We start from the raw sequence: 68,834 nt of genomic DNA on the forward strand, positions 1-68,834 counted from the left end.
AGTTCTCTGATTTTCAGAAGTTGCCAGTGAAGATTATTTTTGTCGTTCCGACCTCTTGAGAACGTCTTGTCAGTATTTCTCCTGCTTTTCTACGTCCGAGTACGTGAACAAGTTTAAGTCCTTTTAAAGTGTCCCATAGAGCAACGTTTTTGGGGCCTTACATTTTAACTGGCACAATGAGCAGGCTGTTCTTGAGGTGACATGGCCATTTTATACAGCAGTAACTGCTCATGACATAATAAAGGAGAAATAAATTTGCAGTCAAAGCTGCTATTTTCTGGCAGAAAAGTAATAGAATCCCACGCAGAAGCTGATCTCAACTGCTCTCCACTGGCAGACCTGCTAAAAGCTTATATATAAAGCTTGTCCAGCCCTAAAGAGAGATGGAGACTGAGAAAAGCCAGCACCATCCGCAGTTACTTGTGGAGAAAACATGAATTTTGGTAGAAGAAAAATTTAAAATCCCAGGAAAGGACCATGCCTGGTATCCATATGCATGGAGATTTGACTCAGAGAGCTGTAAGTTGCCAACAGCTAGAAAAGGAGCTGAATCAGTTGCAAATTGCCTTAGAGCCTGAAACAATAGCCAGCCTCAGGCCGCCGGAGCAGGAAGTGAATGCAGGGATGAAGCCAGCCCCCAAAACCTGAGAAGCCAGTTAAACGCGCTGGTCCAAAGCCAAAGAGCTTTAGACTTGCAACTGAACACGGCTGGGGAAGGCCTGGAACCAGCGTTTTCTAGACTCGAGGAACAGCCAGGCCTCCCTGACTGCAAGGTTACCCCCGCAGCCCTTGCGAGGGGTTTAATGCCTCCGAGTCAAACGCTGTCCTTCAGCCTAAACTCCGCCCGCCCCTAAAACATACAGAGGGGGGTGCCCCGAAGATGATGTCACCTTCCTCCGCTCTCTGGAGGCGAGGTTCGACTCAGCAAAGCCAATCTTCTTCCCTCCTTCTCATCCCAAGCCCTGCCCGCTGATAAAGAAGCAATTCGCTTATCAGGAGGCAGGGTAGGGTAGTGGTACCTCCCTCTGCAACAGAAGTGGTTGAATTACACGGGAAAATTAGCAATGATCCCAAAGAAAGAGAAATGGAGAATGCTTTGAGAATTTTGCAAATGGGTGTGGGGGGCGGGGGGGAATGAAATAAATCCTTTTGGGAAGGAAGCGCATGGTGAAAAGCCCTGGTCTTTTGCCCGGGGAACAATCTGTTGTGTGAAGAGTTTGGACCCCTTGGAGCGGGGGAGAAGCCCCAAGCAATGCATGAGAAACAGCTGATGTCCCGTTTCCCTTCTTCTGGGTTATTGTAATTTAGTTCAAAACTTAAGGATCAAGATTAAGAAAACAAAATCTCGGGACCACCTCCAAAATTGGGTTGCGAGAGGGTGGTGAATTCAGCCATCCTAAGAGGCTTTCTGGAAATAAAATGGGGACTAAATGGAGAGTCCGTTTCCTTGTATTCTTAAAGAAGCTTTGCAGACTGCTCCTGCAGCGTCTCCTTCTGGCAGCAGTGGGTATTGAGCCTTGTCTGCCACCAGAGGCTGGAGGCCGAAATGCTGCCACTAGAGACTCTGTAGGAGAATCCTTAGGAGAAAATGCTTTTCTCCTCATGCAAGTTGGTTGTTTTGGTCTCACTAATAACCCTGAATGTTCAAGTATATCCTCACCAGGCAGGAGACTGGGTGTATGTCCAGACCTGGAATACAGAGCCGCGAAAGGACTTTTGATGCCAGGGCTGTGAGATTTACAGCTCGAGACTCCCAAATTATGTGCTTAACGTTAGCTCTGGAGGCACGGAATTGTACTGGACAGTACAGTAAATGGAACTCCGCTGCAGATAAAGCTGCAATGGAACATTTCTGAAGTGAAAAGCATTCCATGGTTTATCTTTCTGCCCATTTCCAGAGCAATGTCCCTAGTATGGCAGCATGGCTGTTTGCTCCTGAATTAGTTAACCATGCTAGCAGGAGCTTGTACCTAGTGTCTATAATAGCAAGTATGGCTTTGAGTGCCAGAGGGGTAAGAGAACAAGAAAGAAAAGAGAGCCATGTCCTTTTCCCTGAGGACCACTCTAACATCACACACCTAGAACAAATACTACCTGACCCGTGGAAAAGAAATTTTGGCTTATGGACTGCAGTCTAAATTTGCAAAATAGAATGGAACAGAACGTGTAGATCCGACCAAAAGCCCATGTCACCTAAAACTGAAAAGGTCTCAAAAGGATGGTTGGCTACTCTAACTTTGGTTTGCCTACATGGTGCTAAGAATCCTCATCAGTATTGTTACGGCAGTGGATAATTTAAATAAGATAACTTTTGCCAAATAAGGCTTATTGGCGATTGTTGCTTTCTTGATGTCTTCTCAGTTTCTTTTTACAGGCTTTTTTTGTTGGTTTAATGAAAGGATCACCAAAACTTTCTGTGGCAGAGAAGACAAAAGAATACCAAGGGGATAGTTCCTCGGTCTGAAGCAGGTTCAAATGGGACTGAGTTTTCTCCTCCTAGAGGTGTTTCACGGAAAGATGAAGTGGTGACAGGACTGAAGAATTGCTCTTCTTCACCGCATTGAGTGTTTACATGTTTTTATCTTGCTACCTTTTAAGACATTTACGTGCATAGGTTTTAGATGCGTTTGTTGCAAGCAATATTTTAAAAGTTTTGTATCTTCTCTCTGGTTGCCACAGTGGGGAGAGACAATTCCTCCCTACATTTATCTTAGGCAAATTTTTAGACCTCTTCCTGTCTCCTGAGAGCAAAGCACAAAATTACTCCACCAAGGCAAGTAGGTGTAATAATGGTAGGTGGTGTGTAGAGCATGATTGTGCACAAGAAAGGCATGTGGAACTGTGGGTGGCCCCTGGAAGGAAGGAAGGGAGCTTCCTGGAAGTAGGAGGAAAAGGGGCTGACAGAGGAGCAGAGGTGGCAGCTGGAAAACTCTCTCCAGCTGTAGACCAAGAAGGCATAAGTGGTTAAGCTGACGGAAGACAAGAAGAAAGAAAGAGTTTGGGTTTGAGAACCACTGAAGCGTTAGGTAAAGTCAGGAAGGTATTTGGTCGGCAGCCTTGACTGAAATGAGATGCTGGGGAGGTTGGAGCCTCTTGAGTTTTGTTATATCTTTGACCCCCAGCCCTGAGACAATCCAGACTACTAGGACAATGAAGTCATTTCAGATGGCTTTATTGAGAAAGGTTGCTCTGCTGTCATTTTCTGAAAGGCACTGAAATGATCCCTCTCTGGGTGCCGGTTCCCTTCTCTGCCCCACACGACCCAGCTAGCAGTGGGGCGGCCAGAGAAGAATCAGCAACAACACCCCGGGCATCCGTGGGGCGCGAGGGGAAACTCTCCGGTCTCGGCAGCATAACTGTGGTGTGCTCCATGGCAGAGCAACAGAGAAGAGACGGGTACAACTGAAGTGCCAAAACTGAAGATATTTCATAAATAAAAGGGCACAAACAAGGGTGCAAAACAAAACATAAAGAGGCTGCTTCAGAAGATGCCAAAGTGAGGTCAACACAGGTAGACAGATATAGATATAGATATAGATATAGATATAGATATAGATAGATAGAGATAGAGATAGAGATAGAGATAGAGATAGAGATAGAGATATAGAGATAGAGATATAGATTACATAGATATAGATAGCTATAGCGATAGCTATAGCTATAGATTCAGCTATAAGTAGAGATAGAGATAGAGATAAAGATAGAGATAGAGATATACATACATCTATATAGTCTTTCATGGCAAGTTCCAGAAGCCTTCTGGCCAATCACCGGCTGTTGATCTGCATGGCCACTCCCAGTCAGTCCCAGAGTCCTTTACTCTTCATGATATGCTCACCATAAATTCTCTGGGTGTCATCCGTTGTGGCTTCTCTTCTCCCGAGTCTTCGTGTTGGTCGTTGATTGTCTGATGTGTGGCCACTGCATGGCCCATCCCCTCCAGCACAAGCTCCCACAACTGCCCCCTTTTGGTTTTATTTAAAATGAAAGGTCTAACAATCGTAGTAAAAATAATAACCTTGTTCTAACTAAAAACAACACAATACTTGATAGACATTAACTAAACTTGAGAATTAAAGAAACAGGCGGGTTGATATTGCGGAGCATAACTAAACAATAAGTAAATCCAATTTTCATTTCCCCTCACTTCTGAGGGCCCGAGTCCCAGGCAGCTCTCCGTCACTTCATTCCCCCTCACTTACCCACAAAACAAAAGAGAACAGAAAATCAAAAGGACTTGTGGTGGCACCCTCCCCTGGTGCCCTTGACCAACCACACAAATCAAAAGGAGAGGTTTTGTGGGGGACTAGCCTGTGGGGGACCTTATGGCGGGGCTGGGCACGGGTCTCCTGTGGGGGCAACAGAGCCCTTCCTCAGGCTGTACGGAGGGTGCCGGCTCTCCTGCCTAAATAAATAAAATAACTGGGTCGGCTGGCTTCTGGGGGTCGCCTACGTCCGTAATCTCTGAAACATGAATTACAACAAAAATCGGGGACTGCTAATACAATAGGAAAGCGGGAGCAGGGTTGGGGGCTGTCGCAAAGTGGGTTAGGGTAGAATCCGGGGAGGCATGGCCGCTACCGTCCTGGCAAGGGCACAGAAAAGGAGGGGAGATGGCAGATGGCTGGTGGCTGGCCTGTGCTCTTGAGCAGGTTCCATCTCCAGTCCTGTCCTTCTCAGGGATAGTGGGTTCAGGGAAGCGGGGGATGGAATACGAGAACTGGGAAAGGAAATCGGTTAAATATTGTGCAACTAAAATTTAAATGTAAGTGATCGTCAAATATACCCTCAATTACCACCAAACATCGCAAAGTAAATGATTTTCAATAATCCCTATATGATCACTGGATATCACTAATAAGGTATCAAACGTACATTGAGACAAAAAACAGGAGTCCATGGGAAAGGTTAAAGTCTAGGGGACGTTCTTCCAGAGCATAGACCCAAGAAGTCCCCTAGCAGGCCCACAGGCCTCCACACTGGCTCACGCAGATCCAAACTGCACCAGTTTTCACTCCCTCATGTAGGCCTTAGTTCCCGTGGCAGAACTCGCCTTCCCACTGGACACTCACCTGTGCCTGAGCCTGTGGAGAAGCCAGGCTCCCTCCCCCTCTGCCCACAGCAACACAGACACTCCCAACCTTTCCCAAGAGCTGCAGCGCAACCACAGCCACAGCAGCAACCCCAGCAGTGGCACCACTGCTCTGCTCCGTTTTGCCCCACTCTGCTCCTCTAGTCACAGCTGCAAGCCTGTCTCTCCACAACAGGTTGTGCCTGGCGGCAACAAAGCCACAAGACTTCTGCCCGCTTCCAATCCATGCCACAAACCCCATCTATGGCTCTTCCCACATTTAAGAAACACCTGACCATTCCGAAGCAAATTTAGACCTTAATGACAGGGTGAGAACAAAGGGAAGCTTCCAACACAGTGAAGGTTTTATTTATTATCCTATTTATTTCCACTATCAGTCTAAACAAACTACAAACTACGAGCTAGAAACTAGGAACTAGGAACTAGAATAAACAACTATGGCCTCTTCCAGGGCTAGTATCTCCTCTCGGCCATAAACTGCTGCGTTGCCACGATCAGAGGCGTCAGGCTGGAGGTCGGCTCGGCGGAGGTTACAAACGGATGCTGCCCAAAGAGAAAAAGAAGAAATTAATTTCTACTTACCTCACAGGCTGAAACAGGCTTTCTCTGGCAACAAGAAAGATACAGAAAGGAGGGCATTCTGTGCACCTCTGTCTCCACATCCAGGACCTTGCTACATGGGGCCAACATGGCTCCCAATCCCACAAATCCATTAATTCAGATGTCTTCAGCTGAAGGAGATTTGGTCTAGGTGACCTTGAAAGGCTCCTTCCAACCAATCCTAGGCCAGGATTCTCCTCTCTTTTCCTTTGAAAAGCCCCCCAGACTGGAGATTCTTAGGAGCGGGGCCCATCCGAGGCCTTGGACTTGAGCAGATGAGGAGCCCCTGGCAGTGGGTGGCTGGCGCATCCGGCAGCCGCTTTGCCTTTTACCTGCAGAAGTTCCTGGGCAGACCAGCGCCTGTCCTCGTCCGTCTCCAGGCAGCAGTGCAGAAAGTCTCGCAACCAAGCGGACTGTTGCCTGGGGTTCTGCAGCTTCGGGCTGCCCCTGGTGCTTATCAGCTGTTGAACCTAGAGCAGAAGGAAATGCCACGCTCTACCTGCCTCTTTCACACCCCAAACTGCTCACACAGACCCCACCGGACAAGCTCCGCTCTCCAGTGGCTCTTTACTCCCTGCCCGAGGGTGGCAGATACCTTTCCTGCCCCTACTAAAAGAACCCAAAGCCCGAGGCAGCCATAGCCAGTCCAATATGCAAAGGCTCTTGCCTTGGCCCCTGATTTCATTGGCTGAGGGAATTAGGAGCAACTCCATCAGCAAAAGCACCCTTTGCTTCTCTGAGCACTGACACCAGCTCTACAGGCGATGCGGAAGACAGACTTTTATCTAACTCTACTATTTCCAAGGATTATTCCATCAAATGCAGCTCAGCACTGCTCACTGCTCCCTTAGGCAAAGCTTCCATCAAGCAAAAGGCATCGTGAGGTTTTGGTGCAGTTCGTGATCAAATGCCAAGGGGATAATCTGGACAAGAAGCACGAGAGACTATGCAGCCTGGAACCCGTCATTTTCAGCTGCTAGCAAGCTTCCCAAGCAGAAGAATGGGAGCAGATTTTGTCCGAGTGACAGCAGTATCTGAGAGTAGTTGCAGCGTACCGTGCGGGAGGTCATCATCAGGTAAGGAGGCGCTCCTTCCACCATCTCCATCCCCACAATGCCAAAGGACCAGATGTCCACTTTGGGGCCATAGGGCTTCCTGCTGAAAATTTCTGGCGCCATCCAGTAAGTTGTCCCAACAGCCGATCTCCGTTTGCTCTGCTCAGCGGTGAGCTGAGCAGAAAGGCCAAAGTCAGCTGAGGAGAAAAAAACCACTCTGATCAAGCCAGCGTGAATTAGGGAAGCCAACAAAAGAATTCCCCACGGTACCAATGTCCAAGAAGGCAGTGTGGAATCCCAGCTGCAAAGGGGCCCTGCTGCCATTCCTCAGGCCTGCAGCCGAGGAAATACGGAATTGGCCACTTAGCAAAAGCCCCCAGTTTCAGGCAGTGGCTTTTAGTCCCCTGAAGCTATTAGACTGCAACTGCCTTGCTTGGGAAGGATCACACACAAGCCAAAGGCACCCCCTACCCCTTCTTCCCAGCAACACCTCCCTGCGCCTTGTGGCTGTGCTCTGCGCTCACAGCAGGGCAGCCTGCACTGCCACGGGCATCAGGGAACCGGCAGTCACCCAAAGGCAGCCCCACACCGCAGCCCGCCACGGCTGAGCCTGGCCAACAACACCCACCCAACTTGACAGATCCGTCCAAGCCCAGGAGAATGTTGTGGCTTTTGACGTCTCGGTGGATCACTTGCTTGGAGTGAAGGAAATCCAGGCCTTGCAGGCACTGAGAGAGGAAAAAGCAACACGAGCCTAAGTGGATTTGGTCCCACAAGCAGGGAAGTGGCACATCTGCAAGGCTGACTTCCTGGGGGATGGTGAGCCATGGCAAGACAGGCTGCTGGCAAAGGCAGCAGAGCCTGCTGCTCCAACACGAGGACAGCAGTGCTTTTCTAAGTGCGGGTGTGTTTGCTTTTGAAAGAGAAAGGGCAATTGTTCCTCTGGCCAGTGTCCTGCAAACACAGACTCAAGGAGCACTGCTGCCGTGGCTGTACTCTCTCCAGCCAGACAACAGTGGCTGCTTTTGCCAACACCACGTTGGCTGCCAGGCTCTCCTTTCAGGCTGAGCTCTGTGAGAGTCCTGCGAGTATCTCTTTGTCTTTGCCACTTGCTTGACATGGTGCCAGCAGCACCTTTGCTCTTAGGAAGGAATGCAGAAGGAATGGGAAGGAACGCAGCGCACACAGGCTCCAGGCAAGTGTTTAGAGAGGCAAAGACAAACACCCTAGAAGAAGGGCAGGGACACTGGCAGGCACTTCCGATGCTCTTGCTACTGCCAGTTATAAGAGAAAGGCAGAAAGGAAGCTCGGAAGGTGAAATCTCTCCTCTCCTTATCACCCATTTGGAAGGACCATCCCGACCAAGCCGTGGGAAGCACAAGCACCATCCCTTACCTCCCGAGAGACAGCTGCTATCTCTCCTTCTGCCATACGAATCTCCCTAATGACATCGTGTAAAGAACCTCCATCCATGTACTCCATCACCAGCCAGACTTCCTCGTCCACCAGGTAGCTGAAGGGAGGAAACAACAGCCTGGAGATGAATGCGTGCACTTCCTGATGGATTCTCCTTCCTGTGTCTCTCTCAGAAGAAGACAGGAGGAAGTCAATAATCATTGGCTATGCTCTCCAGGGCTTGAACTCAATCTACAGTGTTTTGTCAGCACATAAGACCCGTGGGAAAAAAAATCAAATGCCAAACCAAACAAAACAATGTGGAGAGAGGACAGGAACTTTGAGGCTGTTGGCTCAAGAAAGACAGGGCCAAGTCCGCTCTTTGAAAGCACACGTCAAACTAGGTATGCCAGCAAAGATTAATGCAGCCCCAATGCAATCTCCTCCCAAGACACTGTCGATCAGTCCAGAAACAGGAATTAACAGCTCCATCCTCTGTCAGCTCCATCCTCTGCCAGCGGTTGAACCGCTGCCTTGCAGGATGTGGATGACCTTTCATGGCAGAACAGCAGAACCACTCACCTGTCTAGAAAGGTCACAAGATTGGCGTTCTTATTGCCACGCATGACCTGGATTTCATTCAGGCACAGTTCACTGCTGCTCTCTTCCAGGAGACTAATTTTCTTTATGGCCACCTACAACGACATGGAAAACCGTGAACCAAAGTCTGTGGCGCAGGACCACAAGGGGAAGACGGAGACAGTGATTATGGGATGATGGAGCTGGGCTGGGCCAAACCGCCTTGTGGCTGGACATCAGACCGCTTGCTTGGGCACCTCCCAGGACAAAGAGCCAGATACTCTTTGCCTTGTAAACCTGGGAGAAACATGGTCTAAGCTCTCCACCGCAAAGCTCTAACAACACAGGCTGTGCCCACAGTCTTCCCCCAGGGCCTTACTTTATCATCCCCATTTTCATTCACACACCCCTTGCAAGCAGGAAGCCATTTTGTGCCGGTAAGAATGGAGCAAAACTGCTGGGAAACCTTTGGCACTTCTGGGGGGCTTGATCATTACTCCAGCAACCACTGGCATTCTCCATTGCACAAGAACAAAGCAAACCCTTGCAGACATGACAGATAAAATGCCGTCCTAAAACAGCACTGCAGAAGCTGTGGCGCTGCTTGACGCTTACCTCTTCTCCTGTGGCAGTCTCCACTGCCATGCACACCGTGCCAAAACCCCTAGAAACAAAAGAGCAGCAGAGAAAGAAGAAGTCCTTTAGTCCCTGCAAGTGCAGGACACCGCGGTCCAACCGCGGAAAAAAAGTCCCGGGGCAAAGAGTAAATGGAACACGACAGATTCTCGTCTGGGTCTTTTCTCCCTTTTCTCTTTCTGTATCTGTGCATGTGTGGGATTTTTCCAGGCACATGCCGGTTCGGCCTTCTCACACCTCTCCTTGGAGTCTATCTGCCAAATTCAAGCACCACCACTGAGGCCTTCTGAGAAGTCTGAAGCCATGTAAGAGCCATTGGAGGAAAGCCTCCAGACACAGATCCTTTCTCCAGCTTCCAAGGAAAATAGTGTCCAGCCACAGCCTGCAGCCACAGCCGGAGCAGGCAAAGGCTTCCACTGTTGCGCACACAAATGGAGAAGTACTCAAAATAGAGGATCCTTAGACGGCTGTGTTCTGGGTCCAGAGCCATTGGCAGCTGCTTCTCTTTGGTGCACCAGACACAGGAAGGGCTCTACTTTTCTGGCCACTTCAGCTATAAATGCTGACCAGTACTTAGAGATCATCAGGCATCATCTTAACGCAGTGTCTGAACAGCTTTGGAGCTTGCCTGCTGTCACTCTGGGGAGGTGTGACACCAGCAAAATGCACCGCCCCCCGCTGTGAAGAAGGAGCTGTGGCTGCACTCACCCTTTGCCAATCGTTTCCAGTTCTGTGTACTTAGCCTCAGGATCTCCCTCGCTCACCAGCATCTCTGTAAAAATCCCAAGGAAAGATGTTCACTTCAGAAGAGGTCCCACCCTGCAGCAGATCAGAAAGACAGCCCCACTGTCTGGGACACTCTGCCCTTTCAACTCAGTCAGCTGGGAAACACCACCACCACCACAACCAAAACCACCACCACCACCACCACCACCTCAAAAACAACAGCAGCAAGACAAGCAGCCCTGCAGCACAGATGGCCTGCCCAAAACTAGAAGTCTACACTAAAATCTAAGCACATCGAGAAACAGTCAGAGGAGACAGGGATCAGAAAACTGCAACCAGGAGAAGTGATTGTTGTCTACAAACATTAAGGGCAGCAGGAAAAACAAAACCTTTCTGTTCTTGGCCATGAACACTCTGTGACATTCAACAAAAGCTTTCATCCTTGCAAACATCCAAGGCATCTTGGGTTCTGGAATCAATTCTTATCAACAGCTGCCCTTTCCAGAACAGGAAGAATATTGCAAAGTGCTTCCAGCAGAGCCGAGATCTCCAGCTTTAAGCAGGACTTTGCCTAAACAATGCCCCTCTGCCTTTCAAGAGCAGCAGCTTATGTTATACCCTACTGTGATGGGCCTCAGGAATGAGGTCCCTCAGCCTTTAGGCCAGGCTAAGTTCTGAAGATGACCTTGGCTGTGCCCCACAGGAGCTGGGCCCCACAGGAGCTCCTTGAGGCCTACTCATTCGCTAGGTCACAGCCTCCTGCTCAGCCAGAAACAACCTCTGTTTTCTTTTTGGCATAGAGGGAAGCTCAGGCAAAGCCAAACCAGGCCCAGCTGCCCTCAGAGGCAGGAGCAACACCCCAGGGACCCCTCACCACCTCAAAGCACAACAGCAGGTCCTGTGTGGAGGCCACAGGACCTGGCACTCAGCTGAGGAGGAGCAGGAGGTGGGACAGCTCTTGCTGACACGCGCACACACAAGGCACTGCTCCGGCGGACAAGGATCACAAAGCACATACTCAGCATGGCCAGGCACTTGTCCTCTGTCCTCTCTCCCAGCTGCTCTCTGCTGCCAGAGGAACCAGTCGTGCTCCAGCTGCTGCCAGAGGAACTAGTCGTGCTCCAGGTGCACGAGCTGCTCAGGCTTGAGTTTCCAGCTTGGGGACTGGAGGCTTCTTCAGGGCCTTCAGCTGCAGCTCGTGCAGGTACCAGGACACAGGAGGTGGAGCTCTGGGACAAGAAATTCATTTGGGTCACAAACATGCCTGCACGTCGGAGGTGCCCCTCCGATCCCATTTCAAATGCAAGCTCCTAGGAAGACGCTGCTGGCCACACCCAGGGCTCTTCACCTCTCAGCTTTCGCAGCCCACTTCTCCAGCTCAAGGCGCAAAATCCAAAGGCTGCTTTTACATGATGGACAAAATGACACCAAAGACACTGCTAGCCAAAACAGGCACTTACTGACGTGGGCTGCTCAGGCCGCAGGCTGACAGCAGGGGCAGGTTCATTGGCAGCGGATTCCTCCTCTTCAGCCTCTTCCTCGGGTGCAGAGGCAGCCAGAGCAGGTGCTGACGCTGCCCCTGTGCTCTGTGGGCAGACAGCAGCATGAGGGTCAGGAAAGAACCTGTCATTCAGAACCTTCGGTATATTCAGCTACAGGCCCCGCTGCAACTCAGCTGTTCCTTTAGCTACTGACTGACTTTAGCTGTTCTGTGGGGAGGGCCTGGTCCCTCCTGGGGACAGTGTCTCCTCATATCCTGCAAGGCTGTGAACTGCATCTTTGCACTGCTCTCTTCACTGGGGACAAGGAGCCTGCACAGCCACTGGGCACAAAGGGCTTCACTTGTACCCCAGGAGCATCCCAAGACATCCTAATGCTACCTCTTGTCTCTGGCTAAGACAAATTCACAGCCCCTGTCAGAACAGTAGGAAAGCGATGCCTAAGCGTCCAAGTTCCACACCCCTTTTCCAGGCCTCACAGGCTGGGGGAAGTGCTCTGGAAGAGCTGGAAGGATTCCAGCCCTCAGCATCTTCAGCCAGGCACGGGAGGTGCTGTCTGACCAGAAACTTGCAGCTATGCTTTGTTCCAGCCACAGGACTACCCAGAGGTGCCACTTACTGACGCTGGATGCTCAGGCCCTGCAGTGGCAGCAGGTGCACTTTGGTGGGAATCTTCCTCCCCTTCGGCCTCTTCTTCAGGAAGACGTGAAGCCAGAGGAGGCTCAGAGGTTGGTTTTGGGCTCTGCAGACAGACAGCAGTGTGAGGGACTGGTAACCTTCTTTATATTCAGCTCTAGAGCCAGATGCACTAAGGAGAAATCATCTGCACAGAAATGGCATTCTAAGTTGTTCAAACTCAAGTAGAATGGGCCAATTCGATGGGACTGCACTCTCTTCTACAGGAGAAATTCCATCATGGCTTAAAGCACCAAGCAACCCCACTTTCAGCTGCTTAAAAGCTCTGAAAAGGAACTGGAGGAAACAGCCCGGGATCCAACTCCTCCTGCAGCTGCTACTGCTGCTGCTGCTGCGGCTGCTTCTGCGAAGAGCCTGCACTGTACTTCCATTCATCCAAGCAGGCTGGCGCTGGACTGCAACAGGCCCAGCTCACAGCTTGCTCCACAATTGTCAAATGCTACCAACGCCAAAGGCTCCTTTCCCACTCACCCAAGGACCGGATTCTCTCCAGGCACGGGTGACGTGACCTGCAACACACAAGGGAAAAAGAACCAGATGCTGTAAGAAAACTGCCTGTGCTGGGCAAGCCTACCAGAAAGTCACCAACCCAAAGACAGATCATTCTGTTTTCACTACGTCACTCCAGCAGCAAGCCTTGTGTCACACAGCAAGCAAGACAACAGCACAAACCACTGCCTCGTGTCTACCTTCTGTCCTCTTTGGCCACTCAACCCATAGAAACTTGAGACTGAGAAAGTCCGAGTGGTTCTGTACTAGGCATTACAGCTTCTGCCCCACCCCATCCAGCAGGAGCTACAGCTCCTCTCTTTCCTGTACTTCAGTTTTCTGAAGAGATTGCATGCAGCAATTGCCATGGGCTTACTGAAAGCCTTTCCCCAAAATAGCTTTGCCCAAGTCCCCCTTAACCATGGTGGCAGTTCTGTGGTGACACAGCACAGGAACAGCTCCTGGCTTCAGCAGCACACAAGAACTCCTCTGAAATGTCTATCTCAGAGGCCTTTTCCAAGCTGAGTCTGTGGTTTCATCACAGAACAAATGGCTCTTCTAGCACGCAGGAAGTGTCAAGTTCCACAGGCACGTCCTGGGATGAGGGAATGCAGACAAGAAGACTTGAACTGAGGGACTTTCCCTCAGTCCTGGAGAGCAGCGCACAGCTTTCACAAGGACTCCTGTCAAGCTCTCCCAGTCTTCCTATCTTGGAAGTTGTCTTGCTTGAGCCAGCAAACTGGGGAGATTCCAGACTCCATTGCCACAGGCTATGCCACGGGAGGAGCGGAACCCCTGCAGGCTACATTACAAATGCTGCCCCACGCCCCACTGGCTAGAGACACCCCCTTCTTAGCTGCAGCTGTTGACAGCAGCTTTACCCAACTAAAGGCCTCTTGGTGGCATTTTGGTTTCCATATGCCGCACTGAACAAAACAGTCCACTTACGTGCCAGGTGGGTGAAAAAGTACCCAGAATAAGCCAAGGAGAAAGCCGTGCAAACTGCAGCACACACCCTCTCCATGGCTCGAGCAGTGCTGCTCAAGTCTGCACCAGACAACGCCTGTGGGGAAAAAACAAAAATACTCAAGAGTCCTGCTGGCAGAGACCTCGGCGATCAGCAGGTTCCGCCTGCAGCGAGCGTGCCACAGAGCTGCTCTGCGCACTGAGCCCTTCCGGGCCTCGGCACAGCAACTTTGCCTTGACAACGCTGGGATGCGGCCGCTGACATCACAATAGCAGCCACCCTAGGCTGGTTTGTGAATTCATGCATAGAACCAGGCCTTCTCTACAGCTCAGGCCAAAAAAAGCCTGCAAAGCTCTCCTCTGCTACAAAGCAACACAAAAAGCCCTCCTAGTCCAGAACCTGCTGCTCAAGGCATCTAAGAGTAACTCCAAGAACACACTAAGCCCCTGTAGCCCACACCGAGAAGCTGAGCACTGAGAAGGGACCAGGAGGTGAGGAACCACGCTAGTGGTCTTTGGCCACCAATGCTTCTGGCCAATAATGTTCCACCTGGACCTTCCTCAGCTCTTGAAAGCAGCAAACAAGGAGAAGCACTGCTTTAATTGCATTTAGAGCTTTCTCCTAGCTACAGAGACGAGGTCATGGATCTTTCAGCACTATTTCTTCCAAACATTGTACATCATAGCCATAGTAGGATTTCAGCAGGGAAATGCCATGACCGGAAATGCAAGGGGGATCCTTCTGTCTGGCTCCCTCTAGCACAGAGGCCTTGGCACCAAAGCACCACCACCGTTTCCCCCCCCAGCCCCAGCCCCCCCAGTTTTGTCCTTCCACAGTATTTCTTAGGACACGGGGCTGAGATGGGTGGCACAGAAGTGACAGCTCTGACACATGGCTGAAACCATCAGGGCCAGGGTGGCATCTGGGACTGTATTTCCGCTCCAGCAGAACAAGGCAACCCAGAGTGGTGACACTGATACCAAGTGAGTTCAGCCAAGCCAAAAGGGAGCCCAGCCAAGCCAAACGGAGCCCAGCAGGGTGGGAGGAAGAGGCAGTGAAGCGGCAGAGCTGATTCCCATGCACACGCCCAGCATGGCGGACTGATGGTAGCGGCAGTACCAAACAGAGCTCTGCAGGGAGAGACACCCGTCACCATCGCCGCTGCCACCATCACTGCTGCAGAGAGGGAGCAGGAAACTGCCACTGCAGGTCCACAGCTGCTCCAGGCAGCACCAGCAGCCCCCATCTACCATCAGAATCATTCTGTAAGCCCTCGCCATCTTGTCTTTGTTCCAGGCGCCCCATGTGACACTTCACCTTTGTCGCTTAAGCCATTACCTCTTTTGCACAATTTTCTTCTTCTTGTTGTATACTGCTTTTTTTTTTTTTTTTTTCCTTACTACATTGTAACTCTAACATTTTTTGCCTCTCATAGATTGGTTTTTCCGTTGTTCCCCTCCATTGTCGTGGAGAAGGGGAGAGAGGAGAGGCGTTACAAGGACTATCTCAGGATGAGGACACAGAAAGGAGGGAAGGTCTTAGAAAGAACAAACAAGCCTCATGCTGCCTCTTTTGGATAAAGATAATAAAAGTGCAGGTTTCTTAATATCCAGCCACAAATCTTTGGAGTCTTGACAGCCAAGAAGCACAGGAACCCGGAAACCTTGTGGTGAGAGGCTAGAGATTGCTGGCTCAAAACATTTCAGGTGCTTGTATGCGGGGAAAGGGGCAGACCAAGCCTTGCTCTGGTGAGGTGATGCCCTACTCTGCCCACCCCACACTGCCAGGCCTGTATCCCAGCCCAGCAGTGGCCGCTGATCCCTGGCACAGCAGAGGCAACGCTCCACACCTGTGTCTGGAACCCCTAACTCAGCTCCTAAAAGGCCGGGTGAGTGGGAGCCCCATGTTGGGGAAGGCCCCAGGAAAGCCAAAGGGTATTTAACTCCCGAGACATGGCAACCACATGTCTTGGCCCTACCTCCTCTTGGAATTCTATCAGCTGAACACCACTGGAACCAGGATTGGTAGCTATGTTGGTTCTTTTCTAGGTATTTTCTCTCCTTCTCTCTTCCCCTTTATTCTTCCAATTCCATCCTCTCAGATTTTTGAGTAACTTAAAATCTAACAGGCTTGGAGTTTGTGAAGTTGAATGGGCTAAGTTAATGCTTGATGGAATGTTTCATGTGGATTGAATCCCGCTCTAAATTTTTTGCCAAAGTTCTCTGATTTTCAGAAGTTGCCAGTGAAGATTATTTTTGTCGTTCCGACCTCTTGAGAACGTCTTGTCAGTATTTCTCCTGCTTTTCTACGTCCGAGTACGTGAACAAGTTTAAGTCCTTTTAAAGTGTCCCATAGAGCAACGTTTTTGGGGCCTTACATTTTAACTGGCACAATGAGCAGGCTGTTCTTGAGGTGACATGGCCATTTTATACAGCAGTAACTGCTCATGACATAATAAAGGAGAAATAAATTTGCAGTCAAAGCTGCTATTTTCTGGCAGAAAAGTAATAGAATCCCACGCAGAAGCTGATCTCAACTGCTCTCCACTGGCAGACCTGCTAAAAGCTTATATATAAAGCTTGTCCAGCCCTAAAGAGAGATGGAGACTGAGAAAAGCCAGCACCATCCGCAGTTACTTGTGGAGAAAACATGAATTTTGGTAGAAGAAAAATTTAAAATCCCAGGAAAGGACCATGCCTGGTATCCATATGCATGGAGATTTGACTCAGAGAGCTGTAAGTTGCCAACAGCTAGAAAAGGAGCTGAATCAGTTGCAAATTGCCTTAGAGCCTGAAACAATAGCCAGCCTCAGGCCGCCGGAGCAGGAAGTGAATGCAGGGATGAAGCCAGCCCCCAAAACCTGAGAAGCCAGTTAAACGCGCTGGTCCAAAGCCAAAGAGCTTTAGACTTGCAACTGAACACGGCTGGGGAAGGCCTGGAACCAGCGTTTTCTAGACTCGAGGAACAGCCAGGCCTCCCTGACTGCAAGGTTACCCCCGCAGCCCTTGCGAGGGGTTTAATGCCTCCGAGTCAAACGCTGTCCTTCAGCCTAAACTCCGCCCGCCCCTAAAACATACAGAGGGGGGTGCCCCGAAGATGATGTCACCTTCCTCCGCTCTCTGGAGGCGAGGTTCGACTCAGCAAAGCCAATCTTCTTCCCTCCTTCTCATCCCAAGCCCTGCCCGCTGATAAAGAAGCAATTCGCTTATCAGGAGGCAGGGTAGGGTAGTGGTACCTCCCTCTGCAACAGAAGTGGTTGAATTACACGGGAAAATTAGCAATGATCCCAAAGAAAGAGAAATGGAGAATGCTTTGAGAATTTTGCAAATGGGTGTGGGGGGCGGGGGGGAATGAAATAAATCCTTTTGGGAAGGAAGCGCATGGTGAAAAGCCCTGGTCTTTTGCCCGGGGAACAATCTGTTGTGTGAAGAGTTTGGACCCCTTGGAGCGGGGGAGAAGCCCCAAGCAATGCATGAGAAACAGCTGATGTCCCGTTTCCCTTCTTCTGGGTTATTGTAATTTAGTTCAAAATTTAAGGATCAAGATTAAGAAAACAAAATCTCGGGACCACCTCCAAAATTGGGTTGCGAGAGGGTGGTGAATTCAGCCATCCTAAGAGGCTTTCTGGAAATAAAATGGGGACTAAATGGAGAGTCCGTTTCCTTGTATTCTTAAAGAAGCTTTGCAGACTGCTCCTGCAGCGTCTCCTTCTGGCAGCAGTGGGTATTGAGCCTTGTCTGCCACCAGAGGCTGGAGGCCGAAATGCTGCCACTAGAGACTCTGTAGGAGAATCCTTAGGAGAAAATGCTTTTCTCCTCATGCAAGTTGGTTGTTTTGGTCTCACTAATAACCCTGAATGTTCAAGTATATCCTCACCAGGCAGGAGACTGGGTGTATGTCCAGACCTGGAATACAGAGCCGCGAAAGGACTTTTGATGCCAGGGCTGTGAGATTTACAGCTCGAGACTCCCAAATTATGTGCTTAACGTTAGCTCTGGAGGCACGGAATTGTACTGGACAGTACAGTAAATGGAACTCCGCTGCAGATAAAGCTGCAATGGAACATTTCTGAAGTGAAAAGCATTCCATGGTTTATCTTTCTGCCCATTTCCAGAGCAATGTCCCTAGTATGGCAGCATGGCTGTTTGCTCCTGAATTAGTTAACCATGCTAGCAGGAGCTTGTACCTAGTGTCTATAATAGCAAGTATGGCTTTGAGTGCCAGAGGGGTAAGAGAACAAGAAAGAAAAGAGAGCCATGTCCTTTTCCCTGAGGACCACTCTAACATCACACACCTAGAACAAATACTACCTGACCCGTGGAAAAGAAATTTTGGCTTATGGACTGCAGTCTAAATTTGCAAAATAGAATGGAACAGAACGTGTAGATCCGACCAAAAGCCCATGTCACCTAAAACTGAAAAGGTCTCAAAAGGATGGTTGGCTACTCTAACTTTGGTTTGCCTACATGGTGCTAAGAATCCTCATCAGTATTGTTACGGCAGTGGATAATTTAAATAAGATAACTTTTGCCAAATAAGGCTTATTGGCGATTGTTGCTTTCTTGATGTCTTCTCAGTTTCTTTTTACAGGCTTTTTTTGTTGGTTTAATGAAAGGATCACCAAAACTTTCTGTGGCAGAGAAGACAAAAGAATACCAAGGGGATAGTTCCTCGGTCTGAAGCAGGTTCAAATGGGACTGAGTTTTCTCCTCCTAGAGGTGTTTCACGGAAAGATGAAGTGGTGACAGGACTGAAGAATTGCTCTTCTTCACCGCATTGAGTGTTTACATGTTTTTATCTTGCTACCTTTTAAGACATTTACGTGCATAGGTTTTAGATGCGTTTGTTGCAAGCAATATTTTAAAAGTTTTGTATCTTCTCTCTGGTTGCCACAGTGGGGAGAGACAATTCCTCCCTACATTTATCTTAGGCAAATTTTTAGACCTCTTCCTGTCTCCTGAGAGCAAAGCACAAAATTACTCCACCAAGGCAAGTAGGTGTAATAATGGTAGGTGGTGTGTAGAGCATGATTGTGCACAAGAAAGGCATGTGGAACTGTGGGTGGCCCCTGGAAGGAAGGAAGGGAGCTTCCTGGAAGTAGGAGGAAAAGGGGCTGACAGAGGAGCAGAGGTGGCAGCTGGAAAACTCTCTCCAGCTGTAGACCAAGAAGGCATAAGTGGTTAAGCTGACGGAAGACAAGAAGAAAGAAAGAGTTTGGGTTTGAGAACCACTGAAGCGTTAGGTAAAGTCAGGAAGGTATTTGGTCGGCAGCCTTGACTGAAATGAGATGCTGGGGAGGTTGGAGCCTCTTGAGTTTTGTTATATCTTTGACCCCCAGCCCTGAGACAATCCAGACTACTAGGACAATGAAGTCATTTCAGATGGCTTTATTGAGAAAGGTTGCTCTGCTGTCATTTTCTGAAAGGCACTGAAATGATCCCTCTCTGGGTGCCGGTTCCCTTCTCTGCCCCACACGACCCAGCTAGCAGTGGGGCGGCCAGAGAAGAATCAGCAACAACACCCCGGGCATCCGTGGGGCGCGAGGGGAAACTCTCCGGTCTCGGCAGCATAACTGTGGTGTGCTCCATGGCAGAGCAACAGAGAAGAGACGGGTACAACTGAAGTGCCAAAACTGAAGATATTTCATAAATAAAAGGGCACAAACAAGGGTGCAAAACAAAACATAAAGAGGCTGCTTCAGAAGATGCCAAAGTGAGGTCAACACAGGTAGACAGATATAGATATAGATATAGATATAGATATAGATATAGATAGATAGAGATAGAGATAGAGATAGAGATAGAGATAGAGATAGAGATATAGAGATAGAGATATAGATTACATAGATATAGATAGCTATAGCGATAGCTATAGCTATAGATTCAGCTATAAGTAGAGATAGAGATAGAGATAAAGATAGAGATAGAGATATACATACATCTATATAGTCTTTCATGGCAAGTTCCAGAAGCCTTCTGGCCAATCACCGGCTGTTGATCTGCATGGCCACTCCCAGTCAGTCCCAGAGTCCTTTACTCTTCATGATATGCTCACCATAAATTCTCTGGGTGTCATCCGTTGTGGCTTCTCTTCTCCCGAGTCTTCGTGTTGGTCGTTGATTGTCTGATGTGTGGCCACTGCATGGCCCATCCCCTCCAGCACAAGCTCCCACAACTGCCCCCTTTTGGTTTTATTTAAAATGAAAGGTCTAACAATCGTAGTAAAAATAATAACCTTGTTCTAACTAAAAACAACACAATACTTGATAGACATTAACTAAACTTGAGAATTAAAGAAACAGGCGGGTTGATATTGCGGAGCATAACTAAACAATAAGTAAATCCAATTTTCATTTCCCCTCACTTCTGAGGGCCCGAGTCCCAGGCAGCTCTCCGTCACTTCATTCCCCCTCACTTACCCACAAAACAAAAGAGAACAGAAAATCAAAAGGACTTGTGGTGGCACCCTCCCCTGGTGCCCTTGACCAACCACACAAATCAAAAGGAGAGGTTTTGTGGGGGACTAGCCTGTGGGGGACCTTATGGCGGGGCTGGGCACGGGTCTCCTGTGGGGGCAACAGAGCCCTTCCTCAGGCTGTACGGAGGGTGCCGGCTCTCCTGCCTAAATAAATAAAATAACTGGGTCGGCTGGCTTCTGGGGGTCGCCTACGTCCGTAATCTCTGAAACATGAATTACAACAAAAATCGGGGACTGCTAATACAATAGGAAAGCGGGAGCAGGGTTGGGGGCTGTCGCAAAGTGGGTTAGGGTAGAATCCGGGGAGGCATGGCCGCTACCGTCCTGGCAAGGGCACAGAAAAGGAGGGGAGATGGCAGATGGCTGGTGGCTGGCCTGTGCTCTTGAGCAGGTTCCATCTCCAGTCCTGTCCTTCTCAGGGATAGTGGGTTCAGGGAAGCGGGGGATGGAATACGAGAACTGGGAAAGGAAATCGGTTAAATATTGTGCAACTAAAATTTAAATGTAAGTGATCGTCAAATATACCCTCAATTACCACCAAACATCGCAAAGTAAATGATTTTCAATAATCCCTATATGATCACTGGATATCACTAATAAGGTATCAAACGTACATTGAGACAAAAAACAGGAGTCCATGGGAAAGGTTAAAGTCTAGGGGACGTTCTTCCAGAGCATAGACCCAAGAAGTCCCCTAGCAGGCCCACAGGCCTCCACACTGGCTCACGCAGATCCAAACTGCACCAGTTTTCACTCCCTCATGTAGGCCTTAGTTCCCGTGGCAGAACTCGCCTTCCCACTGGACACTCACCTGTGCCTGAGCCTGTGGAGAAGCCAGGCTCCCTCCCCCTCTGCCCACAGCAACACAGACACTCCCAACCTTTCCCAAGAGCTGCAGCGCAACCACAGCCACAGCAGCAACCCCAGCAGTGGCACCACTGCTCTGCTCCGTTTTGCCCCACTCTGCTCCTCTAGTCACAGCTGCAAGCCTGTCTCTCCACAACAGGTTGTGCCTGGCGGCAACAAAGCCACAAGACTTCTGCCCGCTTCCAATCCATGCCACAAACCCCATCTATGGCTCTTCCCACATTTAAGAAACACCTGACCATTCCGAAGCAAATTTAGACCTTAATGACAGGGTGAGAACAAAGGGAAGCTTCCAACACAGTGAAGGTTTTATTTATTATCCTATTTATTTCCACTATCAGTCTAAACAAACTACAAACTACGAGCTAGAAACTAGGAACTAGGAACTAGAATAAACAACTATGGCCTCTTCCAGGGCTAGTATCTCCTCTCGGCCATAAACTGCTGCGTTGCCACGATCAGAGGCGTCAGGCTGGAGGTCGGCTCGGCGGAGGTTACAAACGGATGCTGCCCAAAGAGAAAAAGAAGAAATTAATTTCTACTTACCTCACAGGCTGAAACAGGCTTTCTCTGGCAACAAGAAAGATACAGAAAGGAGGGCATTCTGTGCACCTCTGTCTCCACATCCAGGACCTTGCTACATGGGGCCAACATGGCTCCCAATCCCACAAATCCATTAATTCAGATGTCTTCAGCTGAAGGAGATTTGGTCTAGGTGACCTTGAAAGGCTCCTTCCAACCAATCCTAGGCCAGGATTCTCCTCTCTTTTCCTTTGAAAAGCCCCCCAGACTGGAGATTCTTAGGAGCGGGGCCCATCCGAGGCCTTGGACTTGAGCAGATGAGGAGCCCCTGGCAGTGGGTGGCTGGCGCATCCGGCAGCCGCTTTGCCTTTTACCTGCAGAAGTTCCTGGGCAGACCAGCGCCTGTCCTCGTCCGTCTCCAGGCAGCAGTGCAGAAAGTCTCGCAACCAAGCGGACTGTTGCCTGGGGTTCTGCAGCTTCGGGCTGCCCCTGGTGCTTATCAGCTGTTGAACCTAGAGCAGAAGGAAATGCCACGCTCTACCTGCCTCTTTCACACCCCAAACTGCTCACACAGACCCCACCGGACAAGCTCCGCTCTCCAGTGGCTCTTTACTCCCTGCCCGAGGGTGGCAGATACCTTTCCTGCCCCTACTAAAAGAACCCAAAGCCCGAGGCAGCCATAGCCAGTCCAATATGCAAAGGCTCTTGCCTTGGCCCCTGATTTCATTGGCTGAGGGAATTAGGAGCAACTCCATCAGCAAAAGCACCCTTTGCTTCTCTGAGCACTGACACCAGCTCTACAGGCGATGCGGAAGACAGACTTTTATCTAACTCTACTATTTCCAAGGATTATTCCATCAAATGCAGCTCAGCACTGCTCACTGCTCCCTTAGGCAAAGCTTCCATCAAGCAAAAGGCATCGTGAGGTTTTGGTGCAGTTCGTGATCAAATGCCAAGGGGATAATCTGGACAAGAAGCACGAGAGACTATGCAGCCTGGAACCCGTCATTTTCAGCTGCTAGCAAGCTTCCCAAGCAGAAGAATGGGAGCAGATTTTGTCCGAGTGACAGCAGTATCTGAGAGTAGTTGCAGCGTACCGTGCGGGAGGTCATCATCAGGTAAGGAGGCGCTCCTTCCACCATCTCCATCCCCACAATGCCAAAGGACCAGATGTCCACTTTGGGGCCATAGGGCTTCCTGCTGAAAATTTCTGGCGCCATCCAGTAAGTTGTCCCAACAGCCGATCTCCGTTTGCTCTGCTCAGCGGTGAGCTGAGCAGAAAGGCCAAAGTCAGCTGAGGAGAAAAAAACCACTCTGATCAAGCCAGCGTGAATTAGGGAAGCCAACAAAAGAATTCCCCACGGTACCAATGTCCAAGAAGGCAGTGTGGAATCCCAGCTGCAAAGGGGCCCTGCTGCCATTCCTCAGGCCTGCAGCCGAGGAAATACGGAATTGGCCACTTAGCAAAAGCCCCCAGTTTCAGGCAGTGGCTTTTAGTCCCCTGAAGCTATTAGACTGCAACTGCCTTGCTTGGGAAGGATCACACACAAGCCAAAGGCACCCCCTACCCCTTCTTCCCAGCAACACCTCCCTGCGCCTTGTGGCTGTGCTCTGCGCTCACAGCAGGGCAGCCTGCACTGCCACGGGCATCAGGGAACCGGCAGTCACCCAAAGGCAGCCCCACACCGCAGCCCGCCACGGCTGAGCCTGGCCAACAACACCCACCCAACTTGACAGATCCGTCCAAGCCCAGGAGAATGTTGTGGCTTTTGACGTCTCGGTGGATCACTTGCTTGGAGTGAAGGAAATCCAGGCCTTGCAGGCACTGAGAGAGGAAAAAGCAACACGAGCCTAAGTGGATTTGGTCCCACAAGCAGGGAAGTGGCACATCTGCAAGGCTGACTTCCTGGGGGATGGTGAGCCATGGCAAGACAGGCTGCTGGCAAAGGCAGCAGAGCCTGCTGCTCCAACACGAGGACAGCAGTGCTTTTCTAAGTGCGGGTGTGTTTGCTTTTGAAAGAGAAAGGGCAATTGTTCCTCTGGCCAGTGTCCTGCAAACACAGACTCAAGGAGCACTGCTGCCGTGGCTGTACTCTCTCCAGCCAGACAACAGTGGCTGCTTTTGCCAACACCACGTTGGCTGCCAGGCTCTCCTTTCAGGCTGAGCTCTGTGAGAGTCCTGCGAGTATCTCTTTGTCTTTGCCACTTGCTTGACATGGTGCCAGCAGCACCTTTGCTCTTAGGAAGGAATGCAGAAGGAATGGGAAGGAACGCAGCGCACACAGGCTCCAGGCAAGTGTTTAGAGAGGCAAAGACAAACACCCTAGAAGAAGGGCAGGGACACTGGCAGGCACTTCCGATGCTCTTGCTACTGCCAGTTATAAGAGAAAGGCAGAAAGGAAGCTCGGAAGGTGAAATCTCTCCTCTCCTTATCACCCATTTGGAAGGACCATCCCGACCAAGCCGTGGGAAGCACAAGCACCATCCCTTACCTCCCGAGAGACAGCTGCTATCTCTCCTTCTGCCATACGAATCTCCCTAATGACATCGTGTAAAGAACCTCCATCCATGTACTCCATCACCAGCCAGACTTCCTCGTCCACCAGGTAGCTGAAGGGAGGAAACAACAGCCTGGAGATGAATGCGTGCACTTCCTGATGGATTCTCCTTCCTGTGTCTCTCTCAGAAGAAGACAGGAGGAAGTCAATAATCATTGGCTATGCTCTCCAGGGCTTGAACTCAATCTACAGTGTTTTGTCAGCACATAAGACCCGTGGGAAAAAAAATCAAATGCCAAACCAAACAAAACAATGTGGAGAGAGGACAGGAACTTTGAGGCTGTTGGCTCAAGAAAGACAGGGCCAAGTCCGCTCTTTGAAAGCACACGTCAAACTAGGTATGCCAGCAAAGATTAATGCAGCCCCAATGCAATCTCCTCCCAAGACACTGTCGATCAGTCCAGAAACAGGAATTAACAGCTCCATCCTCTGTCAGCTCCATCCTCTGCCAGCGGTTGAACCGCTGCCTTGCAGGATGTGGATGACCTTTCATGGCAGAACAGCAGAACCACTCACCTGTCTAGAAAGGTCACAAGATTGGCGTTCTTATTGCCACGCATGACCTGGATTTCATTCAGGCACAGTTCACTGCTGCTCTCTTCCAGGAGACTAATTTTCTTTATGGCCACCTACAACGACATGGAAAACCGTGAACCAAAGTCTGTGGCGCAGGACCACAAGGGGAAGACGGAGACAGTGATTATGGGATGATGGAGCTGGGCTGGGCCAAACCGCCTTGTGGCTGGACATCAGACCGCTTGCTTGGGCACCTCCCAGGACAAAGAGCCAGATACTCTTTGCCTTGTAAACCTGGGAGAAACATGGTCTAAGCTCTCCACCGCAAAGCTCTAACAACACAGGCTGTGCCCACAGTCTTCCCCCAGGGCCTTACTTTATCATCCCCATTTTCATTCACACACCCCTTGCAAGCAGGAAGCCATTTTGTGCCGGTAAGAATGGAGCAAAACTGCTGGGAAACCTTTGGCACTTCTGGGGGGCTTGATCATTACTCCAGCAACCACTGGCATTCTCCATTGCACAAGAACAAAGCAAACCCTTGCAGACATGACAGATAAAATGCCGTCCTAAAACAGCACTGCAGAAGCTGTGGCGCTGCTTGACGCTTACCTCTTCTCCTGTGGCAGTCTCCACTGCCATGCACACCGTGCCAAAACCCCTAGAAACAAAAGAGCAGCAGAGAAAGAAGAAGTCCTTTAGTCCCTGCAAGTGCAGGACACCGCGGTCCAACCGCGGAAAAAAAGTCCCGGGGCAAAGAGTAAATGGAACACGACAGATTCTCGTCTGGGTCTTTTCTCCCTTTTCTCTTTCTGTATCTGTGCATGTGTGGGATTTTTCCAGGCACATGCCGGTTCGGCCTTCTCACACCTCTCCTTGGAGTCTATCTGCCAAATTCAAGCACCACCACTGAGGCCTTCTGAGAAGTCTGAAGCCATGTAAGAGCCATTGGAGGAAAGCCTCCAGACACAGATCCTTTCTCCAGCTTCCAAGGAAAATAGTGTCCAGCCACAGCCTGCAGCCACAGCCGGAGCAGGCAAAGGCTTCCACTGTTGCGCACACAAATGGAGAAGTACTCAAAATAGAGGATCCTTAGACGGCTGTGTTCTGGGTCCAGAGCCATTGGCAGCTGCTTCTCTTTGGTGCACCAGACACAGGAAGGGCTCTACTTTTCTGGCCACTTCAGCTATAAATGCTGACCAGTACTTAGAGATCATCAGGCATCATCTTAACGCAGTGTCTGAACAGCTTTGGAGCTTGCCTGCTGTCACTCTGGGGAGGTGTGACACCAGCAAAATGCACCGCCCCCCGCTGTGAAGAAGGAGCTGTGGCTGCACTCACCCTTTGCCAATCGTTTCCAGTTCTGTGTACTTAGCCTCAGGATCTCCCTCGCTCACCAGCATCTCTGTAAAAATCCCAAGGAAAGATGTTCACTTCAGAAGAGGTCCCACCCTGCAGCAGATCAGAAAGACAGCCCCACTGTCTGGGACACTCTGCCCTTTCAACTCAGTCAGCTGGGAAACACCACCACCACCACAACCAAAACCACCACCACCACCACCACCACCTCAAAAACAACAGCAGCAAGACAAGCAGCCCTGCAGCACAGATGGCCTGCCCAAAACTAGAAGTCTACACTAAAATCTAAGCACATCGAGAAACAGTCAGAGGAGACAGGGATCAGAAAACTGCAACCAGGAGAAGTGATTGTTGTCTACAAACATTAAGGGCAGCAGGAAAAACAAAACCTTTCTGTTCTTGGCCATGAACACTCTGTGACATTCAACAAAAGCTTTCATCCTTGCAAACATCCAAGGCATCTTGGGTTCTGGAATCAATTCTTATCAACAGCTGCCCTTTCCAGAACAGGAAGAATATTGCAAAGTGCTTCCAGCAGAGCCGAGATCTCCAGCTTTAAGCAGGACTTTGCCTAAACAATGCCCCTCTGCCTTTCAAGAGCAGCAGCTTATGTTATACCCTACTGTGATGGGCCTCAGGAATGAGGTCCCTCAGCCTTTAGGCCAGGCTAAGTTCTGAAGATGACCTTGGCTGTGCCCCACAGGAGCTGGGCCCCACAGGAGCTCCTTGAGGCCTACTCATTCGCTAGGTCACAGCCTCCTGCTCAGCCAGAAACAACCTCTGTTTTCTTTTTGGCATAGAGGGAAGCTCAGGCAAAGCCAAACCAGGCCCAGCTGCCCTCAGAGGCAGGAGCAACACCCCAGGGACCCCTCACCACCTCAAAGCACAACAGCAGGTCCTGTGTGGAGGCCACAGGACCTGGCACTCAGCTGAGGAGGAGCAGGAGGTGGGACAGCTCTTGCTGACACGCGCACACACAAGGCACTGCTCCGGCGGACAAGGATCACAAAGCACATACTCAGCATGGCCAGGCACTTGTCCTCTGTCCTCTCTCCCAGCTGCTCTCTGCTGCCAGAGGAACCAGTCGTGCTCCAGCTGCTGCCAGAGGAACTAGTCGTGCTCCAGGTGCACGAGCTGCTCAGGCTTGAGTTTCCAGCTTGGGGACTGGAGGCTTCTTCAGGGCCTTCAGCTGCAGCTCGTGCAGGTACCAGGACACAGGAGGTGGAGCTCTGGGACAAGAAATTCATTTGGGTCACAAACATGCCTGCACGTCGGAGGTGCCCCTCCGATCCCATTTCAAATGCAAGCTCCTAGGAAGACGCTGCTGGCCACACCCAGGGCTCTTCACCTCTCAGCTTTCGCAGCCCACTTCTCCAGCTCAAGGCGCAAAATCCAAAGGCTGCTTTTACATGATGGACAAAATGACACCAAAGACACTGCTAGCCAAAACAGGCACTTACTGACGTGGGCTGCTCAGGCCGCAGGCTGACAGCAGGGGCAGGTTCATTGGCAGCGGATTCCTCCTCTTCAGCCTCTTCCTCGGGTGCAGAGGCAGCCAGAGCAGGTGCTGACGCTGCCCCTGTGCTCTGTGGGCAGACAGCAGCATGAGGGTCAGGAAAGAACCTGTCATTCAGAACCTTCGGTATATTCAGCTACAGGCCCCGCTGCAACTCAGCTGTTCCTTTAGCTACTGACTGACTTTAGCTGTTCTGTGGGGAGGGCCTGGTCCCTCCTGGGGACAGTGTCTCCTCATATCCTGCAAGGCTGTGAACTGCATCTTTGCACTGCTCTCTTCACTGGGGACAAGGAGCCTGCACAGCCACTGGGCACAAAGGGCTTCACTTGTACCCCAGGAGCATCCCAAGACATCCTAATGCTACCTCTTGTCTCTGGCTAAGACAAATTCACAGCCCCTGTCAGAACAGTAGGAAAGCGATGCCTAAGCGTCCAAGTTCCACACCCCTTTTCCAGGCCTCACAGGCTGGGGGAAGTGCTCTGGAAGAGCTGGAAGGATTCCAGCCCTCAGCATCTTCAGCCAGGCACGGGAGGTGCTGTCTGACCAGAAACTTGCAGCTATGCTTTGTTCCAGCCACAGGACTACCCAGAGGTGCCACTTACTGACGCTGGATGCTCAGGCCCTGCAGTGGCAGCAGGTGCACTTTGGTGGGAATCTTCCTCCCCTTCGGCCTCTTCTTCAGGAAGACGTGCAGCCAGAGGAGGCTCAGAGGTTGGTTTTGGGCTCTGCAGACAGACAGCAGTGTGAGGGACTGGTAACCTTCTTTATATTCAGCTCTAGAGCCAGATGCACTAAGGAGAAATCATCTGCACAGAAATGGCATTCTAAGTTGTTCAAACTCAAGTAGAATGGGCCAATTCGATGGGACTGCACTCTCTTCTACAGGAGAAATTCCATCATGGCTTAAAGCACCAAGCAACCCCACTTTCAGCTGCTTAAAAGCTCTGAAAAGGAACTGGAGGAAACAGCCCGGGATCCAACTCCTCCTGCAGCTGCTACTGCTGCTGCTGCTGCGGCTGCTTCTGCGAAGAGCCTGCACTGTACTTCCATTCATCCAAGCAGGCTGGCGCTGGACTGCAACAGGCCCAGCTCACAGCTTGCTCCACAATTGTCAAATGCTACCAACGCCAAAGGCTCCTTTCCCACTCACCCAAGGACCGGATTCTCTCCAGGCACGGGTGACGTGACCTGCAACACACAAGGGAAAAAGAACCAGATGCTGTAAGAAAACTGCCTGTGCTGGGCAAGCCTACCAGAAAGTCACCAACCCAAAGACAGATCATTCTGTTTTCACTACGTCACTCCAGCAGCAAGCCTTGTGTCACACAGCAAGCAAGACAACAGCACAAACCACTGCCTCGTCTCTACCTTCTGTCCTCTTTGGCCACTCAACCCATAGAAACTTGAGACTGAGAAAGTCCGAGTGGTTCTGTACTAGGCATTACAGCTTCTGCCCCACCCCATCCAGCAGGAGCTACAGCTCCTCTCTTTCCTGTACTTCAGTTTTCTGAAGAGATTGCATGCAGCAATTGCCATGGGCTTACTGAAAGCCTTTCCCCAAAATAGCTTTGCCCAAGTCCCCCTTAACCATGGTGGCAGTTCTGTGGTGACACAGCACAGGAACAGCTCCTGGCTTCAGCAGCACACAAGAACTCCTCTGAAATGTCTATCTCAGAGGCCTTTTCCAAGCTGAGTCTGTGGTTTCATCACAGAACAAATGGCTCTTCTAGCACGCAGGAAGTGTCAAGTTCCACAGGCACGTCCTGGGATGAGGGAATGCAGACAAGAAGACTTGAACTGAGGGACTTTCCCTCAGTCCTGGAGAGCAGCGCACAGCTTTCACAAGGACTCCTCTCAAGCTCTCCCAGTCTTCCTATCTTGGAAGTTGTCTTGCTTGAGCCAGCAAACTGGGGAGATTCCAGACTCCATTGCCACAGGCTATGCCACGGGAGGAGCGGAACCCCTGCAGGCTACATTACAAATGCTGCCCCACGCCCCACTGGCTAGAGACACCCCCTTCTTAGCTGCAGCTGTTGACAGCAGCTTTACCCAACTAAAGGCCTCTTGGTGGCATTTTGGTTTCCATATGCCGCACTGAACAAAACAGTCCACTTACGTGCCAGGTGGGTGAAAAAGTACCCAGAATAAGCCAAGGAGAAAGCCGTGCAAACTGCAGCACACACCCTCTCCATGGCTCGAGCAGTGCTGCTCAAGTCTGCACCAGACAACGCCTGTGGGGAAGAAACAAAAATACTCAAGAGTCCTGCTGGCAGAGACCTCGGCGATCAGCAGGTTCCGCCTGCAGCGAGCGTGCCACAGAGCTGCTCTGCGCACTGAGCCCTTCCGGGCCTCGGCACAGCAACTTTGCCTTGACAACGCTGGGATGCGGCCGCTGACATCACAATAGCAGCCACCCTAGGCTGGTTTGTGAATTCATGCATAGAACCAGGCCTTCTCTACAGCTCAGGCCAAAAAAAGCCTGCAAAGCTCTCCTCTGCTACAAAGCAACACAAAAAGCCCTCCTAGTCCAGAACCTGCTGCTCAAGGCATCTAAGAGTAACTCCAAGAACACACTAAGCCCCTGTAGCCCACACCGAGAAGCTGAGCACTGAGAAGGGACCAGGAGGTGAGGAACCACGCTAGTGGTCTTTGGCCACCAATGCTTCTGGCCAATAATGTTCCACCTGGACCTTCCTCAGCTCTTGAAAGCAGCAAACAAGGAGAAGCACTGCTTTAATTGCATTTAGAGCTTTCTCCTAGCTACAGAGACGAGGTCATGGATCTTTCAGCACTATTTCTTCCAAACATTGTACATCATAGCCATAGTAGGATTTCAGCAGGGAAATGCCATGACCGGAAATGCAAGGGGGATCCTTCTGTCTGGCTCCCTCTAGCACAGAGGCCTTGGCACCAAAGCACCACCACCGTTTCCCCCCCCAGCCCCAGCCCCCCCAGTTTTGTCCTTCCACAGTATTTCTTAGGACACGGGGCTGAGATGGGTGGCACAGAAGTGACAGCTCTGACACATGGCTGAAACCATCAGGGCCAGGGTGGCATCTGGGACTGTATTTCCGCTCCAGCAGAACAAGGCAACCCAGAGTGGTGACACTGATACCAAGTGAGTTCAGCCAAGCCAAAAGGGAGCCCAGCCAAGCCAAACGGAGCCCAGCAGGGTGGGAGGAAGAGGCAGTGAAGCGGCAGAGCTGATTCCCATGCACACGCCCAGCATGGCGGACTGATGGTAGCGGCAGTACCAAACAGAGCTCTGCAGGGAGAGACACCCGTCACCATCGCCGCTGCCACCATCACTGCTGCAGAGAGGGAGCAGGAAACTGCCACTGCAGGTCCACAGCTGCTCCAGGCAGCACCAGCAGCCCCCATCTACCATCAGAATCATTCTGTAAGCCCTCGCCATCTTGTCTTTGTTCCAGGCGCCCCATGTGACACTTCACCTTTGTCGCTTAAGCCATTACCTCTTTTGCACAATTTTCTTCTTCTTGTTGTATACTGCTTTTTTTTTTTTTTTTTCCTTACTACATTGTAACTCTAACATTTTTTGCCTCTCATAGATTGGTTTTTCCGTTGTTCCCCTCCATTGTCGTGGAGAAGGGGAGAGAGGAGAGGCGTTACAAGGACTATCTCAGGATGAGGACACAGAAAGGAGGGAAGGTCTTAGAAAGAACAAACAAGCCTCATGCTGCCTCTTTTGGATAAAGATAATAAAAGTGCAGGTTTCTTAATATCCAGCCACAAATCTTTGGAGTCTTGACAGCCAAGAAGCACAGGAACCCGGAAACCTTGTGGTGAGAGGCTAGAGATTGCTGGCTCAAAACATTTCAGGTGCTTGTATGCGGGGAAAGGGGCAGACCAAGCCTTGCTCTGGTGAGGTGATGCCCTACTCTGCCCACCCCACACTGCCAGGCCTGTATCCCAGCCCAGCAGTGGCCGCTGATCCCTGGCACAGCAGAGGCAACGCTCCACACCTGTGTCTGGAACCCCTAACTCAGCTCCTAAAAGGCCGGGTGAGTGGGAGCCCCATGTTGGGGAAGGCCCCAGGAAAGCCAAAGGGTATTTAACTCCCGAGACATGGCAACCACATGTCTTGGCCCTACCTCCTCTTGGAATTCTATCAGCTGAACACCACTGGAACCAGGATTGGTAGCTATGTTGGTTCTTTTCTAGGTATTTTCTCTCCTTCTCTCTTCCCCTTTATTCTTCCAATTCCATCCTCTCAGATTTTTGAGTAACTTAAAATCTAACAGGCTTGGAGTTTGTGAAGTTGAATGGGCTAAGTTAATGCTTGATGGAATGTTTCATGTGGATTGAATCCCGCTCTAAATTTTTTGCCAAAGTTCTCTGATTTTCAGAAGTTGCCAGTGAAGATTATTTTTGTCATTCCGACCTCTTGAGAACGTCTTGTCAGTATTTCTCCTGCTTTTCTACGTCCGAGTACGTGAACAAGTTTAAGTCCTTTTAAAGTGTCCCATAGAGCAACGTTTTTGGGGCCTTACATTTTAACTGGCACAATGAGCAGGCTGTTCTTGAGGTGACATGGCCATTTTATACAGCAGTAACTGCTCATGACATAATAAAGGAGAAATAAATTTGCAGTCAAAGCTGCTATTTTCTGGCAGAAAAGTAATAGAATCCCACGCAGAAGCTGATCTCAACTGCTCTCCACTGGCAGACCTGCTAAAAGCTTATATATAAAGCTTGTCCAGCCCTAAAGAGAGATGGAGACTGAGAAAAGCCAGCACCATCCGCAGTTACTTGTGGAGAAAACATGAATTTTGGTAGAAGAAAAATTTAAAATCCCAGGAAAGGACCATGCCTGGTATCCATATGCATGGAGATTTGACTCAGAGAGCTGTAAGTTGCCAACAGCTAGAAAAGGAGCTGAATCAGTTGCAAATTGCCTTAGAGCCTGAAACAATAGCCAGCCTCAGGCCGCCGGAGCAGGAAGTGAATGCAGGGATGAAGCCAGCCCCCAAAACCTGAGAAGCCAGTTAAACGCGCTGGTCCAAAGCCAAAGAGCTTTAGACTTGCAACTGAACACGGCTGGGGAAGGCCTGGAACCAGCGTTTTCTAGACTCGAGGAACAGCCAGGCCTCCCTGACTGCAAGGTTACCCCCGCAGCCCTTGCGAGGGGTTTAATGCCTCCGAGTCAAACGCTGTCCTTCAGCCTAAACTCCGCCCGCCCCTAAAACATACAGAGGGGGGTGCCCCGAAGATGATGTCACCTTCCTCCGCTCTCTGGAGGCGAGGTTCGACTCAGCAAAGCCAATCTTCTTCCCTCCTTCTCATCCCAAGCCCTGCCCGCTGATAAAGAAGCAATTCGCTTATCAGGAGGCAGGGTAGGGTAGTGGTACCTCCCTCTGCAACAGAAGTGGTTGAATTACACGGGAAAATTAGCAATGATCCCAAAGAAAGAGAAATGGAGAATGCTTTGAGAATTTTGCAAATGGGTGTGGGGGGCGGGGGGGAATGAAATAAATCCTTTTGGGAAGGAAGCGCATGGTGAAAAGCCCTGGTCTTTTGCCCGGGGAACAATCTGTTGTGTGAAGAGTTTGGACCCCTTGGAGCGGGGGAGAAGCCCCAAGCAATGCATGAGAAACAGCTGATGTCCCGTTTCCCTTCTTCTGGGTTATTGTAATTTAGTTCAAAACTTAAGGATCAAGATTAAGAAAACAAAATCTCGGGACCACCTCCAAAATTGGGTTGCGAGAGGGTGGTGAATTCAGCCATCCTAAGAGGCTTTCTGGAAATAAAATGGGGACTAAATGGAGAGTCCGTTTCCTTGTATTCTTAAAGAAGCTTTGCAGACTGCTCCTGCAGCGTCTCCTTCTGGCAGCAGTGGGTATTGAGCCTTGTCTGCCACCAGAGGCTGGAGGCCGAAATGCTGCCACTAGAGACTCTGTAGGAGAATCCTTAGGAGAAAATGCTTTTCTCCTCATGCAAGTTGGTTGTTTTGGTCTCACTAATAACCCTGAATGTTCAAGTATATCCTCACCAGGCAGGAGACTGGGTGTATGTCCAGACCTGGAATACAGAGCCGCGAAAGGACTTTTGATGCCAGGGCTGTGAGATTTACAGCTCGAGACTCCCAAATTATGTGCTTAACGTTAGCTCTGGAGGCACGGAATTGTACTGGACAGTACAGTAAATGGAACTCCGCTGCAGATAAAGCTGCAATGGAACATTTCTGAAGTGAAAAGCATTCCATGGTTTATCTTTCTGCCCATTTCCAGAGCAATGTCCCTAGTATGGCAGCATGGCTGTTTGCTCCTGAATTAGTTAACCATGCTAGCAGGAGCTTGTACCTAGTGTCTATAATAGCAAGTATGGCTTTGAGTGCCAGAGGGGTAAGAGAACAAGAAAGAAAAGAGAGCCATGTCCTTTTCCCTGAGGACCACTCTAACATCACACACCTAGAACAAATACTACCTGACCCGTGGAAAAGAAATTTTGGCTTATGGACTGCAGTCTAAATTTGCAAAATAGAATGGAACAGAACGTGTAGATCCGACCAAAAGCCCATGTTACCTAAAACTGAAAAGGTCTCAAAAGGATGGTTGGCTACTCTAACTTTGGTTTGCCTACATGGTGCTAAGAATCCTCATCAGTATTGTTACGGCAGTGGATAATTTAAATAAGATAACTTTTGCCAAATAAGGCTTATTGGCGATTGTTGCTTTCTTGATGTCTTCTCAGTTTCTTTTTACAGGCTTTTTTTGTTGGTTTAATGAAAGGATCACCAAAACTTTCTGTGGCAGAGAAGACAAAAGAATACCAAGGGGATAGTTCCTCGGTCTGAAGCAGGTTCAAATGGGACTGAGTTTTCTCCTCCTAGAGGTGTTTCACGGAAAGATGAAGTGGTGACAGGACTGAAGAATTGCTCTTCTTCACCGCATTGAGTGTTTACATGTTTTTATCTTGCTACCTTTTAAGACATTTACGTGCATAGGTTTTAGATGCGTTTGTTGCAAGCAATATTTTAAAAGTTTTGTATCTTCTCTCTGGTTGCCACAGTGGGGAGAGACAATTCCTCCCTACATTTATCTTAGGCAAATTTTTAGACCTCTTCCTGTCTCCTGAGAGCAAAGCACAAAATTACTCCACCAAGGCAAGTAGGTGTAATAATGGTAGGTGGTGTGTAGAGCATGATTGTGCACAAGAAAGGCATGTGGAACTGTGGGTGGCCCCTGGAAGGAAGGAAGGGGGCTTCCTGGAAGTAGGAGGAAAAGGGGCTGACAGAGGAGCAGAGGTGGCAGCTGGAAAACTCTCTCCAGCTGTAGACCAAGAAGGCATAAGTGGTTAAGCTGACGGAAGACAAGAAGAAAGAAAGAGTTTGGGTTTGAGAACCACTGAAGCGTTAGGTAAAGTCAGGAAGGTATTTGGTCGGCAGCCTTGACTGAAATGAGATGCTGGGGAGGTTGGAGCCTCTTGAGTTTTGTTATATCTTTGATCCCCAGCCCTGAGACAATCCAGACTACTAGGACAATGAAGTCATTTCAGATGGCTTTATTGAGAAAGGTTGCTCTGCTGTCATTTTCTGAAAGGCACTGAAATGATCCCTCTCTGGGTGCCGGTTCCCTTCTCTGCCCCACACGACCCAGCTAGCAGTGGGGCAGCCAGAGAAGAATCAGCAACAACACCCCGGGCATCCGTGGGGCGCGAGGGGAAACTCTCCGGTCTCGGCAGCATAACTGTGGTGTGCTCCATGGCAGAGCAACAGAGAAGAGACGGGTACAACTGAAGTGCCAAAACTGAAGATATTTCATAAAAAAAAGGGCACAAACAAGGGTGCAAAACAAAACATAAAGAGGCTGCTTCAGAAGATGCCAAAGTGAGGTCAACACAGGTAGACAGATATAGATATAGATATAGATATAGATATAGATATAGATAGATAGAGATAGAGATAGAGATAGAGATAGAGATAGAGATATACATACATCTATATAGTCTTTCATGGCAAGTTCCAGAAGCCTTCTGGCCAATCACCGGCTGTTGATCTGCATGGCCACTCCCAGTCAGTCCCAGAGTCCTTTACTCTTCATGATATGCTCACCATAAATTCTCTGGGTGTCATCCGTTGTGGCTTCTCTTCTCCCGAGTCTTCGTGTTGGTCGTTGATTGTCTGATGTGTGGCCACTGCATGGCCCATCCCCTCCAGCACAAGCTCCCACAACTGCCCCCTTTTGGTTTTATTTAAAATGAAAGGTCTAACAATCGTAGTAAAAATAATAACCTTGTTCTAACTAAAAACAACACAATACTTGATAGACATTAACTAAACTTGAGAATTAAAGAAACAGGCGGGTTGATATTGCGGAGCATAACTAAACAATAAGTAAATCCAATTTTCATTTCCCCTCACTTCTGAGGGCCCGAGTCCCAGGCAGCTCTCCGTCACTTCATTCCCCCTCACTTACCCACAAAACAAAAGAGAACAGAAAATCAAAAGGACTTGTGGTGGCACCCTCCCCTGGTGCCCTTGACCAACCACACAAATCAAAAGGAGAGGTTTTGTGGGGGACTAGCCTGTGGGGGACCTTATGGCGGGGCTGGGCACGGGTCTCCTGTGGGGGCAACAGAGCCCTTCCTCAGGCTGTACGGAGGGTGCCGGCTCTCCTGCCTAAATAAATAAAATAACTGGGTCGGCTGGCTTCTGGGGGTCGCCTACGTCCGTAATCTCTGAAACATGAATTACAACAAAAATCGGGGACTGCTAATACAATAGGAAAGCGGGAGCAGGGTTGGGGGCTGTCGCAAAGTGGGTTAGGGTAGAATCCGGGGAGGCATGGCCGCTACCGTCCTGGCAAGGGCACAGAAAAGGAGGGGAGATGGCAGATGGCTGGTGGCTGGCCTGTGCTCTTGAGCAGGTTCCATCTCCAGTCCTGTCCTTCTCAGGGATAGTGGGTTCAGGGAAGCGGGGGATGGAATACGAGAACTGGGAAAGGAAATCGGTTAAATATTGTGCAACTAAAATTTAAATGTAAGTGATCGTCAAATATACCCTCAATTACCACCAAACATCGCAAAGTAAATGATTTTCAATAATCCCTATATGATCACTGGATATCACTAATAAGGTATCAAACGTACATTGAGACAAAAAACAGGAGTCCATGGGAAAGGTTAAAGTCTAGGGGACGTTCTTCCAGAGCATAGACCCAAGAAGTCCCCTAGCAGGCCCACAGGCCTCCACACTGGCTCACGCAGATCCAAACTGCACCAGTTTTCACTCCCTCATGTAGGCCTTAGTTCCCGTGGCAGAACTCGCCTTCCCACTGGACACTCACCTGTGCCTGAGCCTGTGGAGAAGCCAGGCTCCCTCCCCCTCTGCCCACAGCAACACAGACACTCCCAACCTTTCCCAAGAGCTGCAGCGCAACCACAGCCACAGCAGCAACCCCAGCAGTGACACCACTGCTCTGCTCCGTTTTGCCCCACTCTGCTCCTCTAGTCACAGCTGCAAGCCTGTCTCTCCACAACAGGTTGTGCCTGGCGGCAACAAAGCCACAAGACTTCTGCCCGCTTCCAATCCATGCCACAAACCCCATCTATGGCTCTTCCCACATTTAAGAAACACCTGACCATTCCGAAGCAAATTTAGACCTTAATGACAGGGTGAGAACAAAGGGAAGCTTCCAACACAGTGAAGGTTTTATTTATTATCCTATTTATTTCCACTATCAGTCTAAACAAACTACAAACTACGAGCTAGAAACTAGGAACTAGGAAGTAGAATAAACAACTATGGCCTCTTCCAGGGCTAGTATCTCCTCTCGGCCATAAACTGCTGCGTTGCCACGATCAGAGGCGTCAGGCTGGAGGTCGGCTCGGCGGAGGTTACAAACGGATGCTGCCCAAAGAGAAAAAGAAGAAATTAATTTCTACTTACCTCACAGGCTGAAACAGGCTTTCTCTGGCAACAAGAAAGATACAGAAAGGAGGGCATTCTGTGCACCTCTGTCTCCACATCCAGGACCTTGCTACATGGGGCCAACATGGCTCCCAATCCCACAAATCCATTAATTCAGATGTCTTCAGCTGAAGGAGATTTGGTCTAGGTGACCTTGAAAGGCTCCTTCCAACCCATCCTAGGCCAGGATTCTCCTCTCTTTTCCTTTGAAAAGCCCCCCAGACTGGAGATTCTTAGGAGCGGGGCCCATCCGAGGCCTTGGACTTGAGCAGATGAGGAGCCCCTGGCAGTGGGTGGCTGGCGCATCCGGCAGCCGCTTTGCCTTTTACCTGCAGAAGTTCCTGGGCAGACCAGCGCCTGTCCTCGTCCGTCTCCAGGCAGCAGTGCAGAAAGTCTCGCAACCAAGCGGACTGTTGCCTGGGGTTCTGCAGCTTCGGGCTGCCCCTGGTGCTTATCAGCTGTTGAACCTAGAGCAGAAGGAAATGCCACGCTCTACCTGCCTCTTTCACACCCCAAACTGCTCAAACAGACCCCACCGGACAAGCTCCGCTCTCCAGTGGCTCTTTACTCCCTGCCCGAGGGTGGCAGATACCTTTCCTGCCCCTACTAAAAGAACCCAAAGCCCGAGGCAGCCATAGCCAGTCCAATATGCAAAGGCTCTTGCCTTGGCCCCTGATTTCATTGGCTGAGGGAATTAGGAGCAACTCCATCAGCAAAAGCACCCTTTGCTTCTCTGAGCACTGACACCAGCTCTACAGGCGATGCGGAAGACAGACTTTTATCTAACTCTACTATTTCCAAGGATTATTCCATCAAATGCAGCTCAGCACTGCTCACTGCTCCCTTAGGCAAAGCTTCCATCAAGCAAAAGGCATCGTGAGGTTTTGGTGCAGTTCGTGATCAAATGCCAAGGGGATAATCTGGACAAGAAGCACGAGAGACTATGCAGCCTGGAACCCGTCATTTTCAGCTGCTAGCAAGCTTCCCAAGCAGAAGAATGGGAGCAGATTTTGTCCGAGTGACAGCAGTATCTGAGAGTAGTTGCAGCGTACCGTGCGGGAGGTCATCATCAGGTAAGGAGGCGCTCCTTCCACCATCTCCATCCCCACAATGCCAAAGGACCAGATGTCCACTTTGGGGCCATAGGGCTTCCTGCTGAAAATTTCTGGCGCCATCCAGTAAGTTGTCCCAACAGCCGATCTCCGTTTGCTCTGCTCAGCGGTGAGCTGAGCAGAAAGGCCAAAGTCAGCTGAGGAGAAAAAAACCACTCTGATCAAGCCAGCGTGAATTAGGGAAGCCAACAAAAGAATTCCCCACGGTACCAATGTCCAAGAAGGCAGTGTGGAATCCCAGCTGCAAAGGGGCCCTGCTGCCATTCCTCAGGCCTGCAGCCGAGGAAATACGGAATTGGCCACTTAGCAAAAGCCCCCAGTTTCAGGCAGTGGCTTTTAGTCCCCTGAAGCTATTAGACTGCAACTGCCTTGCTTGGGAAGGATCACACACAAGCCAAAGGCACCCCCTACCCCTTCTTCCCAGCAACACCTCCCTGCGCCTTGTGGCTGTGCTCTGCGCTCACAGCAGGGCAGCCTGCACTGCCACGGGCATCAGGGAACCGGCAGTCACCCAAAGGCAGCCCCACACCGCAGCCCGCCACGGCTGAGCCTGGCCAACAACACCCACCCAACTTGACAGATCCGTCCAAGCCCAGGAGAATGTTGTGGCTTTTGACGTCTCGGTGGATCACTTGCTTGGAGTGAAGGAAATCCAGGCCTTGCAGGCACTGAGAGAGGAAAAAGCAACACGAGCCTAAGTGGATTTCGTCCCACAAGCAGGGAAGTGGCACATCTGCAAGGCTGACTTCCTGGGGGATGGTGAGCCATGGCAAGACAGGCTGCTGGCAAAGGCAGCAGAGCCTGCTGCTCCAACACGAGGACAGCAGTGCTTTTCTAAGTGCGGGTGTGTTTGCTTTTGAAAGAGAAAGGGCAATTGTTCCTCTGGCCAGTGTCCTGCAAACACAGACTCAAGAAGCACTGCTGCCGTGGCTGTACTCTCTCCAGCCAGACAACAGTGGCTGCTTTTGCCAACACCACGTTGGCTGCCAGGCTCTCCTTTCAGGCTGAGCTCTGTGAGAGTCCTGCGAGTATCTCTTTGTCTTTGCCACTTGCTTGACATGGTGCCAGCAGCACCTTTGCTCTTAGGAAGGAATGCAGAAGGAATGGGAAGGAACGCAGCGCACACAGGCTCCAGGCAAGTGTTTAGAGAGGCAAAGACAAACACCCTAGAAGAAGGGCAGGGACACTGGCAGGCACTTCCGATGCTCTTGCTACTGCCAGTTATAAGAGAAAGGCAGAAAGGAAGCTCGGAAGGTGAAATCTCTCCTCTCCTTATCACCCATTTGGAAGGACCATCCCGACCAAGCCGTGGGAAGCACAAGCACCATCCCTTACCTCCCGAGAGACAGCTGCTATCTCTCCTTCTGCCATACGAATCTCCCTAATGACATCGTGTAAAGAACCTCCATCCATGTACTCCATCACCAGCCAGACTTCCTCGTCCACCAGGTAGCTGAAGGGAGGAAACAACAGCCTGGAGATGAATGCGTGCACTTCCTGATGGATTCTCCTTCCTGTGTCTCTCTCAGAAGAAGACAGGAGGAAGTCAATAATCATTGGCTATGCTCTCCAGGGCTTGAACTCAATCTACAGTGTTTTGTCAGCACATAAGACCCGTGGGAAAAAAAATCAAATGCCAAACCAAACAAAACAATGTGGAGAGAGGACAGGAACTTTGAGGCTGTTGGCTCAAGAAAGACAGGGCCAAGTCCGCTCTTTGAAAGCACACGTCAAACTAGGTATGCCAGCAAAGATTAATGCAGCCCCAATGCAATCTCCTCCCAAGACACTGTCGATCAGTCCAGAAACAGGAATTAACAGCTCCATCCTCTGTCAGCTCCATCCTCTGCCAGCGGTTGAACCGCTGCCTTGCAGGATGTGGATGACCTTTCATGGCAGAACAGCAGAACCACTCACCTGTCTAGAAAGGTCACAAGATTGGCGTTCTTATTGCCACGCATGACCTGGATTTCATTCAGGCACAGTTCACTGCTGCTCTCTTCCAGGAGACTAATTTTCTTTATGGCCACCTACAACGACATGGAAAACCGTGAACCAAAGTCTGTGGCGCAGGACCACAAGGGGAAGACGGAGACAGTGATTATGGGATGATGGAGCTGGGCTGGGCCAAACCGCCTTGTGGCTGGACATCAGACCGCTTGCTTGGGCACCTCCCAGGACAAAGAGCCAGATACTCTTTGCCTTGTAAACCTGGGAGAAACATGGTCTAAGCTCTCCACCGCAAAGCTCTAACAACACAGGCTGTGCCCACAGTCTTCCCCCAGGGCCTTACTTTATCATCCCCATTTTCATTCACACACCCCTTGCAAGCAGGAAGCCATTTTGTGCCGGTAAGAATGGAGCAAAACTGCTGGGAAACCTTTGGCACTTCTGGGGGGCTTGATCATTACTCCAGCAACCACTGGCATTCTCCATTGCACAAGAACAAAGCAAACCCTTGCAGACATGACAGATAAAATGCCGTCCTAAAACAGCACTGCAGAAGCTGTGGCGCTGCTTGACGCTTACCTCTTCTCCTGTGGCAGTCTCCACTGCCATGCACACCGTGCCAAAACCCCTAGAAACAAAAGAGCAGCAGAGAAAGAAGAAGTCCTTTAGTCCCTGCAAGTGCAGGACACCGCGGTCCAACCGCGGAAAAAAAGTCCCGGGGCAAAGAGTAAATGGAACACGACAGATTCTCGTCTGGGTCTTTTCTCCCTTTTCTCTTTCTGTATCTGTGCATGTGTGGGATTTTTCCAGGCACATGCCGGTTCGGCCTTCTCCCACCTCTCCTTGGAGTCTATCTGCCAAATTCAAGCACCACCACTGAGGCCTTCTGAGAAGTCTGAAGCCATGTAAGAGCCATTGGAGGAAAGCCTCCAGACACAGATCCTTTCTCCAGCTTCCAAGGAAAATAGTGTCCAGCCACAGCCTGCAGCCACAGCCGGAGCAGGCAAAGGCTTCCACTGTTGCGCACACAAATGGAGAAGTACTCAAAATAGAGGATCCTTAGACGGCTGTGTTCTGGGTCCAGAGCCATTGGCAGCTGCTTCTCTTTGGTGCACCAGACACAGGAAGGGCTCTACTTTTCTGGCCACTTCAGCTATAAATGCTGACCAGTACTTAGAGATCATCAGGCATCATCTTAACGCAGTGTCTGAACAGCTTTGGAGCTTGCCTGCTGTCACTCTGGGGAGGTGTGACACCAGCAAAATGCACCGCCCCCCGCTGTGAAGAAGGAGCTGTGGCTGCACTCACCCTTTGCCAATCGTTTCCAGTTCTGTGTACTTAGCCTCAGGATCTCCCTCGCTCACCAGCATCTCTGTAAAAATCCCAAGGAAAGATGTTCACTTCAGAAGAGGTCCCACCCTGCAGCAGATCAGAAAGACAGCCCCACTGTCTGGGACACTCTGCCCTTTCAACTCAGTCAGCTGGGAAACACCACCACCACCACAACCAAAACCACCACCACCACCACCACCACCTCAAAAACAACAGCAGCAAGACAAGCAGCCCTGCAGCACAGATGGCCTGCCCAAAACTAGAAGTCTACACTAAAATCTAAGCACATCGAGAAACAGTCAGAGGAGACAGGGATCAGAAAACTGCAACCAGGAGAAGTGATTGTTGTCTACAAACATTAAGGGCAGCAGGAAAAACAAAACCTTTCTGTTCTTGGCCATGAACACTCTGTGACATTCAACAAAAGCTTTCATCCTTGCAAACATCCAAGGCATCTTGGGTTCTGGAATCAATTCTTATCAACAGCTGCCCTTTCCAGAACAGGAAGAATATTGCAAAGTGCTTCCAGCAGAGCCGAGATCTCCAGCTTTAAGCAGGACTTTGCCTAAACAATGCCCCTCTGCCTTTCAAGAGCAGCAGCTTATGTTATACCCTACTGTGATGGGCCTCAGGAATGAGGTCCCTCAGCCTTTAGGCCAGGCTAAGTTCTGAAGATGACCTTGGCTGTGCCCCACAGGAGCTGGGCCCCACAGGAGCTCCTTGAGGCCTACTCATTCGCTAGGTCACAGCCTCCTGCTCAGCCAGAAACAACCTCTGTTTTCTTTTTGGCATAGAGGGAAGCTCAGGCAAAGCCAAACCAGGCCCAGCTGCCCTCAGAGGCAGGAGCAACACCCCAGGGACCCCTCACCACCTCAAAGCACAACAGCAGGTCCTGTGTGGAGGCCACAGGACCTGGCACTCAGCTGAGGAGGAGCAGGAGGTGGGACAGCTCTTGCTGACACGCGCACACACAAGGCACTGCTCCGGCGGACAAGGATCACAAAGCACATACTCAGCATGGCCAGGCACTTGTCCTCTGTCCTCTCTCCCAGCTGCTCTCTGCTGCCAGAGGAACCAGTCGTGCTCCAGCTGCTGCCAGAGGAACTAGTCGTGCTCCAGGTGCACGAGCTGCTCAGGCTTGAGTTTCCAGCTTGGGGACTGGAGGCTTCTTCAGGGCCTTCAGCTGCAGCTCGTGCAGGTACCAGGACACAGGAGGTGGAGCTCTGGGACAAGAAATTCATTTGGGTCACAAACATGCCTGCACGTCGGAGGTGCCCCTCCGATCCCATTTCAAATGCAAGCTCCTAGGAAGACGCTGCTGGCCACACCCAGGGCTCTTCCCCTCTCAGCTTTCGCAGCCCACTTCTCCAGCTCAAGGCGCAAAATCCAAAGGCTGCTTTTACATGATGGACAAAATGACACCAAAGACACTGCTAGCCAAAACAGGCACTTACTGACGTGGGCTGCTCAGGCCGCAGGCTGACAGCAGGGGCAGGTTCATTGGCAGCGGATTCCTCCTCTTCAGCCTCTTCCTCGGGTGCAGAGGCAGCCAGAGCAGGTGCTGACGCTGCCCCTGTGCTCTGTGGGCAGACAGCAGCATGAGGGTCAGGAAAGAACCTGTCATTCAGAACCTTCGGTATATTCAGCTACAGGCCCCGCTGCAACTCAGCTGTTCCTTTAGCTACTGACTGACTTTAGCTGTTCTGTGGGGAGGGCCTGGTCCCTCCTGGGGACAGTGTCTCCCCATATCCTGCAAGGCTGTGAACTGCATCTTTGCACTGCTCTCTTCACTGGGGACAAGGAGCCTGCACAGCCACTGGGCACAAAGGGCTTCACTTGTACCCCAGGAGCATCCCAAGACATCCTAATGCTACCTCTTGTCTCTGGCTAAGACAAATTCACAGCCCCTGTCAGAACAGTAGGAAAGCGATGCCTAAGCGTCCAAGTTCCACACCCCTTTTCCAGGCCTCACAGGCTGGGGGAAGTGCTCTGGAAGAGCTGGAAGGATTCCAGCCCTCAGCATCTTCAGCCAGGCACGGGAGGTGCTGTCTGACCAGAAACTTGCAGCTATGCTTTGTTCCAGCCACAGGACTACCCAGAGGTGCCACTTACTGACGCTGGATGCTCAGGCCCTGCAGTGGCAGCAGGTGCACTTTGGTGGGAATCTTCCTCCCCTTCGGCCTCTTCTTCAGGAAGACGTGCAGCCAGAGGAGGCTCAGAGGTTGGTTTTGGGCTCTGCAGACAGACAGCAGTGTGAGGGACTGGTAACCTTCTTTATATTCAGCTCTAGAGCCAGATGCACTAAGGAGAAATCATCTGCACAGAAATGGCATTCTAAGTTGTTCAAACTCAAGTAGAATGGGCCAATTCGATGGGACTGCACTCTCTTCTACAGGAGAAATTCCATCATGGCTTAAAGCACCAAGCAACCCCACTTTCAGCTGCTTAAAAGCTCTGAAAAGGAACTGGAGGAAACAGCCCGGGATCCAACTCCTCCTGCAGCTGCTACTGCTGCTGCTGCTGCTGCTGCTTCTGCGAAGAGCCTGCACTGTACTTCCATTCATCCAAGCAGGCTGGCGCTGGACTGCAACAGGCCCAGCTCACAGCTTGCTCCACAATTGTCAAATGCTACCAACGCCAAAGGCTCCTTTCCCACTCACCCAAGGACCGGATTCTCTCCAGGCACGGGTGACGTGACCTGCAACACACAAGGGAAAAAGAACCAGATGCTGTAAGAAAACTGCCTGTGCTGGGCAAGCCCACCAGAAAGTCACCAACCCAAAGACAGATCATTCTGTTTTCACTACGTCACTCCAGCAGCAAGCCTTGTGTCACACAGCAAGCAAGACAACAGCACAAACCACTGCCTCGTCTCTACCTTCTGTCCTCTTTGGCCACTCAACCCATAGAAACTTGAGACTGAGAAAGTCCGAGTGGTTCTGTACTAGGCATTACAGCTTCTGCCCCACCCCATCCAGCAGGAGCTACAGCTCCTCTCTTTCCTGTACTTCAGTTTTCTGAAGAGATTGCATGCAGCAATTGCCATGGGCTTACTGAAAGCCTTTCCCCAAAATAGCTTCGCCCAAGTCCCCCTTAGCCATGGTGGCAGTTCTGTGGTGACACAGCACAGGAACAGCTCCTGGGTTCAGCAGCACACAAGAACTCCTCTGAAATGTCTATCTCAGAGGCCTTTTCCAAGCTGAGTCTGTGGTTTCATCACAGAACAAATGGCTCTTCTAGCACGCAGGAAGTGTCAAGTTCCACAGGCACGTCCTGGGATGAGGGAATGCAGACAAGAAGACTTGAACTGAGGGACTTTCCCTCAGTCCTGGAAGAGCAGCGCACAGCTTTCACAAGGACTCCTGTCAAGCTCTCCCAGTCTTCCTATCTTGGAAGTTGTCTTGCTTGAGCCAGCAAACTGGGGAGATTGCAGACTCCATTGCCACAGGCTATGCCACGGGAGGAGCGGAACCCCTGCAGGCTACATTACAAATGCTGCCCCACGCCCCACTGGCTAGAGACACCCCCTGCTTAGCTGCAGCTGTTGACAGCAGCTTTACCCAACTAAAGGCCTCTTGGTGGCATTTTGGTTTCCATATGCCGCACTGAACAAAACAGTCCACTTACGTGCCAGGTGGGTGAAAAAGTACCCAGAATAAGCCAAGGAGAAAGCCGTGCAAACTGCAGCACACACCCTCTCCATGGCTCGAGCAGTGCTGCTCAAGTCTGCACCAGACAACGCCTGTGGGGAAGAAACAAAAATACTCAAGAGTCCTGCTGGCAGAGACCTCGGCGATCAGCAGGTTCCGCCTGCAGCGAGCGTGCCACAGAGCTGCTCTGCGCACTGAGCCCTTCCAGGCCTCGGCACAGCAACTTTGCCTTGACAACGCTGGGATGCGGCCGCTGACATCACAATAGCAGCCACCCTAGGCTGGTTTGTGAATTCATGCATAGAACCAGGCCTTCTCTACAGCTCAGGCCAAAAAAAGCCTGCAAAGCTCTCCTCTGCTACAAAGCAACACAAAAAGCCCTCCTAGTCCAGAACCTGCTGCTCAAGGCATCTAAGAGTAACTCCAAGAACACACTAAGCCCCTGTAGCCCACACCGAGAAGCTGAGCACTGAGAAGGGACCAGGAGGTGAGGAACCACGCTAGTGGTCTTTGGCCACCAATGCTTCTGGCCAATAATGTTCCACCTGGACCTTCCTCAGCTCTTGAAAGCAGCAAACAAGGAGAAGCACTGCTTTAATTGCATTTAGAGCTTTCTCCTAGCTACAGAGACGAGGTCATGGATCTTTCAGCACTATTTCTTCCAAACATTGTACATCATAGCCATAGTAGGATTTCAGCAGGGAAATGCCATGACCGGAAATGCAAGGGGGATCCTTCTGTCTGGCTCCCTCTAGCACAGAGGCCTTGGCACCAAAGCACCACCACCGTTTCCCCCCCCAGCCCCAGCCCCCCCAGTTTTGTCCTTCCACAGTATTTCTTAGGACACGGGGCTGAGATGGGTGGCACAGAAGTGACAGCTCTGACACATGGCTGAAACCATCAGGGCCAGGGTGGCATCTGGGACTGTATTTCCGCTCCAGCAGAACAAGGCAACCCAGAGTGGTGACACTGATACCAAGTGAGTTCAGCCAAGCCAAAAGGGAGCCCAGCCAAGCCAAACGGAGCCCAGCAGGGTGGGAGGAAGAGGCAGTGAAGCGGCAGAGCTGATTCCCATGCACACGCCCAGCATGGCGGACTGATGGTAGCGGCAGTACCAAACAGAGCTCTGCAGGGAGAGACACCCGTCACCATCGCCGCTGCCACCATCACTGCTGCAGAGAGGGAGCAGGAAACTGCCACTGCAGGTCCACAGCTGCTCCAGGCAGCACCAGCAGCCCCCATCTACCACCAGAATCATTCTGTAAGCCCTCGCCATCTTGTCTTTGTTCCAGGCGCCCCATGTGACACTTCACCTTTGTCGCTTAAGCCATTACCTCTTTTGCACTATTTTCTTCTTCTTGTTGTATACTGCTTATTTTTTTTTTTTTCCTTACTACATTGTAACTCTAACATTTTTTGCCTCTCATAGATTGGTTTTTCCGTTGTTCCCCTCCATTGTCGTGGAGAAGGGGAGAGAGGAGAGGCGTTACAAGGACTATCTCAGGATGAGGACACAGAAAGGAGGGAAGGTCTTAGAAAGAACAAACAAGCCTCATGCTGCCTCTTTTGGATAAAGATAATAAAAGTGCAGGTTTCTTAATATCCAGCCACAAATCTTTGGAGTCTTGACAGCCAAGAAGCACAGGAACCCGGAAACCTTGTGGTGAGAGGCTAGAGATTGCTGGCTCAAAACATTTCAGGTGCTTGTATGCGGGGAAAGGGGCAGACCAAGCCTTGCTCTGGTGAGGTGATGCCCTACTCTGCCCACCCCACACTGCCAGGCCTGTATCCCAGCCCAGCAGTGGCCGCTGATCCCTGGCACAGCAGAGGCAACGCTCCACACCTGTGTCTGGAACCCCTAACTCAGCTCCTAAAAGGCCGGGTGAGTGGGAGCCCCATGTTGGGGAAGGCCCCAGGAAAGCCAAAGGGTATTTAACTCCCGAGACATGGCAACCACATGTCTTGGCCCTACCTCCTCTTGGAATTCTATCAGCTGAACACCACTGGAACCAGGATTGGTAGCTATGTTGGTTCTTTTCTAGGTATTTTCTCTCCTTCTCTCTTCCCCTTTATTCTTCCAATTCCATCCTCTCAGATTTTTGAGTAACTTAAAATCTAACAGGCTTGGAGTTTGTGAAGTTGAATGGGCTAAGTTAATGCTTGATGGAATGTTTCATGTGGATTGAATCCCGCTCTAAATTTTTTGCCAAAGTTCTCTGATTTTCAGAAGTTGCCAGTGAAGATTATTTTTGTCATTCCGACCTCTTGAGAACGTCTTGTCAGTATTTCTCCTGCTTTTCTACGTCCGAGTACGTGAACAAGTTTAAGTCCTTTTAAAGTGTCCCATAGAGCAACGTTTTTGGGGCCTTACATTTTAACTGGCACAATGAGCAGGCTGTTCTTGAGGTGACATGGCCATTTTATACAGCAGTAACTGCTCATGACATAATAAAGGAGAAATAAATTTGCAGTCAAAGCTGCTATTTTCTGGCAGAAAAGTAATAGAATCCCACGCAGAAGCTGATCTCAACTGCTCTCCACTGGCAGACCTGCTAAAAGCTTATATATAAAGCTTGTCCAGCCCTAAAGAGAGATGGAGACTGAGAAAAGCCAGCACCATCCGCAGTTACTTGTGGAGAAAACATGAATTTTGGTAGAAGAAAAATTTAAAATCCCAGGAAAGGACCATGCCTGGTATCCATATGCATGGAGATTTGACTCAGAGAGCTGTAAGTTGCCAACAGCTAGAAAAGGAGCTGAATCAGTTGCAAATTGCCTTAGAGCCTGAAACAATAGCCAGCCTCAGGCCGCCGGAGCAGGAAGTGAATGCAGGGATGAAGCCAGCCCCCAAAACCTGAGAAGCCAGTTAAACGCGCTGGTCCAAAGCCAAAGAGCTTTAGACTTGCAACTGAACTCGGCTGGGGAAGGCCTGGAACCAGCGTTTTCTAGACTCGAGGAACAGCCAGGCCTCCCTGACTGCAAGGTTACCCCTGCAGCCCTTGCGAGGGGTTTAATGCCTCCGAGTCAAACGCTGCCCTTCAGCCTAAACTCCGCCCGCCCCTAAAACATACAGAGGGGGGTGCCCCGAAGATGATGTCACCTTCCTCCGCTCTCTGGAGGCGAGGTTCGACTCAGCAAAGCCAATCTTCTTCCCTCCTTCTCATCCCAAGCCCTGCCGGCTGATAAAGAAGCAATTTGCTTATCAGGAGGCAGTGTAGGGTAGTGGTACCTCCCTCTGCAACAGAAGTGGTTGAATTACACGGGAAAATTAGCAATGATCCCAAAGAAAGAGAAATGGAGAATGTTTTGAGAATTTTGCTAATGGGGGCGGGGGGCGGGGGGGAATGAAATAAATCCTTTTGGGAAAGAAGCGCATGGTGAAAAGCCCTGGTCTTTTGCCCGGGGAACAATCTGTTGCGTGAAGAGTTTGGACCCCTTGGAGCGGGGGAGAAGCCCCAAGCAATGCATGAGAAACAGCTGATGTCCCGTTTCCCTTCTTCTGGGTTATTGTAATTTAGTTCAAAATTTAAGGATCAAGATTAAGAAAACAAAATCTCGGGACCACCTCCAAAATTGGGTTGCGAGAGGGTGGTGAATTCAGCCATCCTAAGAGGCTTTCTGGAAATAAAATGGGGACTAAATGGAGAGTCCGTTTCCTTGTATTCTTAAAGAAGCTTTGCAGACTGCTCCTGCAGCGTCTCCTTCTGGCAGCAGTGGGTATTGAGCCTTGTCTGCCACCAGAGGCTGGAGGCCGAAATGCTGCCACTAGAGACTCTGTAGGAGAATCCTTAGGAGAAAATGCTTTTCTCCTCATGCAAGTTGGTTGTTTTGGTCTCACTAATAACCCTGAATGTTCAAGTATATCCTCACCAGGCAGGAGACTGGGTGTATGTCCAGACCTGGAATACAGAGCCGCGAAAGGACTTTTGATGCCAGGGCTGTGAGATTTACAGCTCAAGACTCCCAAATTATGTGCTTAACGTTAGCTCTGGAGGCACGGAATTGTACTGGACAGTACAGTAAATGGAACTCCGCTGCAGATAAAGCTGCAATGGAACATTTCTGAAGTGAAAAGCATTCCATGGTTTATCTTTCTGCCCATTTCCAGAGCAATGTCCCTAGTATGGCAGCATGGCTGTTTGCTCCTGAATTAGTTAACCATGCTAGCAGGAGCTTGTACCTAGTGTCTATAATAGCAAGTATGGCTTTGAGTGCCAGAGGGGTAAGAGAACAAGAAAGAAAAGAGAGCCATGTCCTTTTCCCTGAGGACCACTCTAACATCACACACCTAGAACAAATACTACCTGACCCGTGGAAAAGAAATTTTGGCTTATGGACTGCAGTCTAAATTTGCAAAATAGAATGGAACAGAACGTGTAGATCCGACCAAAAGCCCATGTCACCTAAAACTGAAAAGGTCTCAAAAGGATGGTTGGCTACTCTAACTTTGGTTTGCCTACATGGTGCTAAGAATCCTCATCAGTATTGTTACGGCAGTGGATAATTTAAATAAGATAACTTTTGCCAAATAAGGCTTATTGGCGATTGTTGCTTTCTTGATGTCTTCTCAGTTTCTTTTTACAGGCTTTTTTTGTTGGTTTAATGAAAGGATCACCAAAACTTTCTGTGGCAGAGAAGACAAAAGAATACCAAGGGGATAGTTCCTCGGTCTGAAGCAGGTTCAAATGGGACTGAGTTTTCTCCTCCTAGAGGTGTTTCACGGAAAGATGAAGTGGTGACAGGACTGAAGAATTGCTCTTCTTCACCGCATTGAGTGTTTACATGTTTTTATCTTGCTACCTTTTAAGACATTTACGTGCATAGGTTTTAGATACATTTGTTGCAAGCAATATTTTAAAAGTTTTGTATCTTCTCTTTGGTTGCCACAGTGGGGAGAGACAGTTCCTCCCTACATTTATCTTAGGCAAATTTTTAGACCTCTTCCTGTCTCCTGAGAGCAAAGCACAAAATTACTCCACCAAGGCAAGTAGGTGTAATAATGGTAGGTGGTGTGTAGAGCATGATTGTGCACAAGAAAGGCATGTGGAACTGTGGGTGGCCCCTGGAAGGAAGGAAGGGGGCTTCCTGGAAGGAGGAGGAAAAGGGGCTGACAGAGGAGCAGAGGTGGCAGCTGGAAAACTCTCTCCAGCTGTAGACCAAGAAGGCATAAGTGGTTAAGCTGACGGAAGACAAGAAGAAAGAAAGAGTTTGGGTTTGAGAACCACTGAAGCGTTAGGTAAAGTCAGGAAGGTATTTGGTTGGCAGCCTTGACTGAAATGAGATGCTGGGGAGGTTGGAGCCTCTTGAGTTTTGTTATATCTTTGATCCCCAGCCCTGAGACAATCCAGACTACTAGGACAATGAAGTCATTTCAGATGGCTTTATTGAGAAAGGTTGCTCTGCTGTCATTTTCTGAAAGGCACTGAAATGATCCCTCTCTGGGTGCCGGTTCCCTTCTCTGCCCCACACGACCCAGCTAGCAGTGGGGCGGCCAGAGAAGAATCAGCAACAACACCCCGGGCATCCGTGGGGCGCGAGGGGAAACTCTCCGGTCTCGGCAGCATAACTGTGGTGTGCTCCATGGCAGAGCAACAGAGAAGAGACGGGTACAACTGAAGTGCCAAAACTGAAGATATTTCATAAATAAAAGGGCACAAACAAGGGTGCAAAACAAAACATAAAGAGGCTGCTTCAGAAGATGCCAAAGTGAGGTCAACACAGGTAGACAGATATAGATATAGATATAGATATAGATATAGATAGATAGAGATAGAGATAGAGATAGAGATAGAGATAGAGATAGAGATAGAGATAGAGATATAGAGATATAGATTACATAGATATAGATAGCTATAGCGATAGCTATAGCTATAGATTCAGCTATAAGTAGAGATAGAGATAGAGATAGAGATAGAGATAGAGATAGAGATATACATACATCTATATAGTCTTTCATGGCAAGTTCCAGAAGCCTTCTGGCCAATCACCAGCTGTTGATCTGCATGGCCACTCCCAGTCAGTCCCAGAGTCCTTTACTCTTCATGATATGCTCACCATAAGTTCTCTGGGTGTCATCCGTTGTGGCTTCTCTTCTCCCGAGTCTTCGTGTTGGTCGTTGATTGTCTGATGTGTGGCCACTGCATGGCCCATCCCCTCCAGCACAAGCTCCCACAACTGCCCCCTTTTGGTTTTATTTAAAATGAAAGGTCTAACAATCGTAGTAAAAATAATAACCTTGTTCTAACTAAAAACAACACAATACTTGATAGACATTAACTAAACTTGAGAATTAAAGAAACAGGCGGGTTGATATTGAGGAGCATAACTAAACAATAAGTAAATCCAATTTTCATTTCCCCTCACTTCTGAGGGCCCGAGTCCCAGGCAGCTCTCCGTCACTTCATTCCCCCTCACTTACCCACAAAACAAAAGAGAACAGAAAATCAAAAGGACTTGTGGTGGCACCCTCCCCTGGTGCCCTTGACCAACCACACAAATCAAAAGGAGAGGTTTTGTGGGGGACTAGCCTGTGGGGGACCTTACGGCGGGGCTGGGCACGGGTCTCCTGTGGGGGCAACAGAGCCCTTCCTCAGGCTGTACGGAGGGTGCCGGCTCTCCTGCCTAAATAAATAAAATAACTGGGTCGGCTGGCTTCTGGGGGTCGCCTACGTCCGTAATCTCTGAAACATGAATTACAACAAAAATCGGGGACTGCTAATACAATAGGAAAGCGGGAGCAGGGTTGGGGGCTGTCGCAAAGTGGGTTAGGGTAGAATCCGGGGAGGCATGGCCGCTACCGTCCTGGCAAGGGCACAGAAAAGGAGGGGAGATGGCAGATGGCTGGTGGCTGGCCTGTGCTCTTGAGCAGGTTCCATCTCCAGTCCTGTCCTTCTCAGGGATAGTGGGTTCAGGGAAGCGGGGGATGGAATACGAGAACTGGGAAAGGAAATCGGTTAAATATTGTGCAACTAAAATTTAAATGTAAGTGATCGTCAAATATACCCTCAATTACCACCAAACATCGCAAAGTAAATGATTTTCAATAACCCCTATATGATCACTGGATATCACTAATAAGGTATCAAACGTACATTGAGACAAAAAACAGGAGTCCGTGAGAAAGGTTAAAGTCTAGGGGACGTTCTTCCAGAGCATAGACCCAAGAAGTCCCCTAGCAGGCCCACAGGCCTCCACACTGGCTCACGCAGATCCAAACTGCACCAGTTTTCACTCCCTCATGTAGGCCTTAGTTCCCGTGGCAGAACTCGCCTTCCCACTGGACACTCACCTGTGCCTGAGCCTGTGGAGAAGCCAGGCTCCCTCCCCCTCTGCCCACAGCAACACAGACACTCCCAACCTTTCCCAAGAGCTGCAGCGCAACCACAGCCACAGCAGCAACCCCAGCAGTGACACCACTGCTCTGCTCCGTTTTGCCCCACTCTGCTCCTCTAGTCACAGCTGCAAGCCTGTCTCTCCACAACAGGTTGTGCCTGGCGGCAACAAAGCCACAAGACTTCTGCCCGCTTCCAATCCATGCCACAAACCCCATCTATGGCTCTTCCCACATTTAAGAAACACCTGACCATTCCGAAGCAAATTTAGACCTTAATGACAGGGTGAGAACAAAGGGAAGCTTCCAACACAGTGAAGGTTTTATTTATTATCCTATTTATTTCCACTATCAGTCTAAACAAACTACAAACTACGAGCTAGAAACTAGGAACTAGGAAGTAGAATAAACAACTATGGCCTCTTCCAGGGCTAGAATCTCCTCTCGGCCATAAACTGCTGCGTTGCCACGATCAGAGGCGTCAGGCTGGAGGTCGGCTCGGCGGAGGTTACAAACGGATGCTGCCCAAAGAGAAAAAGAAGAAATTAATTTCTACTTACCTCCCAGGCTGAAACAGGCTTTCTCTGGCAACAAGAAAGATACAGAAAGGAGGGCATTCTGTGCACCTCTGTCTCCACATCCAGGACCTTGCTACATGGGGCCAACATGGCTCCCAATCCCACAAATCCATTAATTCAGATGTCTTCAGCTGAAGGAGATTTGGTCTAGGTGACCTTGAAAGGCTCCTTCCAACCCATCCTAGGCCAGGATTCTCCTCTCTTTTCCTTTGAAAAGCCCCCCAGACTGGAGATTCTTAGGAGCGGGGCCCATCCGAGGCCTTGGACTTGAGCAGATGAGGAGCCCCTGGCAGTGGGTGGCTGGCGCATCCGGCAGCCGCTTTGCCTTTTACCTGCAGAAGTTCCTGGGCAGACCAGCGCCTGTCCTCGTCCGTCTCCAGGCAGCAGTGCAGAAAGTCTCGCAACCAAGCGGACTGTTGCCTGGGGTTCTGCAGCTTCGGGCTGCCCCTGGTGCTTATCAGCTGTTGAACCTAGAGCAGAAGGAAATGCCACGCTCTACCTGCCTCTTTCACACCCCAAACTGCTCACACAGACCCCACCGGACAAGCTCCGCTCTCCAGTGGCTCTTTACTCCCTGCCCGAGGGTGGCAGATACCTTTCCTGCCCCTACTAAAAGAACCCAAAGCCCGAGGCAGCCATAGCCAGTCCAATATGCAAAGGCTCTTGCCTTGGCCCCTGATTTCATTGGCTGATGGAATTAGGAGCAACTCCATCAGCAAAAGCACCCTTTGCTTCTCTGAGCACTGACACCAGCTCTACAGGCGATGCGGAAGACAGACTTTTATCTAACTCTACTATTTCCAAGGATTATTCCATCAAATGCAGCTCAGCACTGCTCACTGCTCCCTTAGGCAAAGCTTCCATCAAGCAAAAGGCATCGTGAGGTTTTGGTGCAGTTCGTGATCAAATGCCAAGGGGATAATCTGGACAAGAAGCACGAGAGACTATGCAGCCTGGAACCCGTCATTTTCAGCTGCTAGCAAGCTTCCCAAGCAGAAGAATGGGAGCAGATTTTGTCCGAGTGACAGCAGTATCTGAGAGTAGTTGCAGCGTACCGTGCGGGAGGTCATCATCAGGTAAGGAGGCGCTCCTTCCACCATCTCCATCCCCACAATGCCAAAGGACCAGATGTCCACTTTGGGGCCATAGGGCTTCCTGCTGAAAATTTCTGGCGCCATCCAGTAAGTTGTCCCAACAGCCGATCTCCGTTTGCTCTGCTCAGCGGTGAGCTGAGCAGAAAGGCCAAAGTCAGCTGAGGAGAAAAAAACCATTCTGATCAAGCCAGCGTGAATTAGGGAAGCCAACAAAAGAATTCCCCACGGTACCAATGTCCAAGAAGGCAGTGTGGAATCCCAGCTGCAAAGGGGCCCTGCTGCCATTCCTCAGGCCTGCAGCCGAGGAAATACGGAATTGGCCACTTAGCAAAAGCCCCCAGTTTCAGGCAGTGGCTTTTAGTCCCCTGAAGCTATTAGACTGCAACTGCCTTGCTTGGGAAGGATCACACACAAGCCAAAGGCACCCCCTACCCCTTCTTCCCAGCAACACCTCCCTGCGCCTTGTGGCTGTGCTCTGCGCTCACAGCAGGGCAGCCTGCACTGCCACGGGCATCAGGGAACCGGCAGTCACCCAAAGGCAGCCCCACACCGCAGCCCGCCACGGCTGAGCCTGGCCAACAACACCCACCCAACTTGACAGATCCGTCCAAGCCCAGGAGAATGTTGTGGCTTTTGACGTCTCGGTGGATCACTTGCTTGGAGTGAAGGAAATCCAGGCCTTGCAGGCACTGAGAGAGGAAAAAGCAACACGAGCCTAAGTGGATTTCGTCCCACAAGCAGGGAAGTGGCACATCTGCAAGGCTGACTTCCTGGGGGATGGTGAGCCATGGCAAGACAGGCTGCTGGCAAAGGCAGCAGAGCCTGCTGCTCCAACACGAGGACAGCAGTGCTTTTCTAAGTGCGGGTGTGTTTGCTTTTGAAAGAGAAAGGGCAATTGTTCCTCTGGCCAGTGTCCTGCAAACACAGACTCAAGAAGCACTGCTGCCGTGGCTGTACTCTCTCCAGCCAGACAACAGTGGCTGCTTTTGCCAACACCACGTTGGCTGCCAGGCTCTCCTTTCAGGCTGAGCTCTGTGAGAGTCCTGCGAGTATCTCTTTGTCTTTGCCACTTGCTTGACATGGTGCCAGCAGCACCTTTGCTCTTAGGAAGGAATGCGGAAGGAATGGGAAGGAACGCAGCGCACACAGGCTCCAGGCCAGTGTTTAGAGAGGCAAAGACAAACACCCTAGAAGAAGGGCAGGGACACTGGCAGGCACTTCCGATGCTCTTGCTACTGCCAGTTATAAGAGAAAGGCAGAAAGGAAGCTCGGAAGGTGAAATCTCTCCTCTCCTTATCACCCATTTGGAAGGACCATCCCGACCAAGCCGTGGGAAGCACAAGCGCCATCCCTTACCTCCCGAGAGACAGCTGCTATCTCTCCTTCTGCCATACGAATCTCCCTAATGACATCGTGTAAAGAACCTCCGTCCATGTACTCCATCACCAGCCAGACTTCCTCGTCCACCAGGTAGCTGAAGGGAGGAAACAACAGCCTGGAGATGAATGCGTGCACTTCCTGATGGATTCTCCTTCCTGTGTCTCTCTCAGAAGAAGACAGGAGGAAGTCAATAATCATTGGCTATGCTCTCCAGGGCTTGAACTCAATCTACAGTGTTTTGTCAGCACATAAGACCCGTGGGAAAAAAAATCAAATGCCAAACCAAACAAAACAATGTGGAGAGAGGACAGGAACTCTGAGGCTGTTGGCTCAAGAAAGACAGGGCCAAGTCCGCTCTTTGAAAGCACACGTCAAACTAGGTATGCCAGCAAAGATTAATGCAGCCCCAATGCAATCTCCTCCCAAGACGCTGTCGATCAGTCCAGAAACAGGAATTAACAGCTCCATCCTCTGTCAGCTCCATCCTCTGCCAGCGGTTGAACCGCTGCCTTGCAGGATATGGATGACCTTTCATGGCAGAACAGCAGAACCACTCACCTGTCTAGAAAGGTCACAAGATTGGCGTTCTTATTGCCACGCATGACCTGGATTTCATTCAGGCACAGTTCACTGCTGCTCTCTTCCAGGAGACTAATTTTCTTTATGGCCACCTACAACGACATGGAAAACCGTGAACCAAAGTCTGTGGCGCAGGACCACAAGGGGAAGACGGAGACAGTGATTATGGGATGATGGAGCTGGGCTGGGCCAAACCGCCTTGTGGCTGGACATCAGACCGCTTGCTTGGGCACCTCCCAGGACAAAGAGCCAGATACCCTTTGCCTTGTAAACCTGGGAGAAACATGGTCTAAGCTCTCCACCGCAAAGCTCTAACAACACAGGCTGTGCCCACAGTCTTCCCCCAGGGCCTTACTTTATCATCCCCATTTTCATTCACACACCCCTTGCAAGCAGGAAGCCATTTTGTGCCGGTAAGAATGGAGCAAAACTGCTGGGAAACCTTTGGCACTTCTAGGGGGCTTGATCATTACTCCAGCAACCACTGGCATTCTCCATTGCACAAGAACAAAGCAAACCCTTGCAGACATGACAGATAAAATGCCGTCCTAAAACAGCACTGCAGAAGCTGTGGCGCTGCTTGACGCTTACCTCTTCTCCTGTGGCAGTCTCCACTGCCATGCACACCGTGCCAAAACCCCTAGAAACAAAAGAGCAGCAGAGAAAGAAGAAGTCCTTTAGTCCCTGCAAGTGCAGGACACCGCGGTCCAACCGCGGAAAAAAAGTCCCGGGGCAAACAGTAAATGGAACACGACAGATTCTCGTCTGGGTCTTTTCTCCCTTTTCTCTTTCTGTATCTGTGCATGTGTGGGATTTTTCCAGGCACATGCCGGTTCGGCCTTCTCACATCTCTCCTTGGAGTCTATCTGCCAAATTCAAGCACCACCACTGAGGCCTTCTGAGAAGTCTGAAGCCATGTAAGAGCCATTGGAGGAAAGCCTCCAGACACAGATCCTTTCTCCAGCTTCCAAGGAAAATAGTGTCCAGCCACAGCCTGCAGCCACAGCCGGAGCAGGCAAAGGCTTCCACTGTTGCGCACACAAATGGAGAAGTACTCAAAATAGAGGATCCTTAGACGGCTGTGTTCTGGGTCCAGAGCCATTGGCAGCTGCTTCTCTTTGGTGCACCAGACACAGGAAGGGCTCTACTTTTCTGGCCACTTCAGCTATAAATGCTGACCAGTACTTAGAGATCATCAGGCATCATCTTAACGCAGTGTCTGAACAGCTTTGGAGCTTGCCTGCTGTCACTCTGGGGAGGTGTGACACCAGCAAAATGCACCGCCCCCCGCTGTGAAGAAGGAGCTGTGGCTGCACTCACCCTTTGCCAATCGTTTCCAGTTCTGTGTACTTAGCCTCAGGATCTCCCTCGCTCACCAGCATCTCTGTAAAAATCCCAAGGAAAGATGTTCACTTCAGAAGAGGTCCCACCCTGCAGCAGATCAGAAAGACAGCCCCACTGTCTGGGACACTCTGCCCTTTCAACTCAGTCAGCTGGGAAACACCACCACCACCACAACCAAAACCACCACCACCACCACCACCACCTCAAAAACAACAGCAGCAAGACAAGCAGCCCTGCAGCACAGATGGCCTGCCCAAAACTAGAAGTCTACACTAAAATCTAAGCACATCGAGAAACAGTCAGAGGAGACAGGGATCAGAAAACTGCAACCAGGAGAAGTGATTGTTGTCTACAAACATTAAGGGCAGCAGGAAAAACAAAACCTTTCTGTTCTTGGCCATGAACACTCTGTGACATTCAACAAAAGCTTTCATCCTTGCAAACATCCAAGGCATCTTGGGTTCTGGAATCAATTCTTATCAACAGCTGCCCTTTCCAGAACAGGAAGAATATTGCAAAGTGCTTCCAGCAGAGCCGAGATCTCCAGCTTTAAGCAGGACTTTGCCTAAACAATGCCCCTCTGCCTTTCAAGAGCAGCAGCTTATGTTATACCCTACTGTGATGGGCCTCAGGAATGAGGTCCCTCAGCCTTTAGGCCAGGCTAAGTTCTGAAGATGACCTTGGCTGTGCCCCACAGGAGCTGGGCCCCACAGGAGCTCCTTGAGGCCTACTCATTCGCTAGGTCACAGCCTCCTGCTCAGCCAGAAACAACCTCTGTTTTCTTTTTGGCATAGAGGGAAGCTCAGGCAAAGCCAAACCAGGCCCAGCTGCCCTCAGAGGCAGGAGCAACACCCCAGGGACCCCTCACCACCTCAAAGCACAACAGCAGGTCCTGTGTGGAGGCCACAGGACCTGGCACTCAGCTGAGGAGGAACAGGAGGTGGGACAGCTCTTGCTGACACGCGCACACACAAGGCACTGCTCCGGCGGACAAGGATCACAAAGCACATACTCAGCATGGCCAGGCACTTGTCCTCTGTCCTCTCTCCCAGCTGCTCTCTGCTGCCAGAGGAACCAGTCGTGCTCCAGCTGCTGCCAGAGGAACTAGTCGTGCTCCAGGTGCACGAGCTGCTCAGGCTTGTGTTTCCAGCTTGGGGACTGGAGGCTTCTTCAGGGCCTTCAGCTGCAGCTCGTGCAGGTACCAGGACACAGGAGGTGGAGCTCTGGGACAAGAAATTCATTTGGGTCACAAACATGCCTGCACGTCGGAGGTGCCCCTCCGATCCCATTTCAAATGCAAGCTCCTAGGAAGACGCTGCTGGCCACACCCAGGGCTCTTCCCCTCTCAGCTTTCGCAGCCCACTTCTCCAGCTCAAGGCGCAAAATCCAAAGGCTGCTTTTACATGACGGACAAAATGACACCAAAGACACTGCTAGCCAAAACAGGCACTTACTGACGTGGGCTGCTCAGGCCGCAGGCTGACAGCAGGGGCAGGTTCATTGGCAGCGGATTCCTCCTCTTCAGCCTCTTCCTCGGGTGCAGAGGCAGCCAGAGCAGGTGCTGACGCTGCCCCTGTGCTCTGTGGGCAGACAGCAGCATGAGGGTCAGGAAAGAACCTGTCATTCAGAACCTTCGGTATATTCAGCTACAGGCCCCGCTGCAACTCAGCTGTTCCTTTAGCTACTGACTGACTTTAGCTGTTCTGTGGGGAGGGCCTGGTCCCTCCTGGGGACAGTGTCTCCTCATATCCTGCAAGGCTGTGAACTGCATCTTTGCACTGCTCTCTTCACTGGGGACAAGGAGCCTGCACAGCCACTGGGCACAAAGGGCTTCACTTGTACCCCAGGAGCATCCCAAGACATCCTAATGCTACCTCTTGTCTCTGGCTAAGACAAATTCACAGCCCCTGTCAGAACAGTAGGAAAGCGATGCCTAAGCGTCCAAGTTCCACACCCCTTTTCCAGGCCTCACAGGCTGGGGGAAGTGCTCTGGAAGAGCTGGAAGGATTCCAGCCCTCAGCATCTTCAGCCAGGCACGGGAGGTGCTGTCTGACCAGAAACTTGCAGCTATGCTTTGTTCCAGCCACAGGACTACCCAGAGGTGCCACTTACTGATGCTGGATGCTCAGGCCCTGCAGTGGCAGCAGGTGCACTTTGGTGGGAATCTTCCTCCCCTTCGGCCTCTTCTTCAGGAAGACGTGCAGCCAGAGGAGGCTCACAGGTTGGTTTTGGGCTCTGCAGACAGACAGCAGTGTGAGGGACTGGTAACCTTCTTTATATTCAGCTCTAGAGCCAGATGCACTAAGGAGAAATCATCTGCACAGAAATGGCATTCTAAGTTGTTCAAACTCAAGTAGAATGGGCCAGTTCGATGGGACTGCACTCTCTTCTACAGGAGAAATTCCATCATGGCTTAAAGCACCAAGCAACCCCACTTTCAGCTGCTTAAAAGCTCTGAAAAGGAACTGGAGGAAACAGCCTGGGATCCAACTCCTCCTGCAGCTGCTACTGCTGCTGCTGCTGCGGCTGCTTCTGCGAAGAGCCTGCACTGTACTTCCATTCATCCAAGCAGGCTGGCGCTGGACTGCAACAGGCCCAGCTCACAGCTTGCTCCACAATTGTCAAATGCTACCAACGCCAAAGGCTCCTTTCCCACTCACCCAAGGACCGGATTCTCTCCAGGCACGGGTGACGTGACCTGCAACACACAAGGGAAAAAGAACCAGATGCTGTAAGAAAACTGCCTGTGCTGGGCAAGCCTACCAGAAAGTCTCCAACCCAAAGACAGATCATTCTGTTTTCACTACGTCACTCCAGCAGCAAGCCTTGTGTCACACAGCAAGCAAGACAACAGCACAAACCACTGCCTCGTGTCTACCTTCTGTCCTCTTTGGCCACTCAACCCATAGAAACTTGAGACTGAGAAAGTCCGAGTGGTTCTGTACTAGGCATTAGAGCTTCTGCCCCACCCCATCCAGCAGGAGCTACAGCTCCTCTCTTTCCTGTACTTCAGTTTTCTGAAGAGATTGCATGCAGCAATTGCCATGGGCTTACTGAAAGCCTTTCCCCAAAATAGCTTTGCCCAAGTCCCCCTTAACCATGGTGGCAGTTCTGTGGTGACACAGCACAGGAACAGCTCCTGGGTTCAGCAGCACACAAGAACTCCTCTGAAATGTCTATCTCAGAGGCCTTTTCCAAGCTGAGTCTGTGGTTTCATCACAGAACAAATGGCTCTTCTAGCACGCAGGAAGTGTCAAGTTCCACAGGCACGTCCTGGGATGAGGGAATGCAGACAAGAAGACTTGAACTGAGGGACTTTCCCTCAGTCCTGGAGAGCAGCGCACAGCTTTCACAAGGACTCCTGTCAAGCTCTCCCAGTCTTCCTATCTTGGAAGTTGTCTTGCTTGAGCCAGCAAACTGGGGAGATTCCAGACTCCATTGCCACAGGCTATGCCACGGGAGGAGCGGAACCCCTGCAGGCTACATTACAAATGCTGCCCCGCGCCCCACTGGCTAGAGACACCCCCTTCTTAGCTGCAGCTGTTGACAGCAGCTTTACCCAACTAAAGGCCTCTTGGTGGCATTTTGGTTTCCATATGCCGCACTGAACAAAACAGTCCACTTACGTGCCAGGTGGGTGAAAAAGTACCCAGAATAAGCCAAGGAGAAAGCCGTGCAAACTGCAGCACACACCCTCTCCATGGCTCGAGCAGTGCTGCTCAAGTCTGCACCAGACAACGCCTGTGGGGAAGAAACAAAAATACTCAAGAGTCCTGCTGGCAGAGACCTCGGCGATCAGCAGGTTCCGCCTGCAGCGAGCGTGCCACAGAGCTGCTCTGCGCACTGAGCCCTTCCGGGCCTCGGCACAGCAACTTTGCCTTGACAACGCTGGGATGCGGCCGCTGACATCACAATAGCAGCCACCCTAGGCTGGTTTGTGAATTCATGCATAGAACCAGGCCTTCTCTACAGCTCAGGCCAAAAAAAGCCTGCAAAGCTCTCCTCTGCTACAAAGCAACACAAAAAGCCCTCCTAGTCCAGAACCTGCTGCTCAAGGCATCTAAGAGTAACTCCAAGAACACACTAAGCCCCTGTAGCCCACACCGAGAAGCTGAGCACTGAGAAGGGACCAGGAGGTGAGGAACCACGCTAGTGGTCTTTGGCCACCAATGCTTCTGGCCAATAATGTTCCACCTGGACCTTCCTCAGCTCTTGAAAGCAGCAAACAAGGAGAAGCACTGCTTTAATTGCATTTAGAGCTTTCTCCTAGCTACAGAGACGAGGTCATGGATCTTTCAGCACTATTTCTTCCAAACATTGTACATCATAGCCATAGTAGGATTTCAGCAGGGAAATGCCATGACCGGAAATGCAAGGGGGATCCTTCTGTCTGGCTCCCTCTAGCACAGAGGCCTTGGCACCAAAGCACCACCACCGTTTCCCCCCCCAGCCCCAGCCCCCCCAGTTTTGTCCTTCCACAGCATTTCTTAGGACACGGGGCCGAGATGGGTGGCACAGAAGTGACAGCTCTGACACATGGCTGAAACCATCAGGGCCAGGGTGGCATCTGGGACTGTATTTCCACTCCAGCAGAACAAGGCAACCCAGAGTGGTGACACTGATACCAAGTGAGTTCAGCCAAGCCAAAAGGGAGCCCAGCCAAGCCAAACGGAGCCCAGCAGGGTGGGAGGAAGAGGCAGTGAAGCGGCAGAGCTGATTCCCATGCACACGCCCAGCATGGCGGACTGATGGTAGTGGCAGTACCAAACAGAGCTCTGCAGGGAGAGACACCCGTCACCATCGCCGCTGCCACCATCACTGCTGCAGAGAGGGAGCAGGAAACTGCCACTGCAGGTCCACAGCTGCTCCAGGCAGCACCAGCAGCCCCCATCTACCATCAGAATCATTCTGTAAGCCCTCGCCATCTTGTCTTTGTTCCAGGCGCCCCATGTGACACTTCACCTTTGTCGCTTAAGCCATTACCTCTTTTGCACAATTTTCTTCTTCTTGTTGTATACTGCTTTTTTTTTTTTTTTCCTTACTACATTGTAACTCTAACATTTTTTGCCTCTCATAGATCGGTTTTTCCGTTGTTCCCCTCCATCGTCGTGGAGAAGGGGAGAGAGGAGAGGCGTTACAAGGACTATCTCAGGATGAGGACACAGAAAGGAGGGAAGGTCTTAGAAAGAACAAACAAGCCTCATGCTGCCTCTTTTGGATAAAGATAATAAAAGTGCAGGTTTCTTAATATCCAGCCACAAATCTTTGGAGTCTTGACAGCCAAGAAGCACAGGAACCCGGAAACCTTGTGGTGAGAGGCTAGAGATTGCTGGCTCAAAACATTTCAGGTGCTTGTATGCGGGGAAAGGGGCAGACCAAGCCTTGCTCTGGTGAGGTGATGCCCTACTCTGCCCACCCCACACTGCCAGGCCTGTATCCCAGCCCAGCAGTGGCCGCTGATCCCTGGCACAGCAGAGGCAACGCTCCACACCTGTGTCTGGAACCCCTAACTCAGCTCCTAAAAGGCCGGGTGAGTGGGAGCCCCATGTTGGGGAAGGCCCCAGGAAAGCCAAAGGGTATTTAACTCCCGAGACATGGCAACCACATGTCTTGGCCCTACCTCCTCTTGGAATTCTATCAGCTGAACACCACTGGAACCAGGATTGGTAGCTATGTTGGTTCTTTTCTAGGTATTTTCTCTCCTTCTCTCTTCCCCTTTATTCTTCCAATTCCATCCTCTCAGATTTTTGAGTAACTTAAAATCTAACAGGCTTGGAGTTTGTGAAGTTGAATGGGCTAAGTTAATGCTTGATGGAATGTTTCATGTGGATTGAATCCCGCTCTAAATTTTTTGCCAAAGTTCTCTGATTTTCAGAAGTTGCCAGTGAAGATTATTTTTGTCATTCCGACCTCTTGAGAACGTCTTGTCAGTATTTCTCCTGCTTTTCTACGTCCGAGTACGTGAACAAGTTTAAGTCCTTTTAAAGTGTCCCATAGAGCAATGTTTTTGGGGCCTTACATTTTAACTGGCACAATGAGCAGGCTGTTCTTGAGGTGACATGGCCATTTTATACAGCAGTAACTGCTCATGACATAATAAAGGAGAAATAAATTTGCAGTCAAAGCTGCTATTTTCTGGCAGAAAAGTAATAGAATCCCACGCAGAAGCTGATCTCAACTGCTCTCCACTGGCAGACCTGCTAAAAGCTTATATATAAAGCTTGTCCAGCCCTAAAGAGAGATGGAGACTGAGAAAAGCCAGCACCATCCGCAGTTACTTGTGGAGAAAACATGAATTTTGGTAGAAGAAAAATTTAAAATCCCAGGAAAGGACCATGCCTGGTATCCATATGCATGGAGATTTGACTCAGAGAGCTGTAAGTTGCCAACAGCTAGAAAAGGAGCTGAATCAGTTGCAAATTGCCTTAGAGCCTGAAACAATAGCCAGCCTCAGGCCGCCGGAGCAGGAAGTGAATGCAGGGATGAAGCCAGCCCCCAAAACCTGAGAAGCCAGTTAAACGCGCTGGTCCAAAGCCAAAGAGCTTTAGACTTGCAACTGAACACGGCTGGGGAAGGCCTGGAACCAGCGTTTTCTAGACTCGAGGAACAGCCAGGCCTCCCTGACTGCAAGGTTACCCCCGCAGCCCTTGCGAGGGGTTTAATGCCTCCGAGTCAAACGCTGCCCTTCAGCCTAAACTCCGCCCGCCCCTAAAACATACAGAGGGGGGTGCCCCGAAGATGATGTCACCTTCCTCCGCTCTCTGGAGGCGAGGTTCGACTCAGCAAAGCCAATCTTCTTCCCTCCTTCTCATCCCAAGCCCTGCCGGCTGATAAAGAAGCAATTTGCTTATCAGGAGGCAGTGTAGGGTAGTGGTACCTCCCTCTGCAACAGAAGTGGTTGAATTACACGGGAAAATTAGCAATGATCCCAAAGAAAGAGAAATGGAGAATGTTTTGAGAATTTTGCTAATGGGGGCGGGGGGCGGGGGGGAATGAAATAAATCCTTTTGGGAAAGAAGCGCATGGTGAAAAGCCCTGGTCTTTTGCCCGGGGAACAATCTGTTGCGTGAAGAGTTTGGACCCCTTGGAGCGGGGGAGAAGCCCCAAGCAATGCATGAGAAACAGCTGATGTCCCGTTTCCCTTCTTCTGGGTTATTGTAATTTAGTTCAAAACTTAAGGATCAAGATTAAGAAAACAAAATCTCGGGACCACCTCCAAAATTGGGTTGCGAGAGGGTGGTGAATTCAGCCATCCTAAGAGGCTTTCTGGAAATAAAATGGGGACTAAATGGAGAGTCCGTTTCCTTGTATTCTTAAAGAAGCTTTGCAGACTGCTCCTGCAGCGTCTCCTTCTGGCAGCAGTGGGTATTGAGCCTTGTCTGCCACCAGAGGCTGGAGGCCGAAATGCTGCCACTAGAGACTCTGTAGGAGAATCCTTAGGAGAAAATGCTTTTCTCCTCATGCAAGTTGGTTGTTTTGGTCTCACTAATAACCCTGAATGTTCAAGTATATCCTCACCAGGCAGGAGACTGGGTGTATGTCCAGACCTGGAATACAGAGCCGCTTCACCAGAAGCGAAAGGACTTTTGATGCCAGGGCTGTGAGATTTACAGCTCAAGACTCCCAAATTATGTGCTTAACGTTAGCTCTGGAGGCACGGAATTGTACTGGACAGTACAGTAAATGGAACTCCGCTGCAGATAAAGCTGCAATGGAACATTTCTGAAGTGAAAAGCATTCCATGGTTTATCTTTCTGCCCATTTCCAGAGCAATGTCCCTAGTATGGCAGCATGGCTGTTTGCTCCTGAATTAGTTAACCATGCTAGCAGGAGCTTGTACCTAGTGTCTATAATAGCAAGTATGGCTTTGAGTGCCAGAGGGGTAAGAGAACAAGAAAGAAAAGAGAGCCATGTCCTTTTCCCTGAGGACCACTCTAACATCACACACCTAGAACAAATACTACCTGACCCGTGGAAAAGAAATTTTGGCTTATGGACTGCAGTCTAAATTTGCAAAATAGAATGGAACAGAACGTGTAGATCCGACCAAAAGCCCATGTCACCTAAAACTGAAAAGGTCTCAAAAGGATGGTTGGCTACTCTAACTTTGGTTTGCCTACATGGTGCTAAGAATCCTCATCAGTATTGTTACGGCAGTGGATAATTTAAATAAGATAACTTTTGCCAAATAAGGCTTATTGGCGATTGTTGCTTTCTTGATGTCTTCTCAGTTTCTTTTTACAGGCTTTTTTTGTTGGTTTAATGAAAGGATCACCAAAACTTTCTGTGGCAGAGAAGACAAAAGAATACCAAGGGGATAGTTCCTCGGTCTGAAGCAGGTTCAAATGGGACTGAGTTTTCTCCTCCTAGAGGTGTTTCACGGAAAGATGAAGTGGTGACAGGACTGAAGAATTGCTCTTCTTCACCGCATTGAGTGTTTACATGTTTTTATCTTGCTACCTTTTAAGACATTTACGTGCATAGGTTTTAGATACATTTGTTGCAAGCAATATTTTAAAAGTTTTGTATCTTCTCTTTGGTTGCCACAGTGGGGAGAGACAATTCCTCCCTACATTTATCTTAGGCAAATTTTTAGACCTCTTCCTGTCTCCTGAGAGCAAAGCACAAAATTACTCCACCAAGGCAAGTAGGTGTAATAATGGTAGGTGGTGTGTAGAGCATGATTGTGCACAAGAAAGGTATGTGGAACTGTGGGTGGCCCCTGGAAGGAAGGAAGGGAGCTTCCTGGAAGTAGGAGGAAAAGGGGCTGACAGAGGAGCAGAGGTGGCAGCTGGAAAACTCTCTCCAGCTGTAGACCAAGAAGGCATAAGTGGTTAAGCTGACGGAAGACAAGAAGAAAGAAAGAGTTTGGGTTTGAGAACCACTGAAGCGTTAGGTAAAGTCAGGAAGGTATTTGGTCGGCAGCCTTGACTGAAATGAGATGCTGGGGAGGTTGGAGCCTCTTGAGTTTTGTTATATCTTTGATCCCCAGCCCTGAGACAATCCAGACTACTAGGACAATGAAGTCATTTCAGATGGCTTTATTGAGAAAGGTTGCTCTGCTGTCATTTTCTGAAAGGCACTGAAATGATCCCTCTCTGGGTGCCGGTTCCCTTCTCTGCCCCACACGACCCAGCTAGCAGTGGGGCGGCCAGAGAAGAATCAGCAACAACACCCCGGGCATCCGTGGGGCGCGAGGGGAAACTCTCCGGTCTCGGCAGCATAACTGTGGTGTGCTCCATGGCAGAGCAACAGAGAAGAGACGGGTACAACTGAAGTGCCAAAACTGAAGATATTTCATAAATAAAAGGGCACAAACAAGGGTGCAAAACAAAACATAAAGAGGCTGCTTCAGAAGATGCCAAAGTGAGGTCAACACAGGTAGACAGATATAGATATAGATATAGATATAGATATAGATAGATAGAGATAGAGATAGAGATAGAGATAGAGATAGAGATAGAGATAGAGATATAGAGATAGAGATATAGATTACATAGATATAGATAGCTATAGCGATAGCTATAGCTATAGATTCAGCTATAAGTAGAGATAGAGATAGAGATAAAGATAGAGATAGAGATATACATACATCTATATAGTCTTTCATGGCAAGTTCCAGAAGCCTTCTGGCCAATCACCGGCTGTTGATCTGCATGGCCACTCCCAGTCAGTCCCAGAGTCCTTTACTCTTCATGATATGCTCACCATAAATTCTCTGGGTGTCATCCGTTGTGGCTTCTCTTCTCCCGAGTCTTCGTGTTGGTCGTTGATTGTCTGATGTGTGGCCACTGCATGGCCCATCCCCTCCAGGACAAGCTCCCACAACTGCCCCCTTTTGGTTTTATTTAAAATGAAAGGTCTAACAATCGTAGTAAAAATAATAACCTTGTTCTAACTAAAAACAACACAATACTTGATAGACATTAACTAAACTTGAGAATTAAAGAAACAGGCGGGTTGATATTGCGGAGCATAACTAAACAATAAGTAAATCCAATTTTCATTTCCCCTCACTTCTGAGGGCCCGAGTCCCAGGCAGCTCTCCGTCACTTCATTCCCCCTCACTTACCCACAAAACAAAAGAGAACAGAAAATCAAAAGGACTTGTGGTGGCACCCTCCCCTGGTGCCCTTCACCAACCACACAAATCAAAAGGAGAGGTTTTGTGGGGGACTAGCCTGTGGGGGACCTTACGGCGGGGCTGGGCACGGGTCTCCTGTGGGGGCAACAGAGCCCTTCCTCAGGCTGTACGGAGGGTGCCGGCTCTCCTGCCTAAATAAATAAAATAACTGGGTCGGCTGGCTTCTGGGGGTCGCCTACGTCCGTAATCTCTGAAACATGAATTACAACAAAAATCGGGGACTGCTAATACAATAGGAAAGCGGGAGCAGGGTTGGGGGCTGTCGCAAAGTGGGTTAGGGTAGAATCCGGGGAGGCATGGCCGCTACCGTCCTGGCAAGGGCACAGAAAAGGAGGGGAGATGGCAGATGGCTGGTGGCTGGCCTGTGCTCTTGAGCAGGTTCCATCTCCAGTCCTGTCCTTCTCAGGGATAGTGGGTTCAGGGAAGCGGGGGATGGAATACGAGAACTGGGAAAGGAAATCGGTTAAATATTGTGCAACTAAAATTTAAATTTAAGTGATCGTCAAATATACCCTCAATTACCACCAAACATCGCAAAGTAAATGATTTTCAATAACCCCTATATGATCACTGGATATCACTAATAAGGTATCAAACGTACATTGAGACAAAAAACAGGAGTCCGTGAGAAAGGTTAAAGTCTAGGGGACGTTCTTCCAGAGCATAGACCCAAGAAGTCCCCTAGCAGGCCCACAGGCCTCCGCAGTGGCTCACGCAGATCCAAACTGCACCAGTTTTCACTCCCTCATGTAGGCCTTAGTTCCCGTGGCAGAACTCGCCTTCCCACTGGACACTCACCTGTGCCTGAGCCTGTGGAGAAGCCAGGCTCCCTCCCCCTCTGCCCACAGCAACACAGACACTCCC

General features: G+C 50.2%; 4 protein-coding genes across 4 annotated transcripts; all 4 read right to left on the reverse strand.

Moving 5' to 3' along the window:
- Positions 1-6,603: 6,603 nt before the first annotated feature.
- On the reverse strand, positions 6,604-11,176 carry LOC137466011 (serine/threonine-protein kinase PAK 3-like). Its single transcript, XM_068177956.1, has 7 exons — positions 11,102-11,176; positions 10,066-10,129; positions 9,337-9,385; positions 8,725-8,837; positions 8,143-8,260; positions 7,376-7,475; positions 6,604-6,944 (listed from the first exon to the last, which is right to left on the reverse strand). The coding sequence occupies exons 1-7, from the start codon at positions 11,106-11,108 to the stop codon at positions 6,637-6,639; spliced, it is 759 nt and encodes a 252-aa protein (XP_068034057.1). The 5' UTR covers positions 11,109-11,176; the 3' UTR covers positions 6,604-6,636.
- Positions 11,177-22,553: 11,377 nt separating this feature from the next.
- On the reverse strand, positions 22,554-27,126 carry LOC137466012 (serine/threonine-protein kinase PAK 3-like). The gene is made up of 7 exons (XM_068177957.1): positions 27,052-27,126; positions 26,016-26,079; positions 25,287-25,335; positions 24,675-24,787; positions 24,093-24,210; positions 23,326-23,425; positions 22,554-22,894 (listed from the first exon to the last, which is right to left on the reverse strand). The coding sequence occupies exons 1-7, from the start codon at positions 27,056-27,058 to the stop codon at positions 22,587-22,589; spliced, it is 759 nt and encodes a 252-aa protein (XP_068034058.1). The 5' UTR covers positions 27,059-27,126; the 3' UTR covers positions 22,554-22,586.
- An 11,259-nt stretch (positions 27,127-38,385) lies between these two features.
- LOC137466013 (serine/threonine-protein kinase PAK 3-like) lies at positions 38,386-42,958 on the reverse strand. Its single transcript, XM_068177958.1, has 7 exons — positions 42,884-42,958; positions 41,848-41,911; positions 41,119-41,167; positions 40,507-40,619; positions 39,925-40,042; positions 39,158-39,257; positions 38,386-38,726 (listed from the first exon to the last, which is right to left on the reverse strand). Exons 1-7 carry the CDS (start codon positions 42,888-42,890, stop codon positions 38,419-38,421), a joined length of 759 nt encoding a protein of 252 aa, XP_068034059.1. The 5' UTR covers positions 42,891-42,958; the 3' UTR covers positions 38,386-38,418.
- A 10,265-nt stretch (positions 42,959-53,223) lies between these two features.
- LOC137466007 (serine/threonine-protein kinase PAK 3-like) lies at positions 53,224-54,656 on the reverse strand. Its single transcript, XM_068177953.1, has 3 exons — positions 54,485-54,656; positions 53,762-53,899; positions 53,224-53,372 (listed from the first exon to the last, which is right to left on the reverse strand). The coding sequence occupies exons 1-3, from the start codon at positions 54,605-54,607 to the stop codon at positions 53,283-53,285; spliced, it is 351 nt and encodes a 116-aa protein (XP_068034054.1). The 5' UTR covers positions 54,608-54,656; the 3' UTR covers positions 53,224-53,282.
- Between the last annotated feature and the right edge of the window lie 14,178 nt (positions 54,657-68,834).

Source organism: Anomalospiza imberbis, unplaced genomic scaffold (assembly GCF_031753505.1).
Source record: "Anomalospiza imberbis isolate Cuckoo-Finch-1a 21T00152 unplaced genomic scaffold, ASM3175350v1 scaffold_127, whole genome shotgun sequence".
NCBI classification, from domain to species: Eukaryota; Metazoa; Chordata; class Aves; order Passeriformes; family Viduidae; genus Anomalospiza; species Anomalospiza imberbis.

What these genes read in the sequence shown, in the direction of transcription:
- LOC137466011 (XM_068177956.1), bottom strand. An exon ending in AGACTGCCACAGGAGAAGAG is followed by an intron (nt 8,838 to 9,336) that starts GTAAGCGTCAAG and finishes ATGTCGTTGTAG; the next exon opens with GTGGCCATAAAGAAAATTAG. An exon ending in TAGCAGCTGTCTCTCGGGAG is followed by an intron (nt 7,476 to 8,142) that starts GTAAGGGATGGT and finishes TTCCTCTCTCAG; the next exon opens with TGCCTGCAAGGCCTGGATTT.
- LOC137466012 (XM_068177957.1), bottom strand. An exon ending in AGACTGCCACAGGAGAAGAG is followed by an intron (nt 24,788 to 25,286) that starts GTAAGCGTCAAG and finishes ATGTCGTTGTAG; the next exon opens with GTGGCCATAAAGAAAATTAG. An exon ending in TAGCAGCTGTCTCTCGGGAG is followed by an intron (nt 23,426 to 24,092) that starts GTAAGGGATGGT and finishes TTCCTCTCTCAG; the next exon opens with TGCCTGCAAGGCCTGGATTT.
- LOC137466013 (XM_068177958.1), bottom strand. An exon ending in CTGGAAACGATTGGCAAAGG is followed by an intron (nt 41,168 to 41,847) that starts GTGAGTGCAGCC and finishes TTTTGTTTCTAG; the next exon opens with GGGTTTTGGCACGGTGTGCA. An exon ending in GGACGGATCTGTCAAGTTGG is followed by an intron (nt 38,727 to 39,157) that starts GTGGGTGTTGTT and finishes TTTTCTCCTCAG; the next exon opens with CTGACTTTGGCCTTTCTGCT.
- LOC137466007 (XM_068177953.1), bottom strand. Translation starts at nt 54,607, where the DNA reads ATGGCGCCAGAAATTTTCAGCAGGAAGCCCTATGGCCCCAAAGTGGAC. An exon ending in TGATGATGACCTCCCGCACG is followed by an intron (nt 53,900 to 54,484) that starts GTACGCTGCAAC and finishes CTTCTGCTCTAG; the next exon opens with GTTCAACAGCTGATAAGCAC. An exon ending in CTGCCCAGGAACTTCTGCAG is followed by an intron (nt 53,373 to 53,761) that starts GTAAAAGGCAAA and finishes CTCTTTGGGCAG; the next exon opens with CATCCGTTTGTAACCTCCGC.